This window comes from Peromyscus eremicus, chromosome 14 (assembly GCF_949786415.1).
Source record: "Peromyscus eremicus chromosome 14, PerEre_H2_v1, whole genome shotgun sequence".
NCBI lineage: Eukaryota > Metazoa > Chordata > Mammalia > Rodentia > Cricetidae > Peromyscus > Peromyscus eremicus.
Window position 1 is genome coordinate 55,467,375 of NC_081430.1, and position 72,089 is coordinate 55,539,463.

Below are 72,089 nucleotides of genomic sequence, written 5' to 3' on the forward strand. Positions count from 1 at the left end.
TGTATTCTGATGTGACCATGACTTGGGAACTGTGCCCCTTTGAACCCCTTCCGAAAAGGGTGTCAGTTTCAGTGGGTGTGAGCATCTCACCATGGAGGGTGTGAGTCCAGTGTTTAAAGATGGACATGAGTCAGGCAACAGGATTTGAAACCTAAGCCTGAGTCTTTCCCTGGTGCTTGCCAAAGAACCAGAATCAAGGTTTCCCATCAGAGAAGAATCTAGAAGTGGCTTATATTGAGAGGTGACCAGGTAGCCTCAGCCTGGTGGCCTCTGCAGGTGTTTCAAGACGGTGACCTCCTACCACCTTTACTCCTGGAGTTCCTGTGCATGGCACATACTGGCCATTACTTAGAGCAGATGCCATGCTCACTACACCCATTCATTTATTTGACTATGCATTAATGATTGTTTTTTAAATCTTAAAATCCAGGAAACAGTGGTGGGCAGTCAATAGCTCCACTCAGTTTCTTTGATGTGTTAAAATACTCTCACAAAAGCAGCTTAAAGGAGAAAAAAGATCTACTTTGGCTTGCAACTCAAAGCTACATTCCAATACACACGAGCATCAGGGCGGCAGGAGCTGGAGACAGCTGGTCACCTCACATCCACAATCAGGAAGCAGAGAGGGGTGAACGCTTGTGCTCAGCTGGCTTTCTCCTACTTGTTCAGTCCAGGACCCAAGGCCAAGGAATGATGCTACCCTACCTTTAGGATGGGTCTTTCCACCTCCATTAACTGTATCAACATAATCCCTCATAGGCATGCCCAGAGGCCAAATAATTCCTCCTGGGTGGGCCCGGAGGCTTGTCTCCTTGGTGATCCCAGATCCTGTCAAGCCATCAATAACTGCCACCCGCTCTGCCTGTTTAATGCTTGCATTTGGGGAATGGAGCTGGGGGAGGGGGGACAGGATAAGAGCACAAGTCGAAAAAGATGGCAGCTCTTCAAAATGGTCTGATTGTGAGACTACCACAATTCTGGAGAATAACGAAGCGCATTGAGGAGCCTGGGTCATGGTTGACAGTTCTGATGTGAGGGCATAGTCAGTAAGGGTGAGCAAGCACCTGGGTGACAGGAAAGAAGATGCCATTCGCAGACCCCAGGAAGACGAGTCCAGAGGAATGGGCTTCACAACCCATACTCTAGAAGGACGACAGTTGTGGGGAGATGTGGAATCACCCCATTTTACAGAACCTGGCAAGTACAGTCCCTTTCCTGGGGTGTGCTCAAGCCCAGTAGAGGAGGCACCTGTGGAAAAAGCCCAGGGATAGAGCTAGTACAATACCAGGGGATGGGAGTGAGGTGCAGAACTGGAATCTGTGGACAGGTCATAGGCACAATCACAGTCAGACAAGCCACGATTCAGGCCACCTGTCAAGAGTCAGTCAGTTCCAGGGCATCGCTGTGGCAGTGGAGATTCTGGAGCTAACAGTCAGTGAAGGCGCCAGGTGCAGAATCGTCTAGGAGCTGGCTTCTGAGATCTTATAGTGCACGTAGAGATCTTCTAAACCTTCCAAACCTGCACATAGATGCTTCTAGTATTTCAATGCATGTGAACTGGCTCTGTTCATAAACACTGTGCAAAGAACTGTCAGGGGGGTCATCAGAAAAAAAGGAGAGAGTTAGAGCATTAAGGACCTTGGGAAATGGTTATTTTGGTTGAGTCTTGGGACAGGATACCTAGACAGTGGTGATCAAGGTCTTATTGTGGACTTGCTGAATGACAGAATATAAGAACCTTCCTTGAGGAGAACCTTCCAGCTCAGAGTTAACTAGATCCTCATGTAAGAGTTCTTAAGCTGGCTGCATGGCTTAGTGGGTAAGCACTTGGTGCCCAGGTATGAGGACATAAGCTCAGATCCCCAGAATTCACCAAAATGCTGGGCACAGTATCATGTGGGTCTGTAATCCCTGCACTCCTATCTGAAGATGGAAGAAGGTTTCGAAAGGAGAATCCAGAAGGTCATAGGCCAGAGAACCTGGTATACGAAGTGATAAACAGTGAAGGATGTTGCCTCTAATAAGATGAAAGGTGAGGACGAACACTGAAATTGTCCTCTGACCTCCACAAGTGGTGTGTGTGTGTGTGTGTGTGTGTGTGTGTGTACACATTGCTTTTAATAGATGCCTCTCTTGACAGCAAATTCATGGCCACTGTCTATTTCAGCCACATGAAGGGAAGGATAATCCAGTATCTAGTTGTCACCTGCCAATCTAGATAGTTTGAGGGTATGGGAAGGATGTTGGTCAATATGGAAACCCCACCTACCTATTCTCTGGCCTTCAGTTCTCCCCAGAACAGTTCCCAGAACCCAGCGAGACAAGGCGACAGCCTTGTGTTGTCGTGGAGCCCGGGGGCCTGCTGTGGCCAGTGCAGACTTGGAGATGACAAAAGAGGCACCTTCAGCGGCCTCCACCCACCCTTAGAATTCCACAGAGATTCCCTGCCTTCAGGATTTGGTCCTGAACAAAGGGAACAGTACAAGCCCATCATAATTAAGGTTTATAAGGTTTCTGCTTCAGTTCATTTACTCAAAAAAGCATAATCTCTAGGAAGCTGTGATGATGAAACTTGTTTTCACAGAGACTAAGTGGCCCCAGCCTGACAGGGACAGCTTCAGAGAGCCTCGGAGGACAGGGACCAGGCGAAGACAAGACATGCTTTCTGCTCGGAGGAGTTCCTGGCAGACAGCCTTCCCTGGCTCCCGTGAGTTTTGGGAGATTGATCCCACCACCCTCCACCCCAGCCGCGGTGCCGCCATGCTCCCTTCGGAGCTAATCCAGATCGTGATCTGGTGAATAGGCCTGGGAGGCCGCCGGTCGTTCAAGGAATGCTCTTCTTGCCAGGCCTCTCACCAGGAATGTGTGTGTTTACATTCAGATCCCTACCTCATGTCTAGGTACAAGCCTGTGTCATTGGCCCACCGAGGGAAGTATGTATGTTCTCACTAGAACAAACAGGGGCTGTGCTCAGGGTAATGGATGCCTAAGGTCCCGAAAGGACTGATGGAGTTGAGGCCCAGATCCTTCCACTCAACTTAGTAAACATCGATTGTAGTGGCTTCTTTATGCTGTAAACTCTTGACTGGGCAGGTTCAGTCTAATAATGCAATTGATAGCTTCTGGGAGGTCACAGTTTAATCATTGCCACCCCTTTGTCAGTATGTGTACGTGTGTGTGGTTGTATGTGCCTGTGTTGGGGGGTGTGGTTCTGTGTGCATGAGGGAGGGGTATACGGGGTGGGGGTGGCAGGGGTGCAGTACATCACATATGCACAGGTATGAGGCCAGAGAAGGCATCAAGTGTCCTGGTCTTTACTCTCCCCTCATTGCCTTAAGGCAGAGCCTCTCACTGAACCTGGAACTCACTCTTGACTAACCTGGTGACCATCAAGCCCCAGTGATCCTCTGGCCTCCATCCTCATAGCTCTACGGTTACAGGCACACTTGGCCATGCCAGGCTTCCATCATGCAGGCCAGGCTGGCTGGCTAGCATGCCCCAAGGAATCCTCCTGTCTCTGTCTTCCCGGTGCAGGTACTTCAAGTCTGTGCCATCTCACCCAGCTTTTTCACTTGAGTGTTTAGAGATTGAACCAAGGTCCTCACCCTTGCAGAGCAAGCAATTTACCGACTGAGCCGTCACTCCAACAGCTACCAATATTCTCCTTTCAATTTATACCATGAATCTGTCAGGTGTTAGTCACTAATGTCAGCTTACAGAGGCTGCTGAGGTTCAGACACACCTAGTAACTTCCTCCATGCGGAGGACACTGGGCTGGAATTCCTCCTCTATACTAGGTTGCTGGTGTAGATATGGACGTACATCAGAGAGCTGAAAGATGAATGTCTTATTTAAACAGAACAGAAGTTAATTTTATTGAGACTAGCCTATCTTGAGCTCTTACGGTGAATCCACCATCAACACTTAACGTGCAACCAAAACAACGATTGTATACACATGTGGTCCTGTGGTATATGTGCATACTCGGTCACCTACCTTGGCTAGGCACCTCGCAGCATCCCCCCGGTGTGCATGCAATCATAAGATGTAGCATCTCAGTTCACTCTTCACAGAGGCTCATGGGAATCAAGTCAGGACAGTGAGACAGCTCAGTAACGGCAATGGCTACCAAGACTGATGACAAGAGTTCAAGTCCCTAGGCCAGACATGGTGAGAGGTGAGAACTGACTCCCACATGTTGTCCTGTGGCCTCCACACACAGGCTGTGGTGCACACATGCACTGACACTCACACACAAGCAAATAAAAGTAAATTTAAATTTTCAATAAAAAGAAACCATGTCACAGCTCAGTAGAGCCAAAGACCTTAGAACCTGATCTTCCACCTCTAGAGCTCAACCGCCAGGCTGTTCACATCCCTCTTAGTATCTATGGCTTCTGCCACCAAGTGCCCAAAGCTACAGAGATTCATATTCAGAGTTCAGGAGACAAAAAGCCAGAGAGCAAGTGGCTGTGGGACTATGCACCTGTAGAATCGTGGAGGGGACTGGAGGATCCTACTGGCATCTCAAGTTTATAGCCAGCCCTGATTCTGGCCCTCCTTGGCTGTATTCACCATCTCCATCTCTGCATGCTACCTTCTCTGTGTTGTGTCTCTACCCCTTATTCTATACAGATTCCTGTCCTATTAGACTTAGGACCTACCCTAATTCAGTTTGACCCCCTTACAGGCTCCATCCTAATTTCAAATTAGGTCACATTCCCCAGGGTTAGGACTTGACTTTCTATATCTGGGGACACAGGTCAGCCCACACTGCACAATATGCATGACTTTCCCTCTACTCCACACCCGGGTCAGACTCTTTGTCATTCATGTCAAAGAGAAGCCACTATCCAGCTGAGAATTACAGTGTTCAAAGACAACATGAGGGAAATTGATCCTGGAAGATCCTACAATATCAGGGCTGAAGTCTAAACCAGGGCTGAAGTGCTATCTGCTCCAGCACAACAATCTCCACATCCTCCTTTTATTATCACCATCCCCATCATAACCATCATAATCATCATCATCACCATTACCATCACCACCACCACCACCATCACCATCATCATCATCATCATCATCATCATCATCATCATCATCCCAGTGGTTATTGAGCATCTCCTTCCAAATTTAGGAGTATTAGCTGTAAACAGAATTGGTCATGAGGACACCTTTGCTAAACTTGACTGTGGAAACTTCCATCTTTAAAACAAAACCAAGGAATTATCTATTTATGAGCTAGTAACAATAAATAGTGTAAGTTTCTGTGTCTACAACTTCCTTATTCCTAAAAACAAGCAAGCCTCATACCCACTATCTTCTGTGGAGTGTTTTCCATTTGATATTGTTTCCTTTGCCTGGATTGTTTCCTTTGGATTGTATTTATTGAAGGCATAATATGGAAAGTCAATACCCTGGTGTAAGAGTCGGGGATAGGGGGGGGAAGCCTTCACTTTGACCCTTTATGGCTATTTATATATCTAGCACTGATCAGATTATAAAAAAATCTCAAAGTGTCCACAGCCCAAATAACTTTAATATTCAGAAATAAGTGTAAGCATCAAGTTACTCAAAATCTACACAACCCAGGCAGAAGCCTGCATTCCCAAAATAAATTACTTGTAACATGCAATGTCTCGATGAAATAGTCAAGTTCAAACCCATTTTGCACCGCCAATTTTAAATACAGACACAAGCTCACACCGCAGCTTCTCCCGCCATATCTGAAAGTGAGCAGGCGCATTGAATTAATCAGCTCACATTCGCAAAGAGAAAAATAATCCCTGGACAAAGTAAATTCCAGAAATCCATAAATAAAACCCAGAGTCATGGGAATTCTCAGCCATATGGGAAAGTCCGCACACGGACATTTCAAGACTCAACTTTGCCCCCAGCTTGGAGATGGAAGGGTCTCATTTTAATAGACAAATATGTGTGACCTTGACTTGTACCAAAACCAACCCACAGTTGTACCCAAACATCTGTAGTTTTTCAATGGAGTTACATTTGGGATCAGAAAATTGAGAGCAAAGCACGGAGAGAGGAGTTCATTTGTTGTAATCAGGAATTGTTGGAAGAAGAGAAAAGTGACGAGGATGGGAGGGGTGGGAAAAGAGAGAAGGGAAGAGAGGAGAAAGCATTGTCTTCACGGCTCTTTGTCTCCTCTGCCAGGCAGAATCCTGTCTCCCTGTGCCTTGGGCTGTGCACAAACCCAGCAGAAATCCAAAAAGACCCCTTACAAGAGAAACTTCAGGGGACCTAAACTCTTTGGGGTCACTGGTCCCACTCGGCAACCAGAGAAATGAGAGGTGAGAGAAACTTGCCCAAGATGAAAGGTGCTAGTCAGGTTAGGTACTACCGAACCATGTTTAGACTTTCTCCTTTTGGAATGTTCCATGCCTTTGAATCCCAATGCTCATTCCTTGAGCATTTTCTAACATGTATGACATACTGCGCAGGCAGCTGTAGCCTGCTTGTCCCAGGATGACTTAGTTCAGGCCACATGAACCACTCTCAGCATTTCAAGTGTCTGAGTCCCAGTGTCCTCACCCTAACATGGGTGGCGCAAGCCATTCCCTCTGCCACAACCACAAAAATAGTCATGTGTAAATATGAACAGATTTTGATAAACTCATGTAATAGGATGGCTTTCACGCAGCCAGAAAATGTCACATTTTTTCCACATTTGCTAATCAACATTAGCAGTGATGGATGCCCCACACAGAGACATATTCCAAAAGATACCTTGCTCCTACAGTGTCCTTGCAGGAGCCTGGTGGACACAGACACATACTTCTCCAAGCCTCTGTGTGTCATCTAGAGACATGGGAAGTACAAGATGCAGGAGGTTGCTGTTGACATCACATACCTGGTACACCAGTGCATACCCTGTGCCTTCATAGGCTTCATGTCCTGAGATCTATTCTGACCATCATCCTCATTGGCACATGAAGAGCATTATGTGCTGGCAATAATAATGTTGTAGCCTGTTCTGTTTTAATATCCAATTTAATCAGCTTTGTCAGAGACAAATGTGCATGGGTTCATCTTTTATCAAAACATCATCCTGTGGAACACAATTGCATCAGATACAACTTACCCCACTGTTCTTTTTTCTTCCTACCTTTCTTTTTCCTTCCTTCCTTCCTTCCTTCCTTCCTTCCTTCCTTCCTTCCTTCCTTCCTTCCTTCCTTATTTTGTGGGTTATTTCCCCTTCTTTATTTTATCTTCTGTGATCCTAGCTAATTTTCTTATGTCCCTGTCTTTACACCGGACTCAATGCTCCTCTAGTTTTTCTAGCCCAGGGTTCAAAGTCCCATCTCTTACTCATTGACATAACACAGTTTTAGATTTTCAAAGTCCCATCTCTTACTCATTGACATAACACAGTTTGGGGTTTGTTTGCTATATATCTATTTTTCATGTAGCCCAGACTGCCCTCAGACTTATTAAGTAGACATGACTGGCCTTGAACTCCTGCTCTTCCTGCCTATACACCCTTGATGCTGTAATTACAAGTGTGTAATACCACATTTGGCTTTAATTCATCAGTACTCTGAGGCAGGAAGCAGTTTGGGCAGAAAGAGCTTGGTGAGAGGTAGCAGCTCAGGCTTGGGCATCAGTGCACATCTTAGAAGTGGTGCGAGAGGAAGGCATGGAACACGGAAGCTGTGGAGCAAGTGTCTCACCCTGCCCTTCCCTGGGCCACCTCCCCTTTCCCCCAGTATTATCCTCCAACACTTTAGAGCAAGTCCACAACCGCTTACAGTTCACCATCATGGCTGGACAATGCCTAGGATGCCATTCTGGCTGAGGGTCACCTACTCATCACAAACATCAGTCTAGCCCTGCTTCATTCTTGCCTCAGTTGTGTCTCCAGCTCATTTTCTGAGACACTTTTCACTAAAACCACAGCTGACCCATTTGGTTAAGCCAACTGGCCAATGAGGTCCTTCCTGTCTCTGCCTCCCCAGCATTGGGATTACAGCAGCTTGTCAATGTGCTCAGCTTCTCACACACCAGGCTAGAGATCTAACTTCAGGCCTCCAAGGCAAATGCTCTACTGACTACACCGTGTCCCCAGTTCTTTGGCAGGTGATTACATCACCAAGCCTAATCAAATATGGTAATAAACACCCACATGCTATGATAATAAATACCCATGAGGGGAGACATATCATTGTTTCCCTCAGCAGTTCCAGGCTAGCCTTGGCTTCTGGGAAGGCAAAAGAAACAGGTACAGACTTTTCAAGCAAAACACATTTTTAAAGCTAAGTATTTAAAAAAAAAATCATGATACTTCTGGAAGATGCTAGCATTTTCTCAAAATAGCCACCAGCAGCTGCTTAATCGTCTTCAGGTACATTAAAAAGAAGAAAGAGAAGATTAAAAACAGAAGGGACAGGGTAGGGAGCCTCCAGGTCCTAAGAACTTCCTATTTAACATCTCTCTCTGGATTGCTACTGCCCTACTTTGCCTGTCACTTAATGAGAGATTTTTTTTTTAAGTTTCTAATCATCTTTTTTTTCCTGGAATCCCTTCAAATATATTTTAGGTCAAGAATACCAGATAACAGATCATAACAATATTTTAAAACACAGCCCAATGAACATCAAATGGGGGAGGGGATGAATCTAATTCTGGGAGGCCAGAGAAGCAAATGGCACATTCACCACACTAACAGGTGCTGTTATTTATTTAACCACAAGGCAGCTTCCTCCTCAAATCCTTTCTAACCAATGGGAACGTCAGTTTCTTTGAACAAATTTCATCCTAAATAGAGCTGTCTCTCTGAGCCTTCCAGTGGCTAAACCCAATAACGAGAGGGAAGTGGGATCCAGTGTTTCAAGATGGTTCAAACTTAAGTCATTGGCCACCATGGCAGTCTCTGTACCTGTCAGGGTTCCTTTGAGAAAGGCCCCTTCCCATCATTCTGAAATAGCAATTGACGGCCACAAAGTCTCTGTGGCTTGGGGATCACAGAGGCGTTCTCCATCCTGGTTCATTGGGTAGGTCAGCTCTGAGGGTGGCACCACTCTCAAGGTGTGTGGGGAACATCCCAAGCCTCCACCTCTCCTTTGAGAAAACACAACGTGCAGTTTACCTCAATAAATACACCACTTCTCAGTCACACCAGGGCATTAAAATTACAGCCGCCATTGTCACTTTGGCTCTGGCTGTGTCTACTGGAGCATCTTGAAGACATGTCACATGATATAACACAGTGGTGGGTCTTTTTTACTTCTAAAATTTATTTATTAATACTAGTGGTCCTCAACCTTCCTAATGCTGCGACCCTTTAATACAGTTCCTCATGTTGTGGCTACCCCAACCATAAAATTATTTTCGTTGCTACTTCATAGCTGTAACATTATACTGTTTTGAATCACGGTGTAAATATTTTTGGAGATAGAGGTTTGCCAAAAGGATCACAGCCTACTGGTTGAGAACCACTGATTTAGACACGAGGTCTCCATATGTTGCTTTGGCTGGCCTGAAACTCACAGAGATAGACCCTATGTACTAGGTCCCAAGTACTGCAACTAAAGGTATGCACCACTACGGCCATCCATATGTTTACTTGTGTGTGTGTGTGTGTGTGTGTGTGTGTGTGTGTGTATGTTTGTGCATATCCCATGTGTGCAGGTGTCCTTAGAGGCCTATGTGTTCATTTCTCTCTGCTCCTGGTTATGGACACAATATGACTGGATATGTAAGCCACTTCAGATTTCCTGGAGCTAGAGTTACAGGTGGTTATGGGCCTCCCAACATGGGTGCTTGAGATTGAACTCTAGTTCTCTGGAGAAGTAACAAGCACCCTTACCCTCTCTCCAGCCCCCAAACACGTTATCTAAGAGAAACAGTACATTCTTGTAATTCCAGCACTTGGGAGACTAAAGCGAGAGGATCACAAGTTGGACACCTGCCTTGGTTACCTTCTAGGCAAGCCCTCTACCAACTGAGGCCTTAGCCTTGCTGTGTTGTTTACAGACGGTGTCTCACTAAAGAGAACTCATGGAAATACTTTTACCTCCTGAGTGCTGAGAGGACAGGCCTGCACCACTGTTCAGGCCCATTTTTAATTCATGGCCTCTTAGTCCAGGTGGCTGCATCCTGTTGGTCCTTAATATCAACTTAACTATAAGATGGACCAAGGCCTTTGGGATGGCTCCTTGTTGCCATGTGACTGGGTGTCTGTGTCTGTGGCATGAGCCCTGCTTTGTCTCTTCCCCTAGCATCCATGTTCTCACTCCATGCCCTGTACACTTTCTGTACCATCAGGATCCTCTTCTTGCACCAGGACTTCCTTCTAGCCTCTGAAGACCCTGGAGTCATTGGTCTCCACTGTGTTGAAAGGACCTTTCAGCACTCTGTCTTTAGCCTTTCTTCTTTCCAGAAGAGTCCCTCTCCATTATGGTCTCCAAGTCTACTCAAAGGCTGGCTCCATTTGCCACAATGATATCTTGTTCTAGTTCCCTTCTGTTGCTGTGATGAAACACCCTGACCAAAAGCAACATGGAGGAGAAAAGGATGTAACTGGTTTGCATTTCCAGTCACATCATACCCACAGTCAAGAGCAGAGATAAACAAATGCACAGATACTGCATGCTAGGTGACTCACAGACTCGTGCTTATCTAGCTTTCTTACACAGTCTAGGACCACCTGCCTAAGGAATGATGCCTCCCACAACGGACTAGGCCATTGCACATGAATTAACACTCAAGACATTTCCCCATAGATATGTCCACAGGACAATCTGATGTGGAAAATCCCTCAACTGAGACTCCCTTCTTAGGTGGCTCTAAGCTATGTCAACTGGACAGTTAAAGCTATCTAGAACATATTCTTTCCACCCATACCTCCTCACCTAAGCTTTCTGCTTGAAGGAAAGAAATGTCTTCATTGTTTCCTGTGAACAAATATGGGTATTCCGTACTGAGAATTATGGGAGGGCATTCTCTGTCATATTCCTCATCACAATCCACACAGAGCATAATGGGAGTTGGCCCTCACTGATGGCAAACATGTTGTCAGCTTAATGACCCAATATCCAGCTCCGTTTAGCCTCATGGTCCATGGAGAAGGCAAGATTTGAAGGAATGGGATTCTGGTTTGTCTAAACTCATCCAGAAGTGTCACAGGGATACAGCTAGCAAAAGCAAAGTAACAGAGGATACCAATGATGTGCTAGAGTCAGAGCTCTGGAGAACCTGAATTCCTTCACATACTTGCTCCTCAGAAGCCCCCAGCTCCCATGGAAAAGCAAAGAGCCCTAACCCTAAGCTGCCATCAAACCCCATATATAGTTCTTTACCATACTGCCTCTCCTGTGGTACAGGAGCCTGTGACAACTTCTTCATGACAGGATGGAACCTCCTGTGCTTCCCCCTCGGAAGAGTTTTCACCACAACCCTCAAGACAGTCCAGTTACCTGCACTGATCCATCTACATCTCCCACACTCAGAGTGTTCCATCTACCAGCTGTTCCGTTCCCCTCCCCCCCCACTCCACCCCCACCCCATCCACACCCAACCTCCCACCCCCACCCCCCACCCCACCCCATCTCCCATCCCATCCACACCCTACCTCCCACCCCCACCCCCCACTCCATCCACACCCCACCTCCCACCCCTATCCCCTACCCCATTTCCCACCCCTATTCCCTACCCCATTTCCCACCCACCCCACCCCATCCCCCATTCCACCCCCACCCCACCCCCACCCGATTTCCCACCCCACCCCCATCACCCACCCCACCTCCCACACCATCTCCACCCCATCCCCACTCCATCTCCCACACAATCTCCCACCCCATCCCCCACCCCACCTCCCACCCCACTCCCACTTGGGTGAAGTGAATCCTGGGGCTTGTCGTCTTCCTCTATGTTTCCTTCACTTTTCTCCTTCTCTTCCCCAACTTTCATTACATAAAAGCAGCCTACCTATGCTGCTATGCCATAGCAGGCATGAGTGAGATTTGGGGGTGCAGAGATAGGAAGGGGACCCTTGCTTTCATAGAATCAGTGTTTTCACAGAGGAAGGAAGAAGGACCTGGTGAAAGGAGTGTGAGATGGAGTCTAGAAATTAGTAACTAAGTGGGAGGCAGCTCTCAATCAACAAGGACCAATTGTGAAACATCCTTCATTCCCAAAAACCTAAAACTGTCACATCTACTCTAGAGGGTTGACACAAGAATCAATCTGATTGGATAATCAGTAGATGCAAATATTTTTACTATTGAGCCCATTATCTTAAACCACACTCTCAAGATTTTGTTTGGAAACAGTAAGAATGTTCTCTAGATTCCACATATACCTTCGGAGTTATAAAGTACACAGACATATACATATATATGTATTCATACATATATACACATATACGTATATAAAGTATTCATACATGTAAATGTTCACCACTGTATGTATTAAGCTTTAATGGGCCTTCATTTGTGGTTTAAAATAAATATAAATATGCCCAGAAGCTCTACTGCGTTTTCCCCTACCACAGTATACCAACTTGGGTACCATTATCAGCACGCTCCACATTGAAGATTATGGACTCAAGACATAGATTTTAAGGTAATTCCTTAGTGCAATTTCATGGGGAAAAATTATCTCCTGTTTCAGTTTACCAGAAGCAATTTGGTGGAGAAAAGAATTTGTGTGGTTTACAGGTCACACTCCATTAGGCAGGTAAGCTGAGGCAGGAACCTGGAGGCAGGAACTAAAGCAGAGCACTGGTTTGCTTTTCCTGGCTTCCTCGGGTACCTTTCTTATTCAGTCCAGGCCTGCTTGCTGGGAGAGGCATTACCCACAGTGGGCTGGGCTCTCCCGCATTCATCAGCAATTAAGAAAATGCCCCCCACAGACTCTAGCCCACGGTTCAACCTGATGGAGACAAATCTTCAACTTCCTCCAAGGAGTATAGTTAACAAGAAAACAAACCAGGACATCTCCCCACCCTACACACCCGTGCCTCTCTCGGGAAAGTCCTGTGTTGTAAACATACTGCCCAAGTCATAAAAGAGAAGCTGAAACTGATGAGAAGGGAAAGCAAGCTCAGCCTCATTAGGAACCAAGCAAACACGAGTTCAGTGATGAGTTAGTGTCCTCAAAGATCAGGGGCATGGGTGGGGGGCGCGGTTTGCAGATGCTGCTGGGGGTGTGTCTGTCGCCACTATTTAGCCTTTCATCAGAACAACTGTCTGATTCTACTGAAGCTGGAGGTGGGAACTCCGCAGGCTCCAGCAGTGCACCTGAGAGAAGGGTTGAGTCCCATTTTTTGTTATGACAGCCTGTGATGTTGATAAATATGTGCATGTGCTGTATGTATGGATGTGTATATATATGAACACAAACATAAATAATAAAATATACAGTATTTGCAAAGGGAGCCAATTACACTGAAAACAGCTATAAATGTTTAAGAAACAATCTTTGATATTGCAATATATGTGTTCTCTCCTAACCCATTAAAATAGAATCTAGTAGCATTCTCATAATTGCTGTAATTTGGAAGTGCTGATGCTTGTAAACGATATTTTGAGATACCTTCAACAACTGTAATGTGATTTGAAACTGTATTCCCATAGCTTTTGGAGGCACACATTGCGCATGCTCCTAGAAGCCATAGCTGCCTTCATAGTCAGAGCAAATGCTGTTTCATGCCCAGGTTAATAAAAACAAATTTTTATGTTTTTTCTCTTTCAAATCCTGACTCACCGAAGTTCTGAAACTATTTCCTGAAGAGATGCCACATGTTTGCAAGAAGATACACCCAAGGATACCCCATGCAGGACTGTTTGTGATAACTAGTGAACAGAAACATCAAAAAATGCTTGAAGTAAGAGATATTGACAAAATGGGAAATTACAAAGCAGGTAAAATGGATGAAGCTTTGTATGTTAAGCTCCCACAGTTGTGTGAAGCAACTCCTGAGATAATGCACCATAGTACTCCTCCACCTGTGTGCATTTTAAAATGTGGCACACAAAATGGCTGTTTTCTATTTATTGTGAAAGTTTATTCTGCCTGTGGATTTATGTGTATTAGCACACTAGAGCATGGGCTAAAGAGATTGACAAGAAATTCTTTATCATTGCTATTTTGGGGAAAGAAAGGAAGATAATCATAACCATGAGGAAGAATATAATGACCTCAGCTTGTGTATTTCTATGTATCCCAGACACACAACAGATATATGGTAAAAGACAGATGGATGGATGGATGATTGACAAATAGATAGATAGATAGATAGATAGATAGATAGATAGATAGGCAGACTGATAGATAGATAGATAGATAGATAGATAGATAGATAGATAGATAGATAGATAGATGTAGATAAGTGCATAGATAATAGACAGACAATAGATGATAGATGGATAGACAAATATAGATGATAGGTTGGAAGAAAGAAAGAAAGAAAGAAAGAAAGAAAGAAAGAAAGAAAGAAAAGAAAAGAAAGGTAAGTGACGGGCATATAGACGATAAATGAATGTAGATATATGGATATATGAAAAATAGATGATAATGGATAGATGGATAGATAGATCAAGAGGTAGATAGATAGATAGATAGATGATAAATTGATGGATAGATACATAGAGACATTTATGATAGATTATAGATAGAGAGAGATGATAGATGGATAGAAAATGTATATCTGGACAGCCATATAGAAAGATTATGGATGAATGTAGATAGATGGACAGATTATAGATGAATAAATACATGGTAAATGGGTGAATAGATAGTTCCATAGAGAAGGATAGACAATGGGTGATGATAGCAAGTTGATAAATGGATAGTTATAGGATGGATGGATAGATGGATAGATAGATGGATGGATGGATACATGGATGGATGGATGGACAGATGAATGGACAGATGAGTGAGTGGGTAGAATACTGGTTATTAGTACATTTTAGCATTTTTAAAACTCAATATCTAGGTATATGTTTCAGCTGAGCAAGATTTCAGTTTTCAGAATAGTCTTAAACAATCACCTAAGTCTTTTAAGCACCAAAAATATGGAGGGAGAAAAGAAACCAAAAATAAATGTGGGGTGCCCATTGCTGTGTTGTCCAGTCTCTCAACAACCTCAACAGGGTTAGGAAGAACACCAAAAGCCCAAAGGGCTGTCAAGAGCACATTGTCAGGATCATTTTCAGAACTCCACAGTTAGTTCATCACGCTTTCAGTCACCACTGTTGCTTCCTGTTCAGGTCTGAAAATGCAAGTAGAGAAGAGAACAGAAGACCTCAGTGCATAAGAATGCACCCCAAAGGGGGCCAGTTGAGGTTTGGTTCATGAGGTACTTGTAATTCTATAGGCAGCATGGGCCATGGGAAATGGTCCCAGAGAAATGGTCCCAGTCTCCAAAGCAGAATTTGGCACCTGCTGTGGCAAAGGTGGGTGGCAAACAACTAAGGAACCCATGGCCAGTGAGATGGCCAGCGAGATGGCTCAGAAGGTAAAGATGCTAGCAACCAGGACTGATGAGCTGAGTTTCATCCCCAGGAAAGAAAACCAGTTTCCTTGAGTTGTCTTCTGACTTTCACAAATGCTCGATGCATGTGTGTGTGTGCGTACACACACACACACACACACACACACACACACACTCAGAGGCACACAAAATATATAACATTAACTAAAAAAAAACAAGCATCTTAGAAACCATGGGTTTCACAACAAAGATGAATAGAGTTGGAGATCTGAAGAGTGTTTTCAACATAGTCTTGCTTTGATCCGATATTTCCTTGCTGTGCTCCCTTCCCTATATTTTGGAATGGTAATGTATATACTGCGCCATTGTATGTTGGGAGTGTGTGACTTTTTTTATTTTGATTTTACAGGGGCTTACAGTTAAAAGACTGCATGAATCTCAGAAGAGATTTTGAACTTTGGACTTTTAAACATTGTTGAGACTGTGATACACTATGGGAACTTTTGAAGTTGGACTAAATTTATTTTTCAGTTATGATATTGTTACAAGCTTATGGGGACCAGGTGTAGAATGTGGTAGTTTAAATATAATTGAACCCCACAAACTCATAGGGAGTGACACTATTAGGAGGTGTGTCTCTGTTAGCGTGGGTATGACCTTGTTGGAGGATGTGTGTCACTGTGAGGGTGTGTTTTGAGGTCTCATAAGCTCAGGATACTGCCCAATTTTTCAGTCAACTTCCTGTTGTCTACAAGACATAGAACTCCAGCACCATGTCTGCCTGCATGTCACCATGCTCCCCACCATGATTATGGACTAAACTTCTGAAACTGTAAGCAAGCCAACCCCAATGAAATGTTTTCCTTATAAGAGGTGCCATGGTCACGGTGTCTCTTTATAGCAACTGAAACCCTAAGATGCCATGTAAAAGAATGGAGGTGAGGGAGAAATCCTCAGGGGAAAAAAACTTGGGGAGATGGAACAGAAGCTATTTCCAATCATGAAAAATGTCAACCCAGTGAGAAACTGCAGGCTTTAGAGACCCACACATTGCCTGGGAGTTATTCAAAGGCCCAAGCAAGCACTCTCCCAGCTAAGCTACAGCCCAAAGCCTTCCAATGGGCTTTAAGTTTTGACTGTGACAGGCTCACGAACCCTCAGTGTCTAAAGGGTCTCATCATCTACACAAGATCACAGGTTGTTGTCTCGAACACTTGGATTATGTCCATGATAAGAACAGCAATGGGTAAATACTCTCATGTTTAAGCACCTTCCATTCCTTCAATGGTCTGTGTCAAAGGCCATGTGTCTCATCATTCATAGCCCCAGTGACAGGGACCTGATCACCTTCTGCTGAAGTCCATTTCACCTTGGGTAGCTCTAGCCAGACACTGTATGCTGACACTAAAAACAGTGTGCATATGTAACAAAAAATGCCCAAGAAAATGAACTTCTGAAGAGAAAGGATGTATTTGGTCAACTTTTCTGGAAGCCCTAGTCTCAGTGGTTCTCAACCTGTGAGTCATAATCCTCTTAGGGTCAAATGAGCCTTTCACAGGAGCTACATATCCGATATCCTGCATATCAGACATTTACTTATGATTCATAAGAGTAGCAAAGTTACAGTTATGAAGTAAAAACAAAACTAATTTTATGGTTGAGGTCACCACAACATGAGGAACTGTACTAAAGGGTCACAGCATTAGGAAGGTTGAGAGCCACTGTTCTAGTCAGACACTGGGTGGGCCCAAGCTTGAGCTTCTGATGGGGAAAAGAACTTCATTGGTAGAGAGCACATTACAGTGACCTGCTCTCCTTGTGAATCAGAAAGCAGGTAGACAGGACCTGTGGAGGCCCCCTGTCTCCTTTATGGCCACATTCTTAGTCACCTAGGGACCTCCCAGTAGGTTCCATCTCGTCAAGAAATAGCATTGCTTTCCAACACTGCCTCAGTAAAGACCAAATGTTTACCATGCACCCTTGAGAGAACACATCCTAACCATAACATGGTGGCCCTTGGTTCTCTCCCTAAGCATTGAAGTCATCTTGCCATTTCACCTTATGGGTTTGAAGGGAACTCTCTTGACTTCTCCACATCTTCCAGGAATGGCACAACCTTTCCATGAGGTTTGTCTCTGTCTCCACAGTTCTCCAAGGAACTCCATGCCATTGGCTCATTCTCAGTTAGCACGTTCTTGCTGAAAGGGTCCTCATAACAACATGATCCCTGTTCTAGACATGCCTCCCACATCAGAGTGAGCTGACCCATCACCTCACTCTTTGAGAAAAACATATGCCATGTGCATGTAGTGAGGGTACTCTGTATCAGGCGCTGTGACCTCCACTGCCTCTACCCCAGAGCTGGAGAGCTCTCGTCTCCCTCCCCCACACTTACTCCCTCCCATGCCTACCTCACCTGGCCTTGTCACTTTTTCTGTTTGTCAGTTAGAAGAAGCACTGCATCCAGAGTGCTCAGTGTGGTCCCAGCCTCTGCAGACTCACTCCCAGAGGAGAGTCATCACACTCCGCATCCCGCTTTACATCTACCCTTAAAATTCCTTCCAGTGTCAGGCCCCAGAGACACGCAGGTGAGAGCTTCACAGTGAAGAATCTTGGACAACAAAGGAGAAGCATAAAGATGAAGGCAGGACACCTGAGCCCTGGAGAAGGGATAGCAGTGCTTGCCAACAGGGACTGAGTGACCCCATCGAAAAGGCTTGACACCAGGGTTTTTTTTTTTTTTTTTAATTTTCAGGTTTCATAACATTTACATATTCATAATGAAATATTGGGGGGAGGAAACCAGTATCTTAATGCAAAATTCATTAGTGTGCCATGCACACCTTACAGACAGCAGAAACTAAAGTGACATGATATTTTATTCTGCCTACAACCTGTCTCATGAGGGAGGGCCTGTGTGAAACTTTCTACTTGTGGCTTTATGGTTGGCGCTGGGAAAGTGTAGGGATTCAGAGCATTTCAAATTTCAGATTTTCTGATTGTGGATGCTTCACCTGTCCAAAGACCACAGGGACGCATGAGAAGTGGCTGGACCAGAGGAAAGAGATTGCTTTTCTTTTGCATGCTGTGTTTGCGTGGTCGGTGGGACTTCTGGGTAGAAATATCCAGCAGAGGCCAATCAGACTGGCCCCCACTCAGGGAGATCAATTTGGGGGTAAATTTCTTCAAAATCCGTATACTCCAGACTATTTTTCTTGTTGTTTAAATAAAACAAAATAATGTCTTTGAACTATTTAAATCCAAATTCTCTGTTGGGATAGAGAGAACTTTTTTAAATAAAATAAAATTCTGTTCAAGCAAAAAGGGCTGATCTAAACTCACTTTTGATTTTCAACTTTGAAATTACTTTCTATTTAAAAAATATATTGCCTTCAAGGAGCACATGTGTTTATACACAACAGGCGGCTGGTGATAGCAGGTATCGACATATCCATGTGTCTCCTACAGGTGCTGGGAAATCAGTACAAGACATGGAGAAAGTAATGAAGCAACTTGGAAACCCAGTGGGACGTTTACCTCCCATCGTAATAACAGCGCACTCTTGCTCTCTGTCGGGACAGGCTGCACGCTCCAGAAGTGTCTGCACCCAACTCTGTCCTCGTGAAAAGCCTCGAAGTGCTGCTGGCAGGATCCTGACAATCTTCAGGAATATCTGTTCTCTGGAAGAGTTTGTCATGCCAGGGTCAGCTCTTCCACAGATAGCTCCCCCAAACATGGGGCAAGAACTGTGTGCAGGGAAAATCCAAAGCATTCCAGAGGAATGCGGCATCATAGAGAGCCCTTGATGCAGGTGAAGGAACCTCTGTGCCTACAGGCCACAGGGGCCAAGGCTGACTTCTGTGACTCAGACCCGAGAGTGCTTCAGGCTTCTCCTCATTTGCTTTGGAGAAAGGGGAAGCTGCTTGGTGGCACAAATGGCAGTGCCATCCACTGTGGGAGCCATCATAAAGGTCATCCCTTCTCCAAGTCAGTGGGGATCAGCCACACAGTTGGCACATTTTAACGTCAGCCTGTTGTGGCTGGAGAGATGGTTCAGCAGCTAAGAGCACTGGCTGCTCTTTCAAAGGACCTGGATTCACTTGCCAGCACCCACATGGTGGCTCACAGCTGACTGTAACTCTAGTTCCGGGGGATCCAGTGTTCTATTCTGACCTCAACGGGCTCTGCACACATACGGTGTACAGACATGCATGCAGGCAAACAGTCACGTACGTAGAATGAAAATAAACAAATCTTTAAAGAGTCAGCCTGTAGTGTTTTGACTTTAAAGAGGTACTTAGCCACCTAGGTACTGCCTGGCATTCAAACTCTGACTATCGGACAATCTGAACCCAAAGGTACAAACGACATCACTTTCAAATCTGGACATTTCTGAGCCAGTCAATAGGATAAGGGCTCAGTATGTTTTTTTGTTGTTGTTGTAAGCTCCCAGAAACTCTACAAGAACAGTACTGTTATAATTGTTCATTTAGAAAGTTGAAAACATTATTTTTTTGCACGTGCTTGTGTGTGTGCCATATATGTATGTGTGTAATGTACATTCAAGTGTGTGTGTGTGTGTGTGTGTGTGTGTGTGTGTGTGTGTGTGTACACATGCACAGAGTGTGGAAGTTAGAGGTGGATTTGGGTTGTCTCCCTCAGTCACTCTCCACCTTAAACCCTTAGGCAGGTTCTCTCACTTTAAACCAGAGCTTGCTGGCTCATCTAGTCTGACTAGCCAGGTTGCTCTGAGACTACCCTATCTGTGTCCCCTGAGCCATGGGACAACAGAAAGGCTGCCAGGCCGGGAGCTGGAGTCCCAAACTCTGGTCCTCATGGTTCCAAGGAAGTGGTCTACCTGCTAAGTCATCTCCCAGGCGCTCCTCTGATTATCTTCCTCTGAGAAAGTATATAAGTGTAAGTAGTTATTAAAGAAGAAACTTAAAGTATATCCACAGACTTTATCAGTCCTTCTTTGTCCAAGAGACAAACCACTCAGTATTCCTTGCTTTTACATTTCTGCTGAATTCCTTACACCTAGGCTTCTCCAAGAGTACAGCAGATGGGGGTGGTGAGCCAGGCAGGGCCTAGAGTCACCAGGACCACCTGGAGGAGTCCCTCCATCCACACACCTGTAACTCTGTAGCTACATCAAGCAAAGACTTGGAAACATGAGTCAACAAAACCCCAGCACTCCTAGTCCTTTTTTGACATCATCTAAGAAGGTGAGGCCCTCAGTCCTTCTGTTGGAAGAGCCTGGCAAGCTCTCTCAGGCAAGGCTACTCTGCGCCTCAGGCTGGTAAGAAAGTTCCTTCTACACATCTTCTAAGGCTAAGGCTTACAGACAATGGAGTTCTTTCCCCTAAGAGAAAACAGAAGCCATGCTGGGGGAGATCCTCACTATCTGGCTTCCAAAAACTGGCCCAGTGTTTCTCCCCTGAGCTCCAGATCCACTCCTCCAATTGTAATAATGTGGGAACTTCATTTTTATTTAATTTAGTGCGTGTGTGTGTGTGTGTGTGTGTGTGTGTGTGTGTGTGTGCCACAGCATGCTTATGGGGACCAGAGGACAACTTGTGGGAGTCAGTTCTCTCCATGCACCATGTTGGTCCTATGAATGAAGATCTAGCTCATGTCCTCAGGGTTGGGAGCAAATACCTTTCCCTGCTGAGCCATCCCACTGGCCACCTGAACTTGAATTTGTCTTAGTTCAAGTGCCTTGAATTCAAGTTCTCTAAGACAAATTCATAATTGGCACCTTGAGTCCTCTTCCCTATAGGCCCCATAAAATGAATCACTTGTTTTGGAATAAAGGTGTCCTAGTGGAGGTTCCTCCTACCCCATCCTCCCTGTGCAAATATGCACCAGATAGTGTCTACTCCAGAAACTACACATGGGTATAGCTCTGCTTTTCCATAGCCAATGCTCTCCCCAAGTGTCTGCCATTTGCCCCCCGAGATTCTTTTTTATTTATTTATGGTATTTGATTGAAACTGAACTATTTACCTATGTATTTATTTTGTTTTTCTTTTATTTTTTACTTGATTACATTTTTATTCATATATAAAAACAAAAGTTACAAAGTCCATTATACATTGTTCTATTCACATTGAGCATGTATGTATCTCTTCAAAACATTCATCATTTCTTTATAGGAAGAAAAATTCAAAATCCTCTCTTCTGTCCTTTTGAAATACACAGCACATGCTTAACATCTTAGTTACCTTACAATGCAGTGGAACACCAGAACTCTTAATCCCCCACGAATACATATGTCTTCTTCCTCTTCTTCTTGTCCTTCTACTCTTCCAGAACTCTGGTAACTACCATTCTATTTTCAACTTCAGTGAGATCAACTTTCTATTCTCCATATGAATGAGATCATGCAGTATTGTCTTTCTGTGGTTGGCTTATTTCATTTAACGTAATGATTTCCTGTATTGCCACAAATGACAGAATTCCACTCTTTTCTATATTTGAACAGGGTTCTATTTGCATACTTCTTTTTTTTTCCATCATACGATGCACCCTGATTACGCTGGCTTCCCATTCCTCCCAGTTCTATCTGCCCAACCTTGCAACCTTGCACCCTCCCCCACAAAAGAAAAAAAATAAACCAGGTCCAATTTGTGTTGCCTGTGTGCTCATTGGAGCATGGTCAATCTCCGAGTGACCTAAGTGGCCAGCCCCTTAAAGATAACTGGGTCCTTCCCCATCCCTTTCCTTCCCCGCAGCCTCCCTGCCCCATGAGCCATCAACTGTGAAGAGCTACACTTCAGCATCTTTATTACAGTTTTTAAGGACTCTCTTCAATGACTTCATGTCTGGACTGTTTCTTTTGGAGAGGACAGGGGAGGCTGTCACAGAAGCCTTCAATGTCACTCATTCTCTATTATGAGTCTGTAGTCACCAACACCACTTCAGAAGAAGCCTCCTTGATTCTGGTACCACCTCCCCACTCACCTCTGCCTTGGCCTCACCTCCTGCCAATCAATCCATCCCTGCCCAACCGCCTGAACAATCTTCTTAAAACACAATCCAAACAACATCACCTGGTAGCTTAAAACCCACAGCTATCTTCCCAATGCCCCAGGACAGTGTCTAAATTCTTGAACAGAGCCTGTGAGGCCACTCCAATCCCAGCCCTGCCTTCCTCTCCTCTCCACTCGCTCTTGCAGTTAATGAAGCTTGCCTTGCTCTCTGTGGCCTCCAGCCTGTTATAGAAATGGCTTTCTCCTTCAGTAAGATTCTTCCCTCTCACAGCCGGGATGACTGTGCATCTCACCTCATTGTCACACACAAGTCAGACTCATCCAATGATGCAGTAATGGGGACATCTCAACATACCCATAGTCCCACAGAAGCTTTCAATGCCATACAATGGCCTCCCAGGACCACCACAACCCAAATGTTCCCAGGATCCTCAGCAGGGCTCTGCTTGCTACTGCCTCAGTGAGTAGCAGCAGCAGTAATACTCATCTGCAAAACCAACACACTCACATTTCATCTGTATCAACAGAGCCTACAACACAATGCTGCCTTTCAAAATTCTCCAATAGCTCAGAAATTCAAATGAGAGTCTGCATAACCCCGAGACTATAGACTAATGAGGTCATCATAAATATTTGATTAAAGCCAGGCCAAATTCTTGGGGTCTTGCCTCACAAACTTTCAAAACCAAATGCTCGAAGATATCCTGAGTATCTTCTCAATGCTGAGGGGCGGGGGAGGAGAAACTTCATTCTTCTGGGTGTTACAGGCACTGCCTAAGGGAGTAGCTGCTGTTTCTCTTGACCATTGATGGACTTTGGGATCATTTTGATTTAAAATCACCTCCCACTTTGGGCTCTTGGTCAAGAATCTGGTGTTCACTATGAAGGAACAGTGAGAAAGGGAAGGACAGTGGGTTACCACCCACTGGAAAACCTGGCTGTCTGCTTGGCTGGTCCACTCTGTGTCTCTGTAGACTCTAGGAAGTTGTGTTGAGCTGCCTTCAGCCTCTGTGTTTTTCTTGATAGATGCTGGAGAATACAAATGGCTGATGCCCTAGTTTCCTCACTGTTGCTATGATAAAATAAAGCCCTGATAAGAGTAACTTTGGGGAAATGGGATTCATTTCAGATCACAACTCCAGGTGCTAGGGAGTCAGAGGCTTGAGACAGCAGCTCACACCACATCCACAGCTGAGAGCAGAAAAAGAGTGAACACATACATGTCGGTTAGCTGTATTGTGGTCAGCTTCATTCTCTACTCTCATATACTTTGGGAACCCCTGCTTAGGGAATGTTACCACCCATAGTGGGCTGGGTCTTCTAATACCAGTTAACTTACTGAAGACAATCCTTACAGACAGGTCAACCCAATGCAGACAATTCTTCATTGAGACTCTCTTCCCAAGTGATTTGAGGTTGTGCCAAGTTGACAATCAAAGCTAACCATCACTAGTACCAAAATGAGTACATCTTGGTCATCGTTAAAGACCATGTAAATGATTGAGATGACCAAAGAGCAATTCAGCCAGCTTCCTGGTGACTTCAGGGATTGTCCTGGTTGAGGTTTCTGGAAGGACAGCCCTGATCAGATGACAAAGCAAGAGAACTCACTTAGAAAGTCATGTGTCTTCAAAGATTCAATTCATTGATAACTTGAACCCTTTATATCATATACACTGGTAAGAATGTAATCATTCCAGTAGACAGGAGTAAAGAATATAAACAGATAAATCAGACACAAGAGACAAGACATACATGTTTTGTAGCTAGAGTTTTCCTGCCTGGCCCACAGTCAGGACAAATCTCTGTCACCGCCAGTCCCACAGCCACTCAGACCCAACCAAGTAAACATGGAGACTTATATTGTTTAAACTGTTTGGCCTAATGGCTCAGGCTTCTAGCTATCTAGGTCTTACATCTTAAATTAATTCATTTCTATAAATCTATACCTTGCCACATGGCTCGTGGCTTACCGGCATCTTCACATGCTGCTTGTCATGGTGGCGGCTGTCAGTATCTCCCACTCAGCCTTCCACTTCCCAGAATTCTCCTCTCTCCTTGTCCCGCCTATACTTCCTGCCTGGCCACTGGCCAATCAATGTTTTATTTATTGACCAATCAGAGCATTTGGCATACAGACCATCCCTCTGCTTTTGTTTCCACAGAAAGCCAGAGGCTATGGATTTGTTCCAGATTAAGATACATCAGGTTTAACCAGCCAAAACCCCCTGAAAGGTCTCTGATGACACCATGGCCCAGATAATCCAACATCCAGAACCGTTCCAAGGCAACTGGCTCAGATGATACACCCTTATGGACTACTCCATAATCCTAAAATTTTCTTTGTGTCCCCATAAGATACAGCACCCCCCTCCAGCAGGAAGTAGTAAAAGAAGCTACACCCAAAATCCCAAATATACCAAGCTGGCTTTGGAGATGTGTAAAAGTTAAAACCTTCCTTTAAAAAAAAAAAAGAAAAAAAAAAGAGGAAGTGCTGTGGGATGGTCTGTATGTCAAATGCTCTGATTGGTCAATAAATAAAACACTGATTAGCCAGTGGCCAGGCAGGAAGTATAGGCGGGACAAGGAGAGAGGAGAATTCTGGGAAGTGGAAGGCTGAGTGGGAGACACTGACAGCCGCCACCATGACAAACAGCATGTGAAGATGCCGGTAAGCCACGAGCCATGTGGCAAGGTATAGATTTATAGAAATGAATTAATTTAAGATGTAAGACCTAGATAGCTAGAAGCCTGAGCCATTAGGCCAAACAGTTTAAACAATATAAGTCTCCATGTTTACTTGGTTGGGTCTGAGTGGCTGTGGGACTGGCGGTGACAGAGATTTGTCCTGACTGTCCATTTTGTCCTATTGATTCGAGGATACTTTGTTATCCAGTGGCTAACTTTTGCCACAATGAAAGTTAACTCCATATGCAGTTTCTTCAATGCCCATATTTTCTCTGAAGTAGATTGGTACTGCCAGGAGCTGACATGTCTCATAGTCATAACAAAAAAGAAAAATTTTCTAAGTTATTAAAACATTTTAAATGCCATATTCTGTAGATCTCTGAAGGGTTTGAAGATGACCTGTCTATCTAAAATATATCTGCTCAATTTTTAAAACATATCTAATATGACTACAAGTTCTATTGTAATGTCTAACTACTAACTTTCATTTCTTTATATCCTAATAGTTGGTAATAATAACATTCAAGGATCAGAAAATTGCATTACATTGTTAAATGAACAGTATAAGTACAATTAGAAATATACATATAGCATTTTCTAACAATATCAATTTCAAATTTGTATACAATATAAAACAATCCAATCCAATGTAAAGTATTTAAAACTAGTAATTGTCTTTTTCTTCTTTTCTTTCTTTTTTTTTAAAAAACAAGAACCTTAAATCTAATCTCCTTTGCTTAGCCTTTTTCCTAACCCTTGACAAACACTTGTAACCAACCCCCCTAAACAATGAAAATTATCCCAGACCTAAAACCCATTAAAAAGACCAAAAAACCACCCACCCCACATCACCTCTTTGGGAATGTGGGCGTCATAGTCTTAAAATTGCTTCCGTTTAAAATCATCAAATTCATAAGTAAATAAATAAAGTATGTGATATCAGTGAAAAGATCAGGAATTATGATGTGTTTTTTAATGCCTGTGGCCACACTGAGAGTAGGGATTTGTTGAGAAGAGGTCATTTTTATACTGATATAATGTTTGGGGGGGGGGAAGTAAAGGTATTAAATTAAATTTTTATTAATTAAACTGTTCAAAGGTTTCACACATGTATATAATGTGTTTTGATCAAATCCTCGCCTCCAATGCCTCCTGCAATTCCCACCATCACCCCCCCAACTTCATATACTATTTTAAACCAACTGAATGTGCGGCCAGTATGTGTCTATTGTGTGGAGCATGGGTCTATTGTGTGTGGGGGGGCTCATCTCTGAAGATCTCACAAGGGGCTCTTCCAAAACTCCAGAAAGAAATGGAAAAAACAGGTTGAATTTTAAATAGACAGTGAGCAGACCTCCAGAGAGAACCAAGGTTTGTAATGCAATTGGAGACTCTCACATTGCCCCATTTTACAGACAGTTTCCCTATGATCAAATGTCAAAGCAGACACATGAGGACTCAAGTATATGGAAATAAAGACAAGATAGTAACATTTTAGTAACTGGCAAAAATTAAAACAAAGTAGAAGAGGAAAATAAAATTATAAGACACATGGAGTCCATACTATCAGCATAAAGGTTAACAGCATGGAAGATAGGCTGGAAAAATGGAATGGGATATATAAGAAAGCATTTAAGAGTATAGAAAAAAATAATAGATACAAAAAATGAGGATGGAAACCAACAATATGTAACACTGATAGCAGAAGTGAATTTAACAAGTCTATCATCAAAATTATTCAGAGAGAAAAAATGAAAATACTTTGAAGTAAGAACTTGAATATACAGACTGAAAGGACTAACTCTTTCTAGATAAAGTGGTGTAAATTCCTGAGAAAACAGTAGAGTTATGTAACCTTAGAAGTAAAGAAAATAAGTACATTGTTGGGGAGAAAAGTAAACTTGGGTACCAGGAAATAACTGACCTGCCTTAGCTTTTCACTGGAACATCAGGGCTAGAAAATGTAGAACTAATTCCCAGGGTCCTCAGGTACAGTGTGAGGGACCAATTTTATACCCAGTCAAAATATCCTGCTAAAGTACACCAACAAACAACCCATAAAAACCAACAATTCAGGAAAGCAATTTTTTTTCCTCTTTTAAAAACTTTTAAATTTTTTATTTTTCATTTATTATTTATTTTGATGTTGAGAGTAGAATCCAGGAACTCACCCCATGCTTATGCCAACTGTACCACTGGCAGCCCACCACTATCTCTTCTTTAAAAAACAAAATATTTTTGACAGTTTCATACATGTGTTGTCCTAATTTGTTTTCTATTGCTGTGATGCAAAGCATAACCAAAAGCAGCTTAGAGAGAAAAGGATTTATTTGGTTTTCATATCCTAATCATAGTTGATTGAGGGGACACAGGACAGGAGCTCAAACCAGAGCAGAGGCAGAAACCATAGAGGAATGCTGCTTAAATAGTTTGCTTTTCAGGACTTATTCAACATGCTTTCTTATATGGCTTAGGACCACCTGTCCAAGGAAGGAACCACTGAGAGTGGGCTGGGCCCTCCCACATCAATCATCAGTCAAGAAAAAAATGCCCCACAGACATCCGCACAGGCAATTACTCGATTGAGTTCCTCTTCCCAGATAGGTTTAGTTTTGTGTTAAGGTATATGGTACATTCTGTTCCCACTCATCCCTCACTCACTCATCCTTCACCCCCTCTTATCACAGTCCAACCCCCACCAATCCTTCCCCACCTCCTGTTCCCATAGTTTAGAAAGTTCCCATACACTTTCATGTCTTTTTAGTTTTGATTTTTGCTTTGTCAACCACTGGGTTTAGCCAGGGCCACTCCAGTGGGCATGAATGTGACTGATGGGACCCACTCTACCCAATGGATTCCATATTCCTACCACAGAGATACTTGAGCAGTCATGTCCATTGCTTCTCTAGTCACAGTGGTGTCAACCTAAAGGCCCATCAACTGATAGATAGGCAATGAGAATGTGGCACATAGACACAAAGGAATTTTATACAACTGCAAAGAAAAATGATCTTCTGAAATTCAGGGAAACTGATGTACTGGAAAATACTATACCAAAAGGCATCATCCAGGCCCAGATGAATTCCTCTTAAAAGTCATGCTGGAAGCCAGACAGTGATAGTGCACACCTTTTTTTTTTTTTTTTTTTTTTTTTTTTTTTTTTTTTTTTTTTTTTTTGGTTTTTCGAGACAGGGTTTCTCTGTGTAGCTTTGCGCCTTTTCCTGGAACTCACTTGGTAGCCCAGGCTGGCCTCGAACTCACAGAGATCCGCCTGGCTCTGCCTCCCGAGTGCTGGGATTAAAGGCGTGCGCCACCACCGCCCGGCTGATAGTGCACACCTTTAATCCCAGCACTCAGGAAGCAGAGGCAGGCAGATCTCTGTGAGTTCAAGGCCAGCCTGGGCTACAGAGTGAGTTACAGGAAAGGCACAAAGCTATACAGAGAAACCCTGTCTTGGAAAAAAATAAAAGTCATGTTGGACAATCTAGAAATCAGAGAAGACACTATTGAAAAAACTGATAACTATTGTGTGAACTAAAATGAATTTAACAAACATATAAATATGGGGAAACAAAATACACATTCTCTTTACACTGAACTTGCCAAAGATTGAGAGAAAAATAAGATGTGAAAACCTGCATGTATTTATTCATCTCATCATCTTTGCTTGTGAAGATGGAAGTGTGTGTGTGTGTGTGTGTGTGTGTGTGTGTGTGTGTGTGTGTGTGTGTGAAGTTATGTGTCCACATGTGCATTTTCTTCTAATTGTTTGTAAAGGATACTGGTGTCTTTGGTGCTAGGAGTGATTTTGTAAGTGCACATAGCATAGCATACGAGGCCTTTATGAGGAGGATAAATTCAAGGCACAGAGTTTTAAAAGAGGTAATCTAAGGCCATTTTAATAAGTCAAGAAGCTAAAGCAAGATGAGTCAGTCTTTAACATATATGCATCAATTTAAAATAGCAGCAGAATTCGTAAAGCAAATGTTGGAAGGAACACAAGCTAAAATAAAATCAAGTGTTAGGGGATTCAAAGGTATCTCTTTTAGCCCTGTGAGGGAAAAGCGACATGAAATGAAACCAAATAAGATGAAAGTATGTATCTAAAATCAGCTCCAAATTAAAAGAACTCAAAAAATTAAAAACTAACACAAAACAAATAGTGCAGAGGCTGCTAATTTGAGTATGTCTCATGCATTTTACATAAAGTGACATACAAAATCTATTTTCATGCCTACAGAACAGTCAGCATTCGGGGTCACCGCCACAGAGCCATCTTTTGTTTGCTGATGGAGAGAACGGGGGAGTTTGTGTTGATGTCAGCTCACAGAAGAGGCAAGTCTGGGGTCCAATGAGAACAAAGACTGAAAGCTGAAAGAGAAAACACTTAAACTTGCTAACCAATGGCACGGGTCCTTGAAACATGGGTACCTAAGTAGAAATGTCAACACCAAAACAAACTAAAGAAAACAAAAAACAGAAGAACAGTAGGAAAAAATTTAAATAATAAATAAATGAACAGGGCAATGGTTTTCTTAATGCTGGTCAATAAACCTGAAATCCCAGGTGAAGTGTGTGATTTTCTAAGAGGGTGTAAATGGACAAACTGATCTCAAACGGATACACTCTGAATGAGAGTAAAGGCAGAGACATGTTTAAAGGTGAGCTTCCATGAGGCCTTGTGGGGGTGGCATTGAGGGAATGACCCTCCCTCCCAGTCTCCAGAAAGCCAGTTCTCACGCAGTGTTCTTTGCCTCTTAGGGTCTGTGAAGAGGGGAAGAAAGAGGGTCTCCTCAATTTCTTTTGGGAAGCCAGCCAAGCATTGTTGTGAGAACCACCAGAAAGGATAAAAAAAAAAAAAAAAAAAGCCTACAGCCCACCCTCACATATGAATATTGATGGAAAATCCTAAATAAAATATTAGCAAATAGAACTGTGCTTCACATTAAACCGGTTTGGAGATGGAGTCCTAACGCAAACGCAGCCTCCTCGGCTTCTGCTCCCAATCCCTGGAAACAATAGTAAAGCTATTTTAAAAACAAGCAAATACACTCATGTGCTCAAAACAGGAGCTCCCAGAATGCCAGAGCTGTATGAGTGTGTGTGTGAGAGAGAGAGAGCGCAAACAAGAGAAATGCAACTTCAACTGAATGTCTTGGACATGTTCCTTCCTGAAGCAGCCGCCACACCGGTGACAGTGAGGTCATGTTTTTGAGGGCTAAGCCCACAAGGACAAAGAGAAAGGGCTCTAACTCTGTTGCTGTACAGCTAAGCCTCCAAGTCACGGTGACTCAACACACAAGAAGGTGTTTGCTCAGTCCTATAGAGTGCTGTCCCTGAATGGGGAGATTTGCAGAGGCCAGTCTTTGGTGCGTGGTTCCCAAAGGGACCCCAGGGATCAGCACCCAGCAGGCCAAAAAGGTAAGAGAGGAATGACTGTCCCTGGGTCATTACCTGAGCCAGCTAAACATGCACGTACACTCTACTGATCAATGTTCCCAGGAGGGGCTTCAGGAACCCAAGGGAATGCCGGGAAGTATCAGGGGTTGGGGGGGGGCAGGAAATGTCACAGCACGCTGCTGCAGCCCTCAGCACACTCCATCTTTCTGGTCAGCAAACCCCTTTCGCTTGCCCTGCGTTCACGCATATCCCTAGGAGACAGCCCTGGGTCCAGTACGTGCTTCATTTAGCCAGGGCGTCCATCCCACTGCTCGAGGACAGTGGCTCAGCCTCAGTTGTCTCCATCAGCAGCCTTGGGTGCAAGAGACTTTGGAGAGTGGACACGAGTTAGTTCAGGTCGTGGGGGCTCCATAAGATAGGGCAGACATGAGGAAACAGTGAGTCAGGGATTTAAATGGAAGAGTGGAGATTAAACTTTGGAGGCAGCCAAGAGGGACAGCATCCTGAAGGTTAAGTATGACTAAGGAAGGGCATGTCTCTAAGTAAATGGAAGTGATTGTGCAGTCAGGAGGAAAATGTAGCTCTGAGAATTAACTCTCCAAAAGACTGAATACCAAACCGGAAACTGGGAGGCGGCTACTTTTTAAAGTGCAGGCAGATGTCAATTACAAATATGTAGATATTGAACAATTAGAAACTCCGTTACTGCAAAATACAGTTTTTATGAAAAATCTGGTGTATAAAACATACAATATAATCAAAGATTACATTTTTAGTATAAGAGAGAAAGATACCAGAGTACATAATAGAGAGATGAAAGGTGTGTAAAATACTCAGGAGGAACTCCAGATAGAGGCGGAGAGCTGGATCAGAGGCGCGGAGGGATACTTCAAGAGATGCCCTGTGATAGGTGAACCTCGGGAAAGCTGAACCTGAGTCAGCCACTGGGTGAGTAGAAGTCCATAAGTGAGCCCATTGTAGAGAGACAGCCAAATGTCATGGAGAAAAAGAAAATCTTGTAGGAAGATAGAAAAAAAAATCACAGTGAATCTTGGTCTGATAAATTCAAGCAAAAAAAAAAAAAACCAAAAACTTGGAGTATTGGATAAAAAAGGGGGTGGGGGCCAGGGAAGTTTGGGGCTTTAAGAGGAGCAAAGAGGGGGTTATTTAAGAGGAGAACACACCCATTTTTTTCAATGTGGTTTAGTAGAAATCAACCCTCTAGACAATCAAAATAATCAGTACTTTGGGGACTCAGAGGTTAAGAGCCCTTGTTGTTCTTACAGACCACATGAATGCAGTACCCAGCACCCATGTTGTGTGGCTCACAACCACTGTAACTACAGCTTCAGAGGATGGGTTCATTCTTCTGGCCTCCATGGGCACCTGCACTCGTGTGAATGTGCATGTGCATGTGTGCACACAAACACACACATACACAATAAATAAAAACAAATTAAAAGATGTTTTTGGTGTTGGAAAGTAGAGGTCATTCGTTCATGGCAGGCATTTCTTGAAAGAGGACTGAGCACAAGGGAGTATCTCTGTACTTTGAAAGAAAATAGGTCATGAATATCCTGGGAAGGGAGAAATGTTGTAAATAAGCTACAATCTCGGAAATAAACCAAGAAAGAAAGAAAGAGAAAGATCTGTAGTTTTAAGGCGGAGGTAGGGCATGCTAGGAGATAGGCATCAGGTTTATGTAAAAATGTATATAAATAAACAAAAACAGTACTCATGAGCAATGCAGGCTATGAGCTTGTGTGCACTCCTGGAAATCTGGGAGGGCTCGACCATGAGAGAAGTTGCTGCTGGTGGTTGGCCATCTAAAATAGATCTGTTTCCTGCCATATCTCCCATGGACTTGAAAAACACATTTGCATGGTGACTTTTCAAAACTGATTTTTTTTTTCAAACAGGACAAAAATTGCACAATGGACCAAAAATAAACAAACAAAAATGAAAGAGAAAAAAGTCGGTGAACTTAATGACATAATATGGAGGGATTATGGGTGGTATTTTCTTTTCTTTATACTTCCCTTTCTAAATTTCCTATGAAGATTAGATAATGATTCCATAATCAGGGAGAATAAACTAAAATAGAAACAACTTTATGCGAGTGGAAGTGTAATTTTGGGATAAGTATGCTTTTGTGTAAATATAGGAAAGAGCGAGCCTCAGCCTGGGGAAGCTTGCAGCTTGGTGGACCTGAACCTGACGGGACCACAAAGAGGATGCTTGGGTTAGAATGTTGGTTGGGAGGGAGGCACATGCAAAATGAAGAACACATTCCTTCTTTTTAGCATTGTTTGGTCACAGTCATCCCTTGGGCAAGAAGTGGCTGTTGACAAAGCAGCAGAAATAACAGGTCAGTCACAGATGTAGTGAGCCCACTTTTGACTTTATGTACAGGATAACAGGTCAGTTACAGATGTAGCGAGCCCACTTTTGACTTTATGTACAGGATAACAGGTCACTCACAGATGTAGCGAGCCCACTTTTGACTTTATGTGCAGGACAACAGGTCAGTCACAGATGCTGTGAGCCCACATTTGACTTTATGTACAGGGAACTCTCTGCTGATTCCTATTCTGTGTCATTCTGGTGATTACAGATGCACACAGGACCTAGGGGTGGGCGTGAAGCTCATATCTTTTTTGTTGTTGTTGTTTATTTTTTTGTTTGGTTTGGTTTGTTTTTTTCAGAATGAATAGCTGAAGAAGCCTCTTTGTCCTAGAGGCCAGGGCAGCTTGTGTGTGGAACGTTCCCCGGGATGCACACGGTGGAATTCAGTCTAACTGTGGCATTATTGAGAAGCTGTGGAATCTATAAGAAGTGGGTCCCAGTGGGAGATGGTCAGGTCATTAGGGACGCTATCCTAGAAGAGATTTGTACCTTTCTGTGTGTCTCTGGTTAGTTCAGGGAGTTGTTATGCAAGAGCAATGATTACTGGCCCCTCCTCATCACACTCTGGCCATGATTCTCCACCATGATGTAATACAGACTGGAGACCCTCTAGAGCTGAGTACATGCCAATATCCTGCTCTTGGATTTCCAATAGTCAGAACTAAATAAACCTCTTTTAAAAACACTTTATTGGTAAAAAAAAAAAAATTTGTTCTTTCATAATTTCATACATGTACACTGTGTGTGTTTTAGTTACTTCTCTGTTGCTGTGAGAAAAGGCCATGACCAAGGCAGTTTATAGAGGAAGAAGTTGTTAGGGTTTACAGTTCCAGAGGGACGAGTCCATCATGGTATGAAGGAGTGGCAGCTAGCATGGCTAGGAGCTCACTTCTTCCACCACAAGCACAAAGCAAAGAGAGAAAACTGGAAGAGGCGCAAGTCTTCAAACTCTCAGTGTCCCCCCACCCGTGACATGCTTCCTCCAGCAAGGCCCCCACATTCTAACCTTGCCCCAAACAGCACCACCAACTGCAGACCAAGTGCTCAGATATCTGAGCCTACAGGGTACATTCTCATTTAAACCGCCACAATGCATTGTGGCCCCTCTTCCCCCCCCAAACACCCTCTCCCATTTCCCTCTTATCTACCCATGCTTCTCCCTGTGAATCTCTTTCCTTGATTTACTAGCTTGGGTTTAGTTTCGTGTCCCACAAAGGCTGTGTGATCCTGAGTTTGGATCAAACCATCAGGGTCTGGTGGGCTTACCAATAGATACACAGTTGGAGGCCATGCTTCCTTCTCTCCCAGCATCTGTTGGTTGCCACCAGATCTAAAACATCACTACTCTGTCTCCATAGAGATTGAGTTCACCCAGAGTCTAAGTAGAGAGCCCTTGCTGTTCCATTCATTGCTCTTTTTCTGACGTACCCATTGTCAATAGACAGCACCTTCCTCCATGCTCCAGTCATGGGTCCCATGAGAACTACATGTTCCATGGATTTACTACTTACAGGGGATCCAGAAAAGGCTTCTCTTGACCCCAAATGTATCTGGAATTGGTTTGCTCACTCAACAACTCCATAAAATCCACCTGTCCAGCTGGCTCCATCCTGGCCAATCTGTATCACTGGTTGAATATCCTTGGACTGAACAACTGCCTTGTTCTTCATCCCTGTACTATGTGAACACAGACTATGGTTCTGAAAGAGTTTCTCCCCAGCCACAAAGCTTCTAGGGCACCCCTCCCCCTCTTTATGTAATGCTCAACTCTCTTGACTTCCAGTCTGTCAATGACATTAGATTGGCTGATTAATTGATTGCTTGATTGATTGATGTTAGAATTTAAGTTCAATAAGGGTGAGGTCCTTAGCATGTCTTATTCACAGATAAATTTTCAAAGGCAAAAACCAGGCTGGTTTGTGGTTTGTCTTCAGTAAATTCTGGGTGAATTAGTAAGCAAAGAGTAATGTTACGTTCATAGTTTGTCTGCTGTGGATATCCTTCTGTATAAATAAAACTCTGATTGGCCAGTAGCCAGGCAGGAAGGATAGGGTAGGTGGGACAAGGAGGAGAATAATTCTGGGAGGTGGAAGGCTGAGGCAAGGAGATGCTGCCAGCAGCCACCATAAATAGCAACATGTAAGATACTGGTAAGCCAAGAGCCACATAGTAAGGTATAGATTTATAGAAATGGCTTAATTTAAGATGTAAAAACTAGATAGCTAGAAGCCTGAGCCATTAGGCCAAACAGTTTAAATAATATAAGCATCTGTATGTTTATTTTATAAGTGGGCTACAGGAATGCCAGGGCTTGGCAGGACCCAGAGAGAGAAACTCTAGCTACATCTGTCATCACTACTGGTCTGGGAGCTCTGTCCAGACACAAGCAACACTGTGTGTGTGTGTGTGTGTGTGTGTGTGTGTGTGTGTGTGTGTGTGTGTGTGTGTTATGCCTGTCACCTAGAACACACCTTAAGCATCAGTAGAGTACGTTGGGTAAATGAGAGCTAGGACATTTACTTCCAGATTGCATAAGCAAACTGGCCCTGGTGGCACAGTCCTATAATCTCAGCTACTTGGGAGAACTAAGTAGGTGGATTGAATGTTCAAGGCTAGTCTGGGCATGAGACCCTGTCACAATGTCAAAAATAAAAAGAGGTCTAGGGACGTAAGTCAGTAGTAGAGCCCTGGTTGAGCCTTCATAAACTTATGAGTCCCTGAGTTCAATCCTAGAGTTTGCAAAGAAAGCCAGAAGGACTTAGTGCATGGTTAGGTGGAGCAGATAACAAATAGCCTGTCTCCTCCATCCCCACCCCTACTATGTCAGTTCTATAATCACATACAAAGGGCTCACTCTGCCCCAGGTTTAGACCACATGCCTTTCCCATATTTATCCTCTTTTTGGCCAGCCCCCTATGACAGGAGCTACCACCACCCTACTTTAGAGATGTGAACACTAAACGTTGAGAAGTTAGTTCCATTGGCGGAGGAGGTAGACTTGAGTAGCTTACTCCCCTTGCCATTGACTTATTTTGTCTTTCCAGAGTTCTGATGTTTTGGGTTTTTTTCAGATTATGTTATCCAATGCCACTAGCCACATGTGGTGTTTAAGTATAAATCAATGACAATTAACTGCACGTTAGATCCAGTTCTTTGGTGTTACTAACCACATTTCTTTTCACTAACTTCATGTAGCCCATAGCTGTCATGCCAGAGACCATAGGTGGAGCATCCCCTTTGCACATGGCCCTCATGAAAAGCACTGAACAAAAATATAGATTCCATAAGGGCAGAGATCCTGTCAGACATTTATCTTTTTTTTTGAATGAGCTGCAAAGATAAACTCCAATAATAAGCATACAGAAAACTTTAATAAATATTAACAACCCACTCCTCAAACGTGTCTTTTTGTCTTGTGATGGCAAAGCAGAGTTATCATGCTGCAAATAGCCAACATTCATATAAATCAAAATCTCCCCACTGGTGGAGGGGGAGACAGCTCCAGGGCCGGCATCCCCAGTGCGGCTGTAGCATGCACAGGAGTCCTTTATCTGCCTATTTTACTCCTAATTAGAGATGTTTATTGTGTTCTTTGTCCATACGGATTTTTTCTTCACAAATATATTCGACTACTTAGCAGTTCTGAACTTCGATACCCTAGAGAGAAAGCTTGAAGTCAGAATCTATTAAGGATGTGTGTAGCACTCAAAGTTTTCTGAGGCTGATTTGATTTTCTTTAGTTTCATTTTTTTTTCCAGTAGCTGTGTTTTAGGAGCTGGCTAATCAAGACACTTTGATTCTTCGCCAACAGTCAGCAATGTGCTCAACTGTTTGCCCCAAGTGGTGGATGCTCAGGTCCCACCAGGTGTCTGCCTTGAGCTGGGAACAAGGAATTTGGAAAGGATCTGCTGTCTTCAGTCCTGAAGGAAATGGGGGATTGGAAGTTGGACCCTGGAGCCCCAGGATCTCCCCATCTCCTGAAAGGAGAGAGCACAGTCATGGTCTCATTCTTCAAACCATTTGATGGGGGTTCACAAAGCATTCTGCTGGGCATTAGGATTAGAAGAGAAACAAAGAGTAGCTTGAATTCCCACCTCTGAGGGAGGTGTACAGGAAAACATTCCATAAACCAATAACACACAGGAACACAGAACATGCCAGATGCCAGCAAGTAATGCTAAGAACTAAAGGCAAGCTGGAGAGACAGAGTGGTGGGGATGGGGCTCTGTCAAGTGTGATGTGACGGTAGGATTTGAGGGCACAAAGGGGCATAGGAAATGTGAAAGTCATGTAGATGGCGCTAGACTTGGTGTGTCTACACAAGGACCCAATGAAAAAGGAAAATGCAGAGTGGGATGATGTCAGACTGTAAGGAGTAGTGGGGGCTCATTGGTATTAGAAGGAGCCAGATTCAATTTGGAGCTGTTCATTGTGTGGTGACTTTATGTGATTTACATTTTAGAAAGAAAAAAAAAAGTCCGTACAAGAAATGGATGTAGGGCTGGAGAGATGGCTCAGCCGTTAAAGGCTAGGCTCACAACCAAAAATATAAGAAATGGATGTAATAGGGTTATGAAAGAAAGAAGGGCAGCCATGGAAGGACAGCAGCTGTAGTCCAAGGAAAGAGGACACTCTGTGTGGAGCCTGGTGTGAGAAGAGACCAGCTGCACATGCACAGTGTAGGTATATGGTGTGTTGATAATGACATGAGAATGCATGAAAGGTACAAAGGAAAAATACCTAACTGGGGTCCAGATTCCACAAGCCTGAGAGGTGGGTTGAGGATATCGCTCAATTGGTAAAGTGTTTGCCTTGCAAGCAAACCAACCTGATTCCCTAGAGCCTAAATACAACAGCCGATTGTGGTGGCATACATTTGTAACCCAGTGCTGGGGAGGCAGAGACTGAATAGGGCTCACTGGCCAGGCAGTCTAGTCTGCTCCATAAGCTCTAGACTAATGAGAGACCCTGTCTCAAAAAATAGACTGAATGGCTGCTGAGGAACAACACCCAAGGTCGACCTCTAATCCCCACCTGCAGGGACGTACTTGCCCAATCGTGTGCACACACAAAATAAGGGAGGCTTGGTTAAATGTGAATTTCAGGTAGACATTTGTTCTTCAGCATAAGTATAGACCATACTATATTTAAGACATCTTAAACTTAAAATGAAGTTTTCTTTGTCTGAAATGCAAGCTTAAAGGTTCCTCTAGATTTTATCTGCAAACTAACTATACATGGGACACCTGCTGGTCAGACCTAAATGACATGTTGAGCCAGCAGGACATGCTCATACAAGGAAGTAATAGGTTCCAAAGGGAATGGATTTCTGAAGGACTCCAGGCAGGCAGAACTCCGACCCTTGGTAAGGGACAGTGGCATGCAGCCCACTACTTCCAACATTCCGAGAGCTCAGATGTCAAACCAATAGCCAACATTCTAGCATAGCTCTGGGAAGAGGTTTCTCTCAGAGCCTGCAGTGTGTGAGCTCCACATTCGTCTCTTGAGGATGACAGGTGAAATCAACTGACGTCACTTCTCTCTGTCCACCTCGTAGAAGTCAGATGGGTTGTCCATTGAGGTCATCACCATTCCTGCTCAGACTCTTAGGAAGGACCTGCCAGTGTCAGAGATGGCACCAAACTTCTTCCTCAAGCCTATGGGAAAGATAAGAGTTCACAACCAGGCCTGTTCAGCCCAGACCAGCTGCCTTTTCTCCACTGCTTGACCCTCTCCTCAGCACCCCCAAAAAAGTGAGAAGGAGAAGGTGCCCTTGAACAGTGGTGCAGACATAGAAATGTGTACTCTTGTCTGGGGGCTGCAGAGGAAGTTGGATGTCTGCAGAATGCAGATGCAAGTTACTGCCCTGTGTCACTGAGAGCTGGCCTCACACACATCCATTAGGATGCAAAGTTTAGATCTGTCTTAGTTCTTTTTATTTCTGTGATGAAAGAAGCCACTTAAGGTAACAAGGTTGCATTCTGGCTCATGGTTTGCAAAGGAAAGACCCATCACTGTAGGAGAGGCAAGGTGGCAGACGGTGGCAGGGGCTTCCTCACATCAGGACAGGCCAGGGAACAGAGAAGAGAGCTAACCAGCAAGACTAGGCTGGAAACAATCAAGGCACACCCTGATGACCCACTTCCTCCACCTAAAGGTCCCACAGCCTCCCCAAACAGCATCGCCAGGTGGGACCAACATGTGCAAACACGAGAGCCTATGGGGGACATTTTACAACCAAACTATACCAACCCGAGGTGGGAAGAGATGGGGAACGGCGGGGAGAAGAGGCAGAGAGAGAGACTGCCTTCCAGAACCTGTTCACAGGGGGAGCCGAGGGTGCAAATGAGAAAACACCTGCCTTCCTGGAATTGTTATTAAGAAGCAGAATAAGACATTAAATAATGGCTTATTGGAGTGTACATCCTCGGCAGGGAAACAACCAATGATTTCAGAGAACTGTATTATTACTGTGTGTTTACTTATCTCTTTCTCCCCTTACCTGATAATCATCTGTAGCTCCATCTGTCTTTTTAAGGACACGTGAGAAAATAGAAAAGGTTACAGAGGACAAAGAACTGCATACGATTACTTACGTTCCCCGAGCGGACGGCGCAATTGTTTGTTTTTGATGAGATGACAGGGAAGATAGAATTGTTCAAAGGAAATGCTGCTCAAATCTCATCACACTGTCCCCGACTCTCTCTTGCTCACACACACCCCCACCCACCACGGATGCTTCTTAGGAACCCATGAGCCAACGCCAGTGAATGACTGGGAAGAATGCATACCTCCCTGCCCATGGGAACCCACGGAGTTTCTGCAGGTTTGAGGTGCTTCTGTCCATGTCTAGTGGTCTAGTGACAAAGCCAGGTCCATACAGTGTTTTCTAGATAAACCAGATTGTTGCCTGCCTTCCTATGCCCATGTTATCCCTTCCCTCTGGGACATCTCCCTGCCTTCTCCATCTGCTGTCTTCAAGACACTTTGTGTCTGCTGTTCTCTGGCGTCACCCACAGCCCTTTCTCTGTTCTAGGGTCTAGCACAGAGCAAGCTTGCTTTCTTGCTCTTAGGTCTACCTTTCCAATTGTCCCCAAGCTCCTTGGGTTGGGACCAGAGTATTTCTATCGCCTTGTACTTAGCACAGAGTCTCTGTTCCTTGAGTTTTGTCCAGTACATTGATGCATTTCCAAAAACTGAGTTCCTTTGTGAGCCCTCTGCATGCTCTTTGAGACTCTCCATGCCTGGCCAGTAGCTACAGAATGGCTTTATGTTTCAAACACCATCTTATTGGTTCTTTAGGAGAACTGCAGAAGGGAAGCCTGTACTACACACAGCATCAAAGCCATGAGAAGAGGGCTCTGCTGGAAATTCTCTTTTGCCTTGTTTCTTGGTCTCATTCAGAAGACAGAGCCCACAGAGTACCATGGACTCTACGCCATGTAGTCACAGGGCTGTGGATTCTAACAGCTGTGTCATTGAAATACTCTGAAATATCCCTGAGTGAGTAACTTTTCAACTCCTGTCCAACTCAGTTTCTTGCTCTGACCAAAAGGAAAGAAGAATGTATGGACCTCACAAGGATGCCATGAAAGTCAGATGCCAATTGTGGGCAGGTGCCAGTACAGTGCCTGTCACATAGTGCAAAAAAAGAAGGCTTCATCCTCACTTCCATTTTCTCTTTGTATCTGTACATTTATTTATTTATTTATTTATTTATTTATTTATTTTTTACTTATTTATTTATTTATTTACTTACTTACTTACTTATTTACTTTAGTGCATCTCACCAGTAAATCAACACTGTTCTACACTGTGGTCTTCAGAAACCCAGAGAAATGTCTTGTGCTCATCCAGAAAAATTTCTCCTCCTGCAGGCCATTCCCAGACCTCATCTTCCTACACTTGCATCACACTTTTCACTTTCCCAAGGATGCTGCCCAACTCAGAGCATCCCTTTCAAAATTAGCGCTGACTCACAAGTTTCCATCTTGTGTACCGCATTGGCTCAGTTGTGCCCTCTTGCTGCCTTAACATTGTAAGCTAGACAAGTCCATCTCCTCAGACTTCACACCAGGGGGTGAGCTGTCACACAGACACCCATGGGTGGACTCCCACAGCCAGGGAGGAGACACCCCTTTCAAATAAATAAAGAGGTTCTAAGATGAAGGCTCTCATCGCTTCTGAGTTCTAAGTAAGTTCTAGATAGGTTGTTAGGTATGACTGCTTAGCTGATTAGCAGCTGAATGAGTGAGGGAAGGTGACAAGGTACCAACTCTAATAGACACACCTGTAGCTGAAGTTTTCCTGTGTCCTGGCTTGCCAGTAGTCGGGACAAATCTCTCCCACTAGTGTCCCCCAAGTAAACACACAGAGACTTATATTGCTTATAAACTGTATGGCCATGGCAGGCTTCTTGCTATCTGTTCTTATACCTTAATGAACCCATTTCTATTAATCTATAAGTTGCCACATGGCTCATGGCTTACCAGTATCTTATATCATGCTTCTCCTCGTGGCAGATGGAAGCGTCTCCTGACTCAGCCTTCTTCCATCCAACATTCTCCTCTCTCCTTGTCCTGCCTACACTATCCTTCCTGCCTGGCTACTGGCCAATCAGCATTTTATTTATCAATCAATCATAGCAACATATATTCACAGCATACAGGACATCCCATAGCACACACCATACCAGGTACTTACTGCTAGACAGCAAGCAATTTCAAAATTTAGCAACTTCAAGCAATCAGTTGTTACTAATGCTTCTATAGTTCAGGAATGTATTTATCAAAGGTCTACACAATGCATATGATATTCCCATACAATACTTACAATATTGTTATAATATCGAAAACCTACCCATGTTTTACCTTCAAAGGTGATAATTAAAATAGAGGGAAAACAATCTCAAGTTGGATTGTATTCATCAACACATAGAAATGGCTTCCTCAGCTTAGTAAATTCAGATCACCAGTTGGTGTGTCTGTCAATGACCAGATCTGCACATCAGAATGGGGAATTGCCCTATAAACCAGCCTCCATTATTCAAAGAATCCAGAAAGAATAGGCAATGGAATTATGCTGATTTTTAAATATAATTTTCCAGTAGTTTAAAAAGAATAAGTTTTTCATTTAAAAAGCCAGCAGGATCAGCATGCTACTAAGTTCTGTTTTAGTCAGAAATCAGTGGGTGGGAATATAAAGTCACATTTTTTTCCCTCCTAAATGGAACGGGAGAAGCAGAAGATCTAACAAGTTGTAATCAGCCAGATTTCCTTTAAAAAAAAAAATAAATATAAAAGAGAAGAGTTGGAGTTTTCATCTTACATTATACTTTTTAATCCAACATAGCACTGACAAATCACCTAGCCTGAGTGCCTTTTTCAGTATAAAACCTTTTTGAGGGAGGAAAAGGAGGCTCCTCTGAGGCACCACAATCTATGAAAAATCAGAGATTTAAGAGGCCAGGCTACCACAGGGCCATTTTGCATGTGAAATCTGGGGAATATGATTATCTAATGGTGCCTCCCCAAATCCCACACCAAGGGTCTGCTCAAGGTCACCAGCCCTATGTGAAAGCAGGAAAATGGCTAATCCACGCATGGCTGCCACGTGGTAAATTAGAAGACACTGATCTGGGGGTCAAGTGCAAGCAGAGATCTGTGATAGTAAGCTGGAGGTCAAGGCCAGAGAAACTATCCCCAAAGGCTGAGGGTCGACCAGGCCACTGAGCCAATGCCCTGCAGGTTCCTCATCTGCACAGCACAACTTACAGTTCTGCTCATTGACTGCTCAAAGGTCACATGATAAGAAGACATAGAAGGGACACCTTGGAGTTCCTGGCATAGGTGAATGCCCAAAGCAGTGGCAAGTACAGAATTGTAAAAAGTGAACTGGGGTCATCTCACTGTGGCTCCTCCTAGTGTGATGGCAAGTGGTGTTAGCTGCCTACCTTTAGGGACGCTGTCCCTCCCAAAGACCCAATGGGATGGACTGCTTATGGATAATCCTTTATGCCTCAGATCCCTTCTTCAGTGGCTGGTGTGTGAGCACATTTTGTGTGTCCATGTGTGAGTGTGTGGATATACTGAGCAAATCTCACACATGGGTACCGTCACTAAGGGGACCTGCAACAGAAAATGGGACTGAGGCCCTCCTCTGTGAGGAGAAGCTTACCATCCCAGTATCTGTAAAGCTGGAGTCTTTTCATCAGTGCATCATATTTTATGACAAGGCAGGGTTGAGTGTGTGACACTTGCATCAGGAAGCAGGGTGACCGCCTGCACCACTGCAGCCACAATGCCATTGTGTTTTGTATTCTGATAGAGGCTATGCCATCCCCTGCTCGGCCCCACTATCATTTTTCCCTTGGGATTAAATGAGCTTCTGCACATGGTGCATCCACCATGACACTTGGCACATAAACGTTAAGTACACAATGAAAGTGAGCCATTGTATTCTATCCTCCTGAATCTCATGGTTACAGCACAACCTTTGTGGCCTGCCTTGCCCTGGAACTCTTGGGGTTATCCCTTGACCACCCTTTTTGATTAACCTTTTGTGAAATCCGTTATCCAGGCCTTTGGGTTTTACAGCCATGCTAAGAGGTAGTACCCCTCCTCACTCCTCTCACTGTCTCTGCCTGGTGTAGGTGGTCAGTCTGTCACTAATTCAAGTTACGTCTTAACTGACAGTCCCAGGTGATCTGCCATACCCCAGCTTTCATCTCCAGCTGTAGGGTGCCTCCAAAGCCACTCAGCTAGTGTGTCATCCCTTTGACACTCCCCAGGGCCAACATGACCTAGGCACATCTTGCCTGTTGCTTCTTCTCAGACAGTGCCCCCCTCCTAGATCCCCAAAAGCCATCTACACAAGTCTCCTTGCTGACCAAAGGACCTACACCCTTTCTGTTCTAGGCTTCAATTCACTCTACATTTTAGGATGGATTCTTTATAGTCATTACATAACTCAGCACTGTGAAGGTTCTGAGGCCTGGTCTTTTCTGGCCCTGCATTCCCATGTTTCTAGCTGGGGTTTACATTTAGTGGGTGTTTAATCAACACACACATTACATGAAAAAGTTGGGAATCCAGATTCCTGTAAAGGAAAGTAATATGAATTCCACTATTAGGCCCTGAGTCAAAAGTTCCCAAGAGTGTCTTAGGAGAAGCCAGCTAGGCCCAGCCCTGCCCTGTTGTAGCTAGAGGAAGGAGCACAGATGCAGCATGCCACCAAGAGATGTCCCCTCCAGAGAAGCTTCCCTGTCCCTGGGGAGCTTTCCATGTGACTCGAATCTTACATTCTAAAGTCACAGATCCATTTCGGTCAAGCTTAGGTAACTCCTCACTCCCTGGGATACGCGTGGACAACAGAGATTTGAACAATCAGAGCAACCCACAATTAGATATGGGTGACAGGTGGGATTCAGGACAATCCATACTGAGTTCCTGATATTGTAAGACACAAAGATCAAGAAGGGTGAAGAGATACTGAGGTGTCTATAATCTGTTTGTCCAGGTGATCAGGAGCTCATCAGGGTATGTAAATTAAGTCAGTTGATGCCAAACTGACATGGAGTGTTACAACTAGGAGGAGCTTGGGATCAATTTTGGCTCTAGAACCCCAGGACTTCCATGGTCACTCAGTCAGAGCAGTGTCAAGCCCTGAGAAGACAACCTCTCTGTGTACCCTCTATCCCTTTCACCTTGTAGAACGAACCGAAGGGAGGAAGGGTTGTGATCAAGAGATGCTGTGAATCCTGAATGACATCCCAGGACCCGTATCCAGAGAAGAACTTCACTGTCTATAGAGCCCTAAGGATGATGAGCCACTGCTCATGATGATTGAAGATACGGTTGTTATTTACAGGACTTGGGTCTCACCTGAACACATCCACCTGTGGCTGCGGCCTCCAACATTGCCCTTATACATTCACCTCTGCCTATTTGCCCGCATGCTCTCTGTTTGCAAGGGGAAATGAGTAGTCTGCAGAAAATGCAGTGGCAGAATGTTAGGATAGTAACTGATAGTGAACTGAAAGTGGGAGCAAGGAGGGAGAGGATATTGTTATATTTGGCACAGTGTAGCATGGAGCTTCTGGGCCTCACACTGCCAGCACCACCAGGAGGGAGGGAGCTTTAGCAGCCCATGGCTTGGCTAACAAAACAGAGAATAAGCAGGTGGGTCTAAGGGTTACACCATCCTAGCTGAGAGTTTCAGGGACCCAGAGAAGCAGCTGACCCCAGCTGGGCTAAGGCCCAGCGGAGGAAAAGCGTGGGATAGTTACTAATGCACACACAGGATCCAGGTTGAAGCCTTCTTTGTCTCCCCCTGCCATGCAGTCTTCGTCAAAGCCGTGCCAGGCAATATGGCTCTTTCTAGAACACTCTAACACCTCCGTGCTTCCCCAGCAGTCAAGGATATCAGTCAACTTGGTGAAGCAAGGACTCCCTCCCAGGTGATAATTACAGACGGGATTTTTGAATAAAAGAAAATTGAAAAGCCCCCAAACACTTTGGGGATTAGATGACCCTGATTCTCAGCGATGGAATTTAGTCAGAGAACTTCCTTCTGCTCCGTGATGTGTCAAATCCACCCTGGGATAGCAGCGTTGACTAGTAACAGCATCGAGCAGCGAAGAGCTCCATGACTGTTTATTTAGCAAAAAGAGAACCCTTTCTTCTACAGAGGGTTAGGGAGTGGAGACAAAAGGGTCTGGAGACCAATAAGCATTGGTCCCTTCCTTCTAGCAAGACTGGTAGTGCCCGTCTCACTCCTCCAGCTCTCCCCGTGCCTTCCCGGTCTCTCCTTCCTTCCTCTTCTTCCCATTCATCTCTGTTTTCTCTTTCTACCTGATTCTGAGTCTCTCTCTCTCTCTCTCTCTCTCTCTCTCTCTCTCTCTCTCTCTCTCCCTCTGTTGAGGATGTGTGCTTATCTTTTCAGTGTTTTGAATGTTGCATTAGCATTCCTGGGACTTGGTCGATCTGTGTGAGCACCTGTATGTGGTATACTTGCATTTGTGTGCTGAGTGTACCCTCCCATGCACATGCATGGAGGCCAGAGGACAACATCCGGCCCTGCTCTATCATTCTTTGCCTTATTCATTCAGACAAGATCTCTCAGTCAATCAACCTGGAGCCCGGCTGGTGTCCAGCAAGCCCCAGGCATCCTCCTGCCTCCTGCCTCCTCACGCACCATTGGGGTTGCAAGCATGCATATGGCCATACACAACTCTTTATGTGGGTGCTGGAAATCTGAACTCACGTCCCCATTCTTATGCAGCCAGTACTTTACCCACAGAGCTATCTCCACGGGTCCTGGGATTAAGATTTCTGATCAGCTGTTCTAAAGATGAGAAGAATGTCTTGGTAAATCTGGTGTAATTACAAGGATCCTTGAGAATGGAGGGGAAGGAGCATTGAAGAACATTAGAAGGATTTGGCAAACTGCTGCTAGCTCTGGGGATGGAAAAGGGTACCGCAGGCCAAGGCACATGGGTGGTTTCTTGGAAATAAAGAAAGCAAAGGAACGATTCTACCCATGGCTTCCAGAAGACAATGGCCGCCATCAGTGCCAGATTTCAACAAAAGGACACCCATTCCCAGGACAGGCCACTCACCTATAAACCTGTAAGGCACTATTCCATACCCTTGCTATCTTCAGCCATTAAACTTGTCCCAGATGCAAAAGGACAGATAGGCACTGACCACCCCAGCTCTTCCTTTCTCTTTTATTCTGCTGAGCTTGTCTTTGATGTTATTATTGTTCCTAGTCAGCTATTTCTCTTGGTCAAGTTAACATTCGCTTTCCAAAAATTTTCTTTTCTCCTTTCATCACAGTGGCATTCTTTAAGTTTTATCAGGGCAATATTGTTGCTGAGAAGGTTGAGCCTGGAACTGACTGTCCTGTGTTTTCTCTCTGTTTCCATGTTCTCTGTGCCTCTCTTGGGATCTCACTTGTGGTGCCGGCTGATTTCAGATGTTAGGGAGCTCTGTCACATCTCTATATTAATTCACAGAGAACACAGTTTATTCTCTGACTATGGAGCCTGGACAACTAGGCCATCCTCCTGTCCTCTACAGTCTTCTGATAGGGCCCAAGGATTGGTCCTTCCCTGAAACACCACATGTTCATATGATGGAGCCTAATCCCCAGCCTGAGGCATTTTGTTCCAGCGTCTCAAAGGGTCTATAACATCCACCCCATTTGAAGCTGTAGACTCCTGCTGTGAGAGATGCTGGTCTGGGGAAGCCTTAAGAGGGAGAAGAGCTGAAGCCTCTTGTATAGGCCTCACTTCCCCCAGGGAAAGTCAGTAGCTGAAATTTTGGAAAGAGTCTCAGAGAAAATGGAATCTTGGAATTGATCCTGTCTTAGAAGCTTAGCTTTGAAGAAGAATACCAACAAAAACTAGGAAACAAACTCTTCCATTACAACTAAGGCAGTTGTGGCGATAAGAGCCCCCTCATTGCAGAAGACACTTGAGTGGGACACAGAAGTTGGCATTGATGAGAAAAAAGAAGACATGGGAAGGGAGAGCTTATATGTTATACATCATATCCACAGTCACGCCAGCTCTTGTACAGTACTCAGTGGTGCTCCTATTCATACATACTTCCTAAAGCAAGTGTAGTTATTCTTTACTGTACACTAAATAAATGCACATTCCACTCCTTGCTCTACCATTGGTTATCTGGGCCTCCCTAGGAAATCTGAGATTTATGATTAACCTGGGCAGCAATAGTCTCCTTCCAGAGACTATTGAATGAGAACCATCTAGATCAATATTTGGCAAAGACAGGAGTTGCTCAATGACAGTGGCTGGTGCTCAGTTCCACAAAGCTCTAAGGAAGTGAATCCCGGACACAGAAAGATGAGACTACCTGATTCAGGGTCCCAAAGAGAGTGAGGTCATTGATTTGTTACACTAGGCAGGCTTCTGTCGTCTCCACCCAAATGGGCTTCAGCATTTGGTGCATAAATCAACAACCCAAGAGCGCCTGTCCCATTGCCATTTGAGTGGGCTCATGCAGAAGTGCTCCTTGCCGTCTTATTCCTCCCTGACAAATACTTGGGCCCACAGCCATCAGAGCAAAAAGGGAGGCCAGACATCACCCTTGAAGTTCTCCAGAAAACTTCTCAAAGAAGGGGAGCTGTATGGAAGCTAGGTTTTCTGGAGCCACTGCTAGCCCCTTGGCAGACCTCTCAGGCTGTGTTCTGTGGCTCTGCCCTCTACCCACTGCCCCCACCAGCATGGAGACAGATAGTTGATGCTGTAGGAGCAAGAGCGCTGAATTTCATTTAGCATTTAATTAACTAGAGTAGACCAGGCACTCCATGGCACCACCGTGATTGCAATCTGTGAATGGATGGGCATTTTTATCTGAAAATGATGACCAGCTTATCTTCTGTCGCACAGCTATCACACGTGATAGGTATCTCTCGTTATCCCAGCCAATCAAACACAGAAAGTTTATTAAGATTCTATCATGCGAAGTTATCGCCAACGATAGGATTTTTCATCTGAATGTGCAAGGATGCAATACCGTATTTTGTTGAAGAGAGGGTCTCCTCGGGGAAGAATGCAGGCAGGAAGGTTATCATTTAAGACAGTCCGTGAATCTCTGTCCATGGCAGAGCAGTTGGTGAGGATGGCCACCCACATCACACATAAAAGAAGTTCATGGCCCTCTTTTTCTTGAAAAAAATGAAACAACACAGTTACAGAAAGACGTAAGCAAAGAAATGGCCTTGAGATCTTACAGGAAAAAGGCTTCCAGCTGGAATGTAGGCTAGATGGATGATCCTAAAAAAGGGAGCTTTGAGCATCCTAGAGGCCACAGGGAAAGATAAATGAGATCAATTCTATGATTTGTGGGGCTCATGAAGTAACTTGTCTATTATTTCAGAGATATCAATTTTCAGCATGACTGATTTTAGATGAGGAACTTGAAGAAAATCCACTCACTCGACTACTCAGATGTTCATTGATACAGTTAACTAACATCTTAGATTCCCTTTGTATTGGCTGCCATATTGATGCTGGGTCTCTGGTGATCATCAAACTCACCTTCCCTTTTGGAGTGGACAGGTCATGAAATGTGGTCATGGCAGGCAGTGTGACCACCACAGTGAGGTGATGTGGGGGTGCTTCCAGCTTCAGGTGACCAAGGGTATAGCTTACTTTCCCATCTTCATGTCACACCACCTGGGAGTTGAACAATGTAGGATGTTCCCAAAGACAAGATGGGACTCGGTACGAGACATATTTGTAGAGGAGAGGTAGGCGACATGTTTATAGGCACTGAGCTGAGAAATGATTATATACCATGACTGACAAGCTTCATGAGGGGTGACTGACAAGTGTCAGCTTCCCTCCCATACTGGAAGCCCTCTGAAGCATTTCTGACTTCTCTTGATGGTTACATTCCAGGTTCTAAGTGAAGGAATGATGCAAGCAACAGAAGCCCCCAGAGAAGCCACCATCAGGGATGCAGCAGGCATGGCTGGTTTTTGGATAACCACAATTACCTGGATGCCTTCAATACTCATCCAAATAAGATGCAGAACTCTGTTGTTCCAAGGCCTCAGAGAACCCTGTGAGGGGATTCTGTAAGTTTTCCTGAGACTTCTGGAGTTTCCAAAAACTCTTCCATGTTCTTCTTAGCCTCACTTGACGCCCATAACTCCGGTGTGCAAGTAGCAGCCTGGTGGAATAGAAGGCTGGAAACGCCGTCCAACTCCTTGCCACGTTGTTTTTCTGTTTGGATGCATGCACTGGCCTACCCTGCTCATCCTGTGAGCCCTCTGAGCCAAGACAGCACCAGCATGTCCACCGAGAATTTCAGAAACCTTGAGTAGTATCAGAGTCACACCACCTGGGAGTTGCACAAACCTAGTTTTAACCCCTTCTCCCGTCAACGGTAGGAACAAGAATAGATTAATTCAAAATACAGTTATGAATCACCAATTCCCTGCCCCAAACCCAACAGACTAGATTCCGCTTTCCTCCATTGTCCCTCTCTGTCTTTGACATAATGTCTACACAAGTCAAGATGTGCCTAGCACACGCCCCTCTCCCACTTCCCTTGCTTCCTCACTGCTTCTCTAGAAGCTGTGAATTTAGAGCTTCCTGGGGGCTCTGTCTTCACCTTTCACATCAGCCCAGGATCCCATCTTTCTTTGATTTTTGTCTCCCTGAGTCTTCACCGAGTTTGGGAATGCATCATCTGGGTTTTCTCCGTCTCCTCCCTACAGTTGTGGGAGCCACTTGGAATGCCCGGGCTCTGTCTCCCTGCTCCATAACTCCACGCTATTACCTCAAAACCTCTGACAAGAATGCCTCTTTCGACTCATTAGCTTGGCTTCCTCATTAATTCATTAGCACTTGGGAGCCCCGAAGATGATCTTTCTCTTCCAACCGGAGTCTCTGCCCTTACAAATTTCATCTCTGAGCACTCTCTCACATTCCGTTTATTGTGACATCATTTATAAAATTCTCCCTCGACAGGAGAGGAGTCAAAAAAATAACTATATATCATTTTAAATTGCTCTGGTTGGTACCTCTACATTTTAAGAATATCAAGGGGGGAAACATGCCTAATGACAGGGCTACAAGTGGATAAAGGGCTGACGGGTGAACACAGCACCAGACGCTTCCATTCACCGGTTAGCTGCCTCCTTCCTGGGCCTGTTTGAAGCAACGGGTGTCAGGTCAGTAATTAGACTCCCGAACACAAACTGGAAGTGCCAGCTGATCTCCTATAACACGGCCATCACTCCTGTGGATGCCAAGTTCAATCTGAAGCACACCATCACCAGTCACCATCCTTTTCCTGCAAGGCTGCCAGAAGTTCCCAGGGACATCTCCCCCCTCATGCCCACACAAGTTAATGAAGCTGGTGCTTCCCCCGAATGTCAAAGAACTCTCTCCCAAGATGGCAATACCTTGGTGCCTGTGGTGGGTAACGCCTAACAGCAGCCTCCACTCGGCTTTTGATTCTTCCCTTCTGAATGTGGGCTGGCTGGCATATTCCTGTTCAAGGTTTCTTTGTGTTAATTGCTTTGTTTGATTTTTTTTTAATGCACTTGGCTCCTCAGAATAATACAAAGGGCACAAGAACCTAGAGACAATCCCAAGCTCCAGACAGGCACTGATTTGCCTAGGGCCACTGACTGAGGTCTGTTGTAACTGGGTATGCCTGACTCCTAGGTACAGACTAAGGTTTTCAGGGCAGGAAAGGGATTTGGGTTCAACATGGGATGGATCTCATCATTGCATGTACAGAGGAGGATTCCCACCTGTCTGTCATCTGGAGCTAGGTATAGCAGGAGCAGGCACTGGCCCAGGTGAGCCACCTACGATTGAGGGAGGACAGAGAAGTCAGTATTGAAGGGACAGCACCAAACAGCTGGTCTTTGCAAATATTTCAGGGTAGTTATCTTTAGAAAGGCCCACCAGCCAGTTTCATGGCTGGTCTCTGCCACCTAGAGCTATCAATAGTAGGTTTCCAAACTAGGATGGGCCAGGGTAGAGAGGGATACCTGGGTATCCATTCTTGAGTCCACTCAGACTCCATCTCCCTCCACTCTGATGATAAGCATCCTAGTTCCCTTTCAAGAAAGTGCCCTCTCCCGGGGTCAGCCTCTATGGCTCAGGCATATTTGACTCTCCCCATACCAGCAAACCAAGGGACAGATGTGGTCCTCACTTTGAAATGGCATGAGAAGTACCAGAATCAGAGAGAAGGGTGCTGGCTTTTCTGGTTATGCTATTGAACTAGTTTTAGCATCTAATGAGATTAGTGGTCGCTGAGGGCTCACCATAACCAGAAAGATCCCATCAAAATAAAACCAACAAATGTGTGGAGAAGGATGAAGCCAGGTTGGGCACACTCAGACCCGTGTAGTATAACACAGTTGGATAGAACTGTGTCCTGTCCAGTAAAAATCATAAGGCTTCCAGGGACCTCTCTCACCCAAGCTAAATGAGAGCGTGGGTCCCACAGCAAAGATGAATCACCGTCACCCAAATTCCAGCAAAAAAACAAGCTTAGAGGATCAGGGTCTCAAGAGAATGGGCTCCATACTCACACCAAGGCAGCCTGAACAGGAATGGCGGAGATGTCATCTTCTTTCCTCTGTACCCACCTCCCCATACACCAAACAAGGAGGCTAGATCACTTACTCTCTAGATTTTCCTCTAATGCTGAGAATCACAACCACTTCTTTCCATCCAGAGCCTCCGTGTGAAGGTCAAATGACCAGGAGGAATGCACAGTCTGAGAAGGAAGGTGCCTGGGGCTGCCATGAGGGATCCTGGAGAGCAAGGCGTCTGATTTGATCCTCATCCTGGGGATCTCCTGGCTTCTGTCACCACTCAGTTCATCATCCACACACATCAGAGAACGACTTCTCAAACACCCGAGCGATCTGGTTTATTTGGCAGAAATGCTCAGTGCTAGAGCATATATGGAGACTTGTGGAAGACTGTGGCTAACCCAAGATAAACAAAATCTGTAGTAGGGTCAAATTTAAAGCACCCTGTCAGTGGAATTTTATGGAACACTCATTATAACTCTGTGTGTGTGTGCGTGTGTGTGTGTGTGTGTGTGTGTGTGTGTGTGTGTTGGTTTTTTTTATTTTAATATTTTTTGTCAACTTGACACAAAATCCACCCTGTCTAGGAAGAGGGAATCTTAACTGAGAAAATGCCTCTGTAAGAGTGACCTTTAGGCAAGTCTCTGAGGCATTTTCTTGATTAATGATTGATGCGGGAGGGCCCAGCTCACTGTGAGCTGAGCCACCCCTTGGCTGGTGGTCCTAGATTCAATAACAAAGCAGTCTGAGCAAGCCAGTAAGCATTGTTCCTCATGGCTTCTGCCTTCATGTTCCTGCCCAGATTTCCTTCCGTGATGGCTTGTGGCCTGAGAGTTCTAAGCAGAAATAAATCCTTTCCTCCCAAAGTTGCATTTGGTCATAATGTTTCATCAAAGCAATAGAAGCCACACACACACACACACACACACACACACACACACACACACACACACATACACACACATACACTCGCGCACATACATCAGTACTGGAGATTAAACCTAGGGCTTCCCACTTTTCATTTGGAGGCAAGGACTTGAACTTACTTTGTAGCTTTCGAGGCCTTGAGTATAAGATCCTCATGCCTCAGTCTCCAACACTAACAGGAAGTGCAGGCCTGGTCCACCACGCCTGAGTTTATATTCTTCAAAACAAAGACTTATGCGGCATTCCTAAATCACAGGTGATGGGATTTTATAGGACATCACTTACTGTTCTACTTCAGTCTAGCATTTCTATAACAGCAGTAGAGAAGCAACAAACGTGGAAACTCAGGCTGTGTGTGTCAGGATGTGAACGTCACTGTGTGGTGACTGCCCATCTATGAAATGGTAATCTTTTCTGTATTGAATCCCGTGTTAACGGAGCTATGTTAGGTGAAGCTTTTACCCGTCGTGGGAGAGAGAAATTCTTTGGTTTCATGATCGTTGCAAAGCAGAGGTTTAGATGTGGAAAGCAGACCCCTGATGTCTGTAACTGCTGGTCATGAACTCAGTCTCCCAAAGAATCGCTTCCTGGGTAGAACCCTGCAAGCTACGGTGAAGCCCTGTGTGGGGCTATGTCTGCCCAGGCTCAGGGGTCACCCAGAATACAGGTTCCCTCTCTTACCACTCTTTAATCATGAGGATGTCTTTCAAAGAGCTTTCTGTAAACATCAGCATTTTCATGATTTGGTGGTCTGTAAACATCAGCTTTCTCATGTTTTCTGCCAGAAACAATCTCTGGGCAATTCGGTTTTCACCATTCTCTGAACTAGAGACTGAGAGGAGAAGTCTTTCAGAGAAGATGAAAACCTAGGACAAACCATAGAGAGACAGAACCACACAGATGATTTCAGTGGAATGTGGCAAATACAGGAACCAGGGCATCCACAGAGTAGCAAGGGAGGTCAAGTTGAAAACACAATTTCAGAATGAGGAACACAAGCTTCTGGAAATGGTCACATGCCTCTGCCTGGGTAATCTAATGGTGTGTTGTTATGTTTCCACGATGGAAACTGCTAATCACCCAGGAAAATGATGGTGATGGTCTTGGGGAGTCATTCTACTTCCATTTGAAAAATAGAAAGGCATCTGAGAATCTTTGCCACAAGCAGACAATTCAAGGACTCAGTGACAACAATCCTCGTCACAGTGCCAGGCCCAAGACAAGCAGAGACAGCCACTGACAGATACCAGAGACTTCCTGACACATGAAGAGCCATGGAGGCTCCTTTGCCTCTCCTGGCCAGCTGACAGATTGTCCCCTCATCTGAAGTAAGCACAGCTTGAAGAGCAACTGGGTCAGGACGCAGCACACTTTGAGGAAGGAGGAGAACTGGAAGAACAAGGGAAGGTCTGGGTTCTCCCCCATGCTACCTCAGACTTCTGTGTTGGTTGCTGCTATATGAATTGAAAGACTTTGAGCAAACTCACAGAAGAGTAGAACTTGATTCTCTCCAGCCTGGCCTAAGACATATTGTATGGGGATGGCGATAGTTAATTGTAGTGAGTAGCTATTCCAGCTTTGACCCAGAAGTACAACACTCAGTGAGGTTTTGGGTAACTGTCATGCCTTCCTATGGCCTGCCCCTGAGACAGGGCAGAGATGGGAGGAGCCCTGAATACCCGAGATCTATATGTGCCAACTCTCTTGGTTCCTGGTAATCCTGGATGCTGGATGGTAGACCAAGCAGAGTTCTCCAGAGAACACCACTGGACTGCACTTCACCTCTCCCAGACCCTATAACCTATCCCTTTACTTGTAAGTTACCCCCTTTAAACTACATGGAGTTGCCTTAATATATCCACCAATAGTCATACACCTCCTTGCTCCCATTGGGATGTCTTTTGGAGATCCACTGACCATTCTTTAGACCAGGCAGTTGGGGAACTGAGAAAGAATTCTCAACTTTCTTCCCATTTTTTGCTCCAAGACATGATTGTATCTTTCTGCTTCTCCTCTCTAAGTGTTCTGTTTGCTGCAACGTATGAATCAGCTTTTTCATGCACAGCACACACTGGTTCTCCCTTTCTATTTACTCAACTCCTCTTTCATTCTATGTATAGGTGCATGTAACTACCAAGTCATGGCACCAATGTTATTTATTTGGCGACATTATTTACTGCACTTGAGAAAACACAAGATACAATGGAACCCACTATCAGAGATTTTATTAGGAAAGGGAAAGGGTGGAAGTGGGTAAGCCTACCAAAAAGAAAGATGTGGGGGTAGAGGGGGTGGGGAAAGAAGAGAAAGAGAAAGGGAGGTGCACGCTACCTCTGGCGAGAGGGAGAGAGAGCAAGGAGTGGGTAGAGTCTGCTTTTATAGGTTACTTCGCACATGCGTATATGGGCTTACATAACTATGCCACAAATGCGCATAGATTACATGGTCATTCTGCATACAGATTACATACGACATAAGGCCCTAGAGTAACTGAGCATTTTTCCTGACTGCTGACAGTGCATGTGTGGTTATGTGACTCCTGAAGTGGCTAGGAATAATAACATATGCTGTGAAGAAACACCATGACCAGAGCAACTCTTCTAAAGAAAACATTTAATTGAGGTGACTTACTTACAGTTTCAGAGGTTTAGTCCATTACCATCACTGAGGCATGCAGGTAGACATAGTGCTGGCACATCTTGTCAGAAGGTATCGTAGTTAGAGTTTTTATTGCTATGAAGAGACACCATGACCATAGCAACTCTCATAAGGAAAACATTTAATTGTGGTGACTCGCTTACAGTTCATAGGTTCAGTCCATTATCGTCATGGTGGGATATTCAGGCAGACATGGTGCTGGAGCTCAGAGTGCTATATCTTGCAGGCAACAGGAAGTCAATTGGGACTCTGGGTTACCATGGCATAGAAGGACTCAAACACCACCCCCACAGAGACACACTTCCTCCAACAAGGACATACCCACTCCAATTAAGTTCAAACTAATATGCGTGCACACACACACACACACACACACACACACACACACACACACACACACAATGTTCCTTTCTAAACCAAGCATCAGAAATTAACTAACAGACAGATGTTGATTAAAAAGCGACCCAAGGAAGCAGAAGCCAGCAGAAGGGATTAAAACAAAGCAATGTGCCAGCATGGTGGCACATGCCATTAATTCCAACACTCCGGGAACAGAGGCAAGTGGATCTCTGTGAGTTCAAGGCCAGCCTGGCCTACAAAGCGAGTTCCCAGATAGCCAGGGCTGTTACACAAAGACACTCTGTCTCGAAAAACCAAAATAAACAAATAGATAGATAGATAGATAGATAGATAGATAGATAGATAGATAGATAGATGTACTGACATGGAAATAGAAATTGAGAGCTGGGCATGGTGGTGTGCACCTGAGATCACAGTACTCAGATCACTGAGGCAGACAACCTCCAGGTCAAAGCCAGCCTGGGCTACAAAGTAAGACCCCGTCTCAGAACACAGTCCACACAGAGAAGGAATCAGTGCAAAGGAGAGGGTGCTGGTGAGGGAGAGTTACTAGTTTGCTGCAATTTTCACTAATTTGCTTATTTTCAGACCCAGCACACGGCATACAGAGATGAAAGACTGGAGCCAGATTCACCCACCTGAGCCTCCAAGTTCTCAGACTTCTCTTTCTTCTTTGTCAGCGCGCACTGAAGGAGCCTCACCTCAGAGGTGGTGTTGGATTGAAGCTGGAATGCACAGAGTGCTAGCTAAGGCCCTGGACCACAGCGAGCAATCACTCAGCCGCCAAACACTCTCCCTGACCTGCGGAAGGGCCTCTTGGCAAATTTATGTGGACACAAATCAATATTGACCCTGTAATCCCTTGAATTTTAGTTCCAGGCCCCATTGTCAACATTTTATCAATTAAAATGGAAGCACAGGGGCTCCTTATCTCTCAGTGTGACAGCCTCCGGAATGAGAACTTGGATAGGAGACAACCTGCTTTCCGTTTCTGCTGTCAGCTCTTATACCCTACCACAGTAAGAAAAAAGGAGAGGCAGAAACCCCTCACCTCCTCTTCAAATGTAAACCATAGCTTATGGTTACTAAGCATCATCTGGTTTAAACTTGGTTGCTATCCAAGTTTGTGATACCCAAGAAAATGCTGCCAACCCAGCCACATCAGATCTCAAGCAGTGGATGATGTTCATGAAATGTCAAATGTCCACTTGATTCTTTAATGAAGATTCCAGGGTGGTAGGGGATGCCTAGGCCCAATGAATGCATACATAATACGACCCTTACATCTAAGGCTCAGGGAAAATCACAGAAGAGGAAGGTAGAAAGATTGTAAGAGCCAGGGCATCAGGATGTCTGTCGTGGAGACAGTGTCTTCTAGATATGACAGGAAAAAAATTAAATCATCCATGGAATCTCAGCAATATGGCCACTTCAACAGACTGGACAATGGCAACAGATTTTGCCATGCCAACATGGATGGGGGACATCTTAGAAATCTCACAGGAACTCACTCATAGGTGAAAGGCTACAGGTACTTGATAAATTCTCAGAGAGGGGGAATCAGTCTTCTCTGCGGAAGAGACCCTTAATTGGTTATCTGAAACCAAGTGGTCAGCTGTAAACACACACACACACACACACACACGCACACGCACACGCACACGCATATATAAAAATAGCAACACTAAATGAACTTGGCCGGCTAGCAGGTTGTATTTATATATGTATATAAGTGTTTGTAAAAATAAAAATTAAAGAAAAAGAAGCCATACATTTGAGAAGGTTGGAGAGGCATATGGAGGGTAGGGAGAGGCGAGGGGAGGGGGGAGGGATGATGTAAATACAATACATATATAATTTTAAAAATAAAATTTAAAAGTCTTTAACAAATATATCCCAGGGTGTTGTATGACCCACAGGAATGGTGAGTTAGTGTCCCTTTAGAAATACATGAAAGGGCTGGGGAAGTGGCTCAGTGGTTAAGAGCACTGACTGCTCTTCCAGAGGACCTGGGTTCAATTCCTTTTGCCCCCACATGGAAGCTCACAACTGTCTGTAACTCCAGTTCCAGAGGATCTGACACCCTTACAGAGACATACATGTGGGCTAAAAAAACACCAATGCACAAGAAATAAAAATAAATAGTTCTTCAAAAGAAAGAACTACATGAGAGGAGGAGTATGGTCCTAAGGAAGCTCAGACTGCAGGACTCACCACACCATTGTCTCTGAGGTGACAAGTGGTGGAGGGGTTGGGTGGGTTCTCAAAGGAGGACGAGGCAGGACACCTCAGAGCACAACCTTTGCCCTTAGCTCAGTGATGCTCCAAGCAGTAAGAAGGAAGACAGGACAGCCCACAGGATAACCGCTATCCTTGGTCTTTTAAAGAACGGTAAAGTGTTAACTTGGCTTCTATCTGTCCCAGCTCACTCTCCCTTCATTCACACCGTTTGTTTGTGGGTAGACGGAAACAATTATAGCACCAAAAAAACAATTAGTAATACCAAGAGCAGAGAACACAAATGAGCTCCAAGCAGGGGACGTGTAAGGACACATACGCTGCGGGGGAAATTACTCACGCTGATGCAAAGAGGGACTGAAAACATTTGTGAGTGGCTTGGAGGAGACTGTTTTCCTGCATTAGTAGATTCAGGGAAGTCCTAGCCATCAAAGAGAAAACTCGTCAGACACGAAAAAGTGTTGGTGAACTAGAAAAGAAATGAAAGGGAAAGTGGCAGTGGAGGTGAAGGCCATTTTAGGGGCCAGGAAACAAGTCAGAGCAAAACCGCCTGGAGAGCAAACGAGAACGAATCACATCAAACTAAACGGAAAATAGACGGAAACGTTCATACCGAAGATAACTAATATTTTCAAAAACCAGACTGGAACTGACACACGTGTCACCAGAGCTCCTAAAGGGGACACTCAGTGGCCTCTTGAGAGGAAATTTTCCAAGCTAAACAGATAAAAATCTACTGAGGAGATGAATTTTTATCTCCGAGGGAAAAGAGAAATTATCAGCATAAAACCGAAGCTCCATGAGACGACTGATTGCCAGAGAGGGAAGGAAGAAGAATTACATAAGGAGAGCTAGAGAGGAGGAGCAATGGCCACCACAATGGCTCAGTGGGCAAAGACACTTGCCTGCGAGCCTACAAGTATGAGTTCTAATCCCTGGTGGCTGGAGAAAACCGACTCCTGCAAGCTGTCCTCTGCCCTCCATGTGGACACTGTAGCATATATACCTTGGCATACACATCCCCACACTAACTCGCTAGTTAGCTAGCTAAGTAAATAAATAAATGTAAAAATAATTTTTCAAAGAGAAATAAGTTAACCAGAATGGATCAAAGATTCCCTTTCTTGTTGACGATTTTTTTTTAATTTTAATTAAAACGTAACTACATTTCTGTTCTTCTAGTCCCTCCCACATAATGCCAGAGCAGAGCTGACCATTTTGGACACACTTCTGAGGTCACTAGTGTATCCCCCCCAGATGTAGAAAGCCACGTTTAGACTTCAGCCTTCAATGCAGCCGACATTCTAAATGAGGCAATTACACACAACAAGAGCAGCCACAGATGAGCCCCTAACAACCTTCTGTACCACCAATCCAATCAACACGATACTGCACATCTCAAAATCGGAGAAGCTGTGTTCAAAAGACTAATGAAAAACAGGAGTCGGTTCAAACATAGAAGTGAGATTAGACGACTGTAAAAAGCACAGTTTAAGAAAACATGAAGGGGTCCTCGAGAGGACACAAAAACCTGAGTTCAATTCCCAGAGCTCATGTAAAATTCTGGGTGTCGTGGCATGTATTGGCAATCTTAGCACTGAGGATATGGACACAGGCGGGTCCCTAGGACTCATTGGCTGGACTCCTCTACTCAGTGAGTTCTCAGCCAGTGAGAGAAACCCTGTCTCACACAGTGCAGAAGGTGGTCAGAACCTGAGAGTGCCCTCCAGGTACACACGCATTCATGCACATGTACATACACACACCACACACACACACATACACACACACACACACACACACACACACACACACACACACACGCTGACACATATGCATACACCAAGAAAAGAACCCATAAATGTAAAAAAGTATAAACTGTAAAATTTACATAAGAAAAAATTCAAAACCACACAACAAACAAAACCTAGACAACTAGAGAAAGGGAAAAAGAGTACAGATTTTTCCCTTTCCTTGTAAAAGTCAAATCGAGGCTGGAGAAACGGCTCAATGGTTAAGAGCACTTGCTGCTCTTCCAGAGGACCCAGATTCAATTCCCAGCACCCACGTAGTAGGTCACAGTCATCTATAACTGCAGTTCCAGGAGATACAATGCCCTCTTCTGGCACCAGGCACACATGTGGTACACAGACATACATGAGCCAAAAGACTCACACGGATAAAAAATAAAAATAATTGAATCCATTTTCAAATCAAATAGATCACCCTCAGGCTTGAACGGATTTTTTTTCCTTAAAAATTTCCAGTTTCTCGTAACATTGTTTCACTTATTAAAGAAACATTTATCTGAAGTTCCAATTGCTCTTTGGTTTCTTTGTGCTTGCAATGTGGTGAAGGTAAAATATAAACAAAATGCAACAAAACCCACTTGGTTTGCATTGAAATCATTGTGCTTTCTCTCTTCCACCTGAGGCGAGCACCCCAAGAATCAGTAGAAGTGAATCTGGGGTAGAGGGCGACAATTTGTAATAAATTGCTCTACAACCTATAAAGCCTATGACTCAGGCAAATCTGCATCAGACCTAAGAGCTGGCCTTCCCCCTACACCCCAGGTTCCTTCTTCACCCATCCAAGGCTGGCCTCTGGTGCTCGAATGGGTGACAAGCTGATGGAGTCTCCAAGCAACTCAGCCTCTTGCCAGCCTCCCCCTCTGATGGTTATTACTACAGCAATAAATTCTTCCAGAAAACAAACAGGCATGCTATAAATTTATTAGCCTGGGCACTGTGTTACTTAACGTAACGGCAAGTCTTAAACAGGTAACAAGGGCAGTAAATAAACTGGTTTATTTAGGCCCTGTCAGCCCTAAGTGTTTTCAGGGGGCCTGGAGAAATGGTGTTGGCCTTTATAAGCATGAAGTATGCCTACATAAATCACATTTGCCCACTCTGCTCTTTGATGGCAACACGTCTCCTGAGAAGGGCATGGTACCTTGCACATCTCTGTGAGCTTTGAAAGTCTATTCACAGGAGATGTGGCACCTCGTAAAGAATGCAAGTATTTCTGTGAGTAGGACTGGTGGATGGTGCGTGAAATAAACAAGTACGGGGTTTTGTAGGCTACAGGAATGTGTGCAAGGGAGGTTGAAATATGTTTGCCTGCCTGTTTATCTAGCACTAAGGAGACAGTAGGAAGAGACAAAGGGTTCTCATCACCTGCCTGGACCCCTTAGTGTCAAGTGTCCTCCTTAAGCATCATTCTGCTCTGATGGTTAATACTGACTCTCAGATTGACAGCATCTGGAACTTCCTGCTGCACTACCCTGCTTTCTCTTCCTGTGATAAAACACCATGATCAAAAGCAACCTGGAAAGGACAAGGTTTGTCACCCACATCCCAGCTCAGCATCTAGGAAAGCCAAGACAGAAACTTGAAGGAGGAATGCTTATTCCTGACTTGCTCTCCATGGTTTGCTCAGCCTGCTGTCTTATACAGCTGAGAACCACCTGCCCACAGGTGGCACCACCCATAGTGGGCTGGGCCTTCTCCTATCAATCATTAATTAAGAAAATACTCTGCAGACTTGCCTACAGGCTAAGTCTGATGGAAGCATCTTCTCAGTTTAAGTTCCCACTTCCCAGATGACTTTGTGTCAAGTTGACAAAAACATCAGTGTACTTTCTATACGCAGATGCAGTGTGACCAGCTGCCTCCTAGAGTCAGCCTCTCCCTGACATGGTAGACTGTACCCTGGAACTGGGAGCCAAGGTAAATCCTTCTTCCCTTATGTTGCTCTTGTCAGGATATTCCACTGCCTCTAGGTGTGTCCAGAAGCCACTTGGTAAACAGACTCTTTGTCAAGGTCTGTGCTGCATGCTTCATTAAAATACACATGGTAGCAGACTTGCTTCCTAGAGTGGCCATGACAAGCACTACACACTGAGTTCTGGGTTTGGGATATGTGAAGTCAAGGTACTGGCAAAGTTGAGTTCCCTCTAAGACAGGGAGAGTCTTCATTTCATCTTCCTAGTTTTGGGTTTTGATCCCACTATGTGTTGCCATGCAAGAGTCTTGTGTCTTCTATCTCTGCTGTCTTCCCAAGGCTGTCAGCTGTCTGCACCATTCCGGCAGACTCCTATAAACAGATGTTTCCTGACCCGACTGCCCAGTCCTAAATAACCCTTCAGTGGCTGAATATGAATTATAAATGCTTGGCCCATAGCTCAGGCTTGTTACTAGCTAACTCATACACTTAAATTAACCCATGTTTCTTTTTATGCCTTGCCATGTGGCTCATGGCTTGTTATCTCATTTTTTTTTACATGTCCTGCTTGCTCAGTGGCTGGCTGGCATCTCCTGATTCCACCCTTCTTCCTCCCAGCATTCTCCTAATCTGGCTTCCCTGCCTAACTTTATCCTGTTCAGCTTTTGGCCAGTCAGCTACTTTATTAAACCAATCACAGCGACAAATCTTCACAGTGTTACAAAAAGATTACTCTACAGCAGACTCCTCTTTCAAGGATATAATCATGTGGGATGAAAGGTTCACTCTCATCCAGTGTAACTAGTTACCTAGTGTGACTGTTATCTAGTCACCCCTGCAATGATCCCATTTCCAAATAGGTTCTGAAGTCCTACAAGAGAAGTGAACCTGAGGGGCCCTACCCAATTCAGTCCAGATGCCTCTGAGCACTGAGGTACTAGGAAGCATAGACTCAGCCTCCATCTGCCTCATCACCTTCCTGGGAGTAAGGGAAGTGGCAATTCTTATGCTCATTGTATAGGTGATTATACTGACCCTTGGCAAGATAGAGAAACCTCTTGAACAATATCTCAGACTTCGAAACTGACAAAAGGATCCCAACTCAGCTTTGACTCCAAAGTCCCCAGGACACTCACAGATGATTCTCTGTAGAGTGTTCCATCCATCCCAGTGTTCCTCTAGAATACCAAAGAAAGCAGTAGGCACGCAGGCACGCATGTGCATCCACGTGTCTGATGCAGCTCACCCACTGGAACGCAGCTCCACTTATTTAAAGGCCAAACGCACCAGCTAGAAGAATTGGGGCCAGAAGAAGACAGTATATAATGGAACCAAAGTTCTCTCCAGACCATATTTGGACTCAGTCGCCTGTTACCCAGAGCCCTGAAAATAAATGCACCAATAAATAATTATTTCCTGCTCCATACATAACCAAATATGACTGTGCCCAGTCTGGTGGCCAAGGAGACAATCCATTGTTCAAATGCCTTTCCTCAACCCCCCTTGGCTGAAAAAAAATGTGGCTTTGCTTTCCTGTGAATCTCAACTCAAAAAATAGAATGGAATACAGTCAGCAAATGTCTTGCCTTGGCTCAGCACTGCCCAGCCCTGGGATCAATTAGATAAATAGAGCAAGGAGGTTTCCACCAAATATGGTCAGGAAAATAACCTCCTTGGAGTAGGGTGATTCTGGTACCTTCTGTTCCAGACCGGATGCAGTGGCCTATGACTGAACCATCTCCCACTAAGAGTCACCTTTCTTTAGTGAAGCGGCGATCTGCAGCCATTCTGTCAATATTCACTATCCTTCCTAAGTGAGAGTCGGACCTTGGCTATTCACACATCCCATGTTGGATAGGACGGTGAAGCACAGTAATGACAGAAGCCACCACAGCATCCATGGGAATTTGGGTGCAAACAGGTCTAGGTTTGGAATGTACTCAGTGAGATACTGACTGTGTGATCTAGAACAAGTCACGGCACCTCCTTCTATAGGTCTTTCTATGAAACCTGTCTTGCCTATCTATCCGGATCACATGCGCTCACGCAGCTGGGGTACACCTCACAGGACCTCATTCTTAACAGAGGAGCAATTGCTAGCGGTGATGACATTGGGGGCATTGCAATTAGAAACTGGGTCACAGTCAGAGTCAATGTTATGGTGTCCAGAGAAGAGGCATGGGAGCTCCCTCTAGGGCACTGACTTACAAAGTTCCCTTTCTGCCTCAATGTCTACACTGTTCTGGGACTAAATGTGTCCATGAACCCCTTGAACACACAATGCATGCCTTAGCCACACCAAGACACCAAGTGCTGGGAGAGGTGGTCTGGCACAATGGAGGCATTTGATGGATAGCCATTGAACAATTAAAAGCAATTGAACCCTTTTCTTGCCCTCTGTACTTTCCCTGCCATGGCCTGGGCCATTTGGGGGCATCTGTTTGTCTGTCTGGATTCTGTCTCAGGAGACTCTCTGCACATTGTCACATTCCTATGGCTCAATGTGGCATTCAGCACATAGTAGGTGCTCAGTTTCTGAAAAGTGGTTGAGAGGCATCTAATGACTCAGTGGAGGAGAGAGAGAGGACTGAACTTAGGGCCAGTGTGATGGCTCAGCAGTTAAGGGTAGCCAGGCCTGACCACCTGACTTTGAATCCTTGGGACCCATATGGTGGAAGGAGAGGACTGATGCCTGCAAGTTGTCCTCTGACTTTCACAAGTATGTTGTGACATGCATAATCACATGAGCATGCACACACACACACACACACACACACACACACACACACACACACACACCATAGTAAATAAGTAAATAAATAAATGTAATAAATCTATTTTAAAGAGGAGCACGGGCTCCCTTTTCAGGAACACCTACCATGAGTCAGGTCCTCTATTCAATTCCTTCTTCACCATCACATACACAGTGTGGGCACACGTGCACATTCACACACAGAGCTCACACCAATCTCACGGTCTCAAAGGAGACATTAGGGTTGGAGAGGAGATTCAGCACGCTCCACTGTCAGAGTTCCCATAAGAGAAGCTCCTCCTCATCCACTGTGCCTGAAGCCAGTGGAGAGCCCTGCTGACACACCACCATCCCTGATGTGGGGGGATCTCGGGAGCCTCCTGACTGAATGGTAGATTATACTGGCTGTGGGCAGAAGCCAACAGCTGGACGATCTGAGCAACACTCATCGGCAATCCAGGGCTTGATTTTGCCCTCGCCTGGGATCTTTGTAGTCAGGGAACAAGCAGTTTAAGACAAGGGATGTCCCTCTTCCAAAACCCAGCAGGGAGATCAAGCCACATGCCAACACATGTCTAGCCCGGCTCATATCCCTGTGGCCAGCTGCCATAGGCCAGGGAATGGAATGCTGTTTGTGGTGACCATGTCTTCCAGGCATGTGGGAGGGCACCTAACAGCAGAAATTGAGCCTTCCACGTCTGCCTGTTCCCCCCTTCTATCCTGTGACAGGAGCAGGAGCAGGAGCAGGCCACTGGAAGGATGCTTGGAAAGACAGATGTGACTCCAGGAGGGCACAGGTCCACAGGTCACATCCAAGCCTCCAGGCAATGCTTGGCTGGCCATTCTGTGTAACAGGAGCCAGAGGCTCTAGGCTTCTGGAGAAGCTGGACAGAGATGGAGGGAAAGATTTCTTTCCTACCCGGTGTCAAATGTGGCAGCAGGAAGCCGACTGACTTTCATGCCTGGAGATTTCTTGACCAAATCAGAGCATCTTGAGTGTAACCAAGGACAGGGAGTCATCTGGCCCCCGCTCTTGCTCTATGGGACAAGAACTGTCACATAGAAGCCACTGGGGGGATGGATTTCCTCATCCACTCTGTAGAGAAATGGGCTTCACCTTGTGTGCTCATGTTCCTCTGGGGATACAGAAGATGTCCTGAACCAAATGCTCAGGGACTATCTCACTTGCAGATTTGTGCCCCAGGTTTTCCGGGTCACAGCTACAAAGCCACTGGCTATTACAGGTTTGTAAGCTGGTGAAGCAGAGCCGTGCCCATTTGATGATAAAGGCTGGGGAAATCTGCCCTGCCAGCAGGAGACTCCAGAGAGCAGACCACACCCTCATCCAACCTCTTTGCATCAAGTGTTGTGGGTTGTGTAGTTCACAGAAGCCCCTGGAGAGTTACCTGCCAGCTCCTTATTCTGTGGGATCTCTGCTCTCCATCTTTCCTACCTCTGTTACAGACATGAGCTGAGAAAACTGGACATCCCCCCTCCTCCTCTTCTCTGTCCTTACCCCCCTTCCTTCTCCCTCTCCTTCCCTTCCACCTCCTTTTCTTTATCCTCCCCATCTCCCCTCCTCCTCCTTTTCTTCTCCAGCATGCTGGACACATCAGTCTGGCATGTCTTTCCAATTAGGCCAGTCCTGAGATACAGGGAAACAGGAAACCACTTGCAACCTCAGACCCATGCAGACGCAGGAAACTGGGCAGAGACAGTGGCGGCCCAGCCATGGCGTCAGCTCCAAGACACAGTGCAGCACAGGCGGCCTCCACCAGCCTCCTCCCACCAGACACTGCCCACCCTCCTGGAATGGGCCGGGGCCTGTGCCGGGAGAGAGATGGCTGGACATGCCTTAGATCTCTCAGAAGCGACCTCCCAGCAGCAGGGGTCTGGCAGCTGGTCCATGAGAATTCAAGAAGGCAAACACTTCAGAGTGAGAGCCCTGTGGGCACAGGAATTTCACCATGAAACCTTGTGCTGCTCTCTGGGACTCCTGATGGCTCCTATAAGGTAATACGGTCCCAGTATAACACACCATGCTGGAGACAGACACTGGTGGCTAATGTTCCCACAGCCCAAGCCTGTGCATGGAATCTAGCCAAGCATGTGCATTCATGCCAAACACCAGGCAAACACTGCACAAACCATCCTGCTGGTCCTTGTGGCTGGCCTGGGAGAAGAGCGTATGAAGTTCCACATGAGACAACTGAGTCCAGGTCTTCAAAACTGCATCAGAAGGCCATGTCCTCCTCAGTCCCAGAGTGCAGATCCAAGCCTCAGTCTCATCATTGACTAGTTAGTTTTAGATTTACCTCAGAACATGAGCACATCTATCTCCATGCCCCGACTGCTGGATCCTTCTACTTGAAGTCCAAACGGCTATTCTTTCATGCCTATGGCCCATCTTGAGAGAAAAGGAGCTGGTTCAGGGGGTGGGCATCTGAGGCAGGTCTCTGCAGCTCTTGTCTTCTCTCCATAGCATGCCAAACAATCTCCGTGAGAGCTCTGTCAGAGGACTCTCCTGCTAGCTCATGTTCCAGAAGATTCAAACGGAATGAAAAATGAATCCTGCTGGAGCTCGATATGCACCAGCATGGATCCAAACAAGGATTCCCATGACAGATAGCAAAGTCCTTAAAATCTCTGGAGGCTCCTTTAGTCCCTACAGAGGCAGCTACCGCTGGGCGAAGATTCCCTCACAATGATCCTTGTACCTGATCCCAAAACTTGTAAGTCAACTTTCATTGTTCTAGGTCTTCATAAAGCTAAACAAGGATCATCACATGACCTGGTAATGCTCCTCTGGCTGTGTAGCCGAAGACGTCAGCAGAACTAGGTGGGACCCATGTTCATGTACTTACACCTATAGCAGCATTGTCTGCGACACCCAAAAGTCATGTGCAAACCTGACAAATACATACGGTATATCCATGTAGTGGAATAGTATCCATCCTTAAAAAGAAAGGATGTATGCCATAGTATGGTCTACCGTGGGGACATTAGGTTTAATGAAAGAACAAATCCCAGCTACAAAAAGACAAGTTATATGGAATCCCACTGTCCACTGTGTGAGCTACCTAGAGTAGCCTCATTCAGAGACCCAAGACTTTGGTTGTAGAGACAGGGAGAGGGAGAATGGCTTCTAATGGTACGGGAGCTTCTGTTTGAGATGGAGGGCAATGACGACTGTATAATATTTTGAACTGTACACTTTACAAAGTTAAAATGGTAAGTGTATGTGTACTGAAATGGTATGTGTATTTTGCCACTTTAAAAAAAAAAAAAGCCAGAGAAATGCATTTACCAATAATCCTTCTCCCAAAAGTACAATTCAGTGCTCACATGTTGGGGCTCCATCTGGGACAAGACATGTCCACTTACGGCTGCAGGTCTGGAGACTGTCCCAGACAGGGAGCTGTCCAGAGAGAGGTGTCTTTGCTCTTAAGGACTCTTCAGGTACCCTCCTAGTCTGCCTACTCGGAGTCTGCCTGGATGGGTGTTGGGAGACCCTTCAGAGTTAGAGTCTAGAGGCCCGGAAGCCTGCTTGGTGGGAGAAGTGAACGCTGGTCCAGAGCAGGACTGGGTGGGGTAGTTCAGAGGCTCCACACACGGGGGAAGGGTTAACACGCGAAGAGAAGATCAATGTTTCCCTCTGAAATTTAACAGTCACAGATTTTAATGTGAAGAAGCTGTTGTGTGTGAGCTGTGGATCTTTGATGAAAACTAATACAGCAAGTTAAATGCCTTCCACATTTCGCTCCCACCAGCACCCGGCACTCAGCAGTGGCCGGCTCTAGCCTTCCTCTATTTTAAAGAACATGTTTTTCTTTATTTAAGAGGATGAAAAAAACCCACTCTTTTAAAATAAAATAATGTTAAAAGCCAGCCAAACCTGAAAGTCCCAAGCTGATGTGTTTAACCCCAGAGGAAGAGCGAACTCCTCCAAAGCTGAGAGCCGTGCTCGGAGCAGGTGCCCGCCCGCCACAAACCTGTCTCTGTTCCCACCCTGCTCACAGGCAGTATCTGCAATCTGTGTCTGTGTGTGCACATGAGAGCCACACACTTGTCCTTCCTGCCAGCAGCCAGCTGGACTCTGGCTTCATGTCAAGTAATTATAAAATGTGTTCAATGGAATTTAGGTCCTCAGCATTTAGTTTAGTAGTTCGTGTGTGTGTGTGTGTGTGTGTGTGTGTGTGTGTGTGTGTGTGTGTGCCTGTTTGTCTATCTGTCTGTCTCTGTGTATCTGTCTCTGTGTATCCGTGTCTCTATGTGTGACTGTGTATCTGTCTATGTCTCTGTGTGTGTTCGTTCATGTCTGTCTCTCTGTATGTCTGTGTGTCTCTCTGTCTTAGTATATGTCTGTGTGCAGCTATATTGTGTCTATGTGTCTGTGTCCATTTCTGTCTATGTGTCTGTGTCTTTTATGTGTGTGTATCTGTGTTTGTGTGTCTGACTGTCTATGTGTGCCTGTGTCTGTGTGTCTGTCGATCTGTGTGCCTGTGTGTTTCTGTCTCTATGTGTATGTCTCTTTGTGTTTTTGTATCTGTGTGTGTGTGTGTGTGTGTGTGTGTGTGTGTGTGTTCTTCACATGGGCAGAGATTTTGTACTTATAGATATGAGTGGTCTTCAGAGCTGACAAGACTCTCAGCACTTCCTAGTTCAGGTTTATATTTCTGGAGAGAACTAGGAAAGAGAACTCATGACCTTTCCCAAGGTCATCACCAGAGCTTTCTTTTCTCCTTCCCTATTACCTAACAACACGCACTGGCTGTGGTTCTGAGAGTGATTTGAGTTTGGGGATAAGACAAGCTCCCATCCCCATGAACTAACTCCACACTCATGCAGGATTGTTTTGGTATTGCTTTGCTTTAACATTTGTCTAAGACACCACACTGCTGGAGTGAATATAATTTCCAACTCACTGTGCACCTCAGACCCAGACATCTCGAAGTAAGTCAGCACCCTGTAGGACATTGATCACAATGCAGAGCACTATTTCGTGCAATATCCCATTCATATTTGTTGCAAGACAGTATTAACATTTTTAATCAGACAGAGTTCTGCTCTGGGGCTGCCAGGCTCTGTCAACACTGTGGCTTGTGTGTTTTTCTTTTCTTCAAGAAAGAAAAAAATCAATACACTGTTTGTGAGCTCTCTAATTGAGTCCACATGGCCACACTATAGGATGAAAGACACTCACCTTCAACAGTGGACCTCCTCTTTTAGACACTTTGGACTTGAAATCTTTAGTAAAAGAGCACAATTTAATCTAGGCATGCGCTCACATACACTAGCAGCATCAGAACTAAAGTTTTTTGAGCTCTTTCTGTCATCCCACAGAACACCATGTACCCAACACTGCACTTGCCCCGTCAGTCCCCCTGGCACCTCTTCTATGCATCTGATCCTAGCCCAGGATGGGCCAGATATCTCTGACCATTTCTAGACTCCTGGCACCCAGCTTTTCCCTCCCCACCCCAAGCCACTTCTTGGTCTCTAGCTCCTGTTTAATCCGACACATGGTGGCTTGTGTCTCCTCCATAGCAGCTCTCAGGAGCAGCCCTTTACCCCTCTGCCTTCCCACACCTCAGCCCCAGCTCTCTGTACCTGCAGGCTGCTACATCCCTCTGACGTTAGACTTTCTCCTTCAGTCAAAATCTCCCCTCGAGGGTTGCCACCCAAAAATCTCTCCTCTAGTTTTTGGAGTGAGTTGGAAAACCACCAAGTAGGACCCTTCAGGGAGCAGACAGCACCAGCATGGCTTCTAATGGCTGATCTTCAGTCTGCTAAAGGGCTCTTTTTACTGTCCCCCATAGCAAGTTCAGGTACCTTCCCCATCCCCATGGCTGTCTTCCCATAGACTGCTCCACCTGCACAAAGACAAGTACAACCCCAGCAGACATGTAACATACTCCAGTCACACACCCATTTCCTCCCTCATTCTAAGAGCCACACTTCCGTTGAAGGAGCCACACTCACGTGATCCTTCTTGCCTTCTGCACCGCCTGTCTGGGGTTTTGCAAAAGCCAATGTGCTATAGATCCGGAACTTTCAGGATCCCAAGGAAACTTGAACTCTGTAGTCATTCACCCCTGCTCTAATGTGAACAGTGTTCCTCTCCTGGAACCGAAGCCCATATTCCTGGAAAAAAAGACAGTCTGCCCCTGAAACATATGCAGACTTGGGGTCACAGACCCAGGCTCATGTTATGGTCTCAATCCTCCTCACTGTGACTAGGGGCCAGATCACCTTCTTGTTCCCACCACCCCACTATACCCCCGAATCTTCATCTAGAGAGTAAAGAGTAGCCATGAAGCTCTCTTCTCCAGGTACATTTTAAGTTCCTGGGATCCGGCCCAGGGTCCTCTGAATTAGATGGAAGCTATTGCCATCAGTAATTAACAGTAGCCCTGCAAATAAGAACAATTCAACTATAATACACTGCAAAGCGACACTGATTGAAAAGGGTCCTTTGGCTCCTCATCACGTCGCTGATACGTCTGAAATGTCTAAGTGTTTTGTCTTCAAAAACTTGGTATTGTGCAGTCAACACATCAACTGACCTATTAGGAGAAACTTTGAACCAGACAGAGACAACAGTAAAGCCATAGGAACTCTACTGCTACTATGAGCTAGCATCTGTTCAGGACAGTTTCTGAAATAGGTTCCCAATGTTTCCTATGTCACCATCATGGTTATCCATATTTCTCTGAGCACAATTAATACTCAAAATAGAGCATGCAGCTCTGAAATTCCTTCAAGGCTGTCATCTTGTTTTCTTCTTCCCTCCCTGGAGCATCGGTCACCTTCCTATCCAGCTCCCCCACCAGCAACTTCAGAGGAGCACAGTCTTCCCGTTCCCCCACCTCTCTGCATCGCGATCCGACTCCCCCCTGCTCAGTCTGCTCTCATTGTTGGACTCTGTTCAATTCCTATTGTCTAGAAGATAGGGAATTTTTAAAAGTTGCTTTGTTAATCAAATAGCTTCTTTTAAAAAGTTTGCTCAGCATCGTGTGCCTCTTAATATGTGTCAACTCCTGTTTGGATCAATGGACGTGGGATGCAGTATTAATTATTCATTTTTTTTTACAGAATGGAAATTAATTATTGTGCATGGGATTCTAAACACATATGGCAAGAGTGCCGGCTGGACCGGCCCCCCTGCCAGGATTTCGGAGACTCAGATTCCGAGGTAATATGTTGTTTTGCAAAGCCAAGACCTCCTAAGGGTTCCAAGATAGAAGAATTGAAAAACTGACATGTTTCTGTACGTGGTCCAACTCCTGAGCCTACTCCAGTGAGCCCTGACTTCTTGCTATCTCTCCTCCAATCCGTGCTGGGGATGGGGAGCTTCCCTGTCCATCACAATGTCCGTGGCCTTCCAAAGCCTTCT

General features: G+C 44.9%; 2 long non-coding RNA genes across 2 annotated transcripts in view; one reads left to right on the plus strand and one right to left on the minus strand.

Annotated features, from left to right (window-relative positions):
- Positions 1-15,988, plus strand: part of LOC131924131 (uncharacterized) — a 19,659-nt gene extending 3,671 nt beyond the window's left edge. The window contains exons 2-4 of the long non-coding RNA XR_009382794.1: positions 2,585-2,707; positions 13,731-13,883; positions 15,864-15,988. This is a non-coding gene — a long non-coding RNA (uncharacterized LOC131924131). The remainder of the gene's footprint in view (positions 1-2,584; positions 2,708-13,730; positions 13,884-15,863) is intronic.
- A 22,040-nt stretch (positions 15,989-38,028) lies between these two features.
- Positions 38,029-50,374, minus strand: LOC131924087 (uncharacterized). The gene is made up of 2 exons (XR_009382778.1): positions 50,256-50,374; positions 38,029-38,597 (listed from the first exon to the last, which is right to left on the minus strand). It is a non-coding gene; the product is annotated as an uncharacterized LOC131924087 (long non-coding RNA).
- Positions 50,375-72,089: the final 21,715 nt, after the last annotated feature.